At 31.4% G+C, this 60,577-nt stretch overlaps 5 protein-coding genes and 1 pseudogene across 5 annotated transcripts; 1 reads left to right on the forward strand and 5 right to left on the reverse strand.

Annotated features, from left to right (window-relative positions):
- The first annotated feature begins 6,459 nt into the window (after nt 1-6,459).
- LOC149060611 (uncharacterized) lies at nt 6,460-7,535 on the forward strand (annotated as a pseudogene).
- Nucleotides 7,536-7,659: 124 nt separating this feature from the next.
- LOC149060612 (uncharacterized) lies at nt 7,660-8,907 on the reverse strand. Its single transcript, XM_089229837.1, has one exon. It carries the CDS (start codon nt 8,905-8,907, stop codon nt 7,660-7,662), a length of 1,248 nt encoding a protein of 415 aa, XP_089085963.1.
- A 1,174-nt stretch (nt 8,908-10,081) lies between these two features.
- On the reverse strand, nt 10,082-10,894 carry LOC149060613 (uncharacterized). Its single transcript, XM_089229841.1, has 2 exons — nt 10,804-10,894; nt 10,082-10,746 (listed from the first exon to the last, which is right to left on the reverse strand). The coding sequence occupies exons 1-2, from the start codon at nt 10,892-10,894 to the stop codon at nt 10,082-10,084; spliced, it is 756 nt and encodes a 251-aa protein (XP_089085967.1).
- A 3,295-nt stretch (nt 10,895-14,189) lies between these two features.
- On the reverse strand, nt 14,190-15,483 carry LOC149060614 (uncharacterized). Its single transcript, XM_089217634.1, has 5 exons — nt 15,369-15,483; nt 15,132-15,308; nt 14,966-15,070; nt 14,402-14,903; nt 14,190-14,345 (listed from the first exon to the last, which is right to left on the reverse strand). Exons 1-5 carry the CDS (start codon nt 15,445-15,447, stop codon nt 14,219-14,221), a joined length of 990 nt encoding a protein of 329 aa, XP_089073760.1. The 5' UTR covers nt 15,448-15,483; the 3' UTR covers nt 14,190-14,218.
- LOC149060615 (uncharacterized) lies at nt 15,458-16,635 on the reverse strand. Its single transcript, XM_089229853.1, has 4 exons — nt 16,097-16,635; nt 15,929-16,039; nt 15,558-15,868; nt 15,458-15,493 (listed from the first exon to the last, which is right to left on the reverse strand). The coding sequence occupies exons 1-4, from the start codon at nt 16,488-16,490 to the stop codon at nt 15,458-15,460; spliced, it is 852 nt and encodes a 283-aa protein (XP_089085979.1). The 5' UTR covers nt 16,491-16,635.
- Nucleotides 16,636-20,400: 3,765 nt separating this feature from the next.
- Nucleotides 20,401-43,261, reverse strand: LOC149060616 (arylsulfatase B-like). Its single transcript, XM_089217008.1, has 7 exons — nt 42,980-43,261; nt 39,041-39,296; nt 38,801-38,847; nt 30,686-30,814; nt 25,343-25,478; nt 22,428-22,583; nt 20,401-21,258 (listed from the first exon to the last, which is right to left on the reverse strand). Exons 1-7 carry the CDS (start codon nt 43,223-43,225, stop codon nt 20,810-20,812), a joined length of 1,419 nt encoding a protein of 472 aa, XP_089073134.1. The 5' UTR covers nt 43,226-43,261; the 3' UTR covers nt 20,401-20,809.
- Nucleotides 43,262-60,577: the final 17,316 nt, after the last annotated feature.

A 60,577-nucleotide genomic window follows, 5' to 3' on the forward strand; every position in this document is an offset into this window, starting at 1 on the left:
TGAACCTCTGAAAGATGAAAAAAAAATACAATATGTTTTATCTATTGAATAAATATAGCCGGAAATAAATTGAAATTTTGAGACTAAAAAGTTATTATTTTTTTGTTTTTGAGGAGAGACGGCTAATGGGATATTTAAGGACTGTGCTCTCGTACTCTACTCCAATCAATGCATATGTGAATGAATTATGTGTTCAGTCATTGTTACTATACTAGATTATAATTTAATCATATGTTACTCATTATTTCAAAATGTATTTATGTTTTTGAAAACATGAATCTAAGCATTTGGAGTTATGAGTTTCCAACATTTCAATCTCGTTTATCTAAGCAAAGTGACTGTCGATATTTATACCAAATCCTATTCAGTTAAGGAGTAGTTAGTTAGCTACACCGACATGTCTTGAGAAGTTGAGAACCAGGTTGGTTGATCGATACAAACAAAGTTTCCTAAGTTATATTATATAGATCTTAGCCCCTAGAAACTTATGACCTGTGTTCATAGACTAACACAATTGAGTACGATATAGTAACGTATACAAGGTGTATTAAATGATTGAGTAATAATATTGTTATACATACATACAGTACACTATTACCTGAGTAACCTAGTTGTTGAGAGTCACAGGAATAGTGGAGTACAAGTTGAACCATTGAATTATTATGATTCTTCTATCGCATAGGTTATGAAGCTATAAGGCAGGTAATTAAAATTTTAACATTTATTGACACTATTGTACATTTGTGCCTATAAACAAATCCTGAAATCCTCAGTCACTCGTGAAATAATCACTATATATAACAACATTTTTATATTTCATTTATATAATACTTATAAATACATAACATCGAAAAGCCATACTTGCCGATAGACCAACTACAAAAGGTTTGTAAATGTGCAGTGTTGATAGGTAATTTGTTATATAAATGTGACCCTCTAGATATGCGCCGTTTATGACTTGGACGGGTTGTCTGTTTTTGTTTTAGATACAGAATGTAAAATTATGTACTAGTACATATATTTTTAAACTTACTAAAATCAGGAAACAATTGTAACTTATGACGCAACATCGTGCTTTTCAGATATCTATTATTATTGATTATTAATACTAGTATTAATACTAGTAGTAATCAATGCTATTATATCTACGTCTGCAGCGATCACCGATGTTATTGTGTGGTCAACCCTACCCGGTATTGTATTCTTACTGCTCCATGTGTGTGTGTGTAAGCTCGGGGACTATCGTCAGATTTCCGTCCTTAGATATAAGCGTGTATATTATATACAATTTTTTTTTTGTATGGTTTTCATCGACGCACTTGGATTTTGATTGAGTTTTATAATCAAATAAATAAATAGTAGACTGTATGCCGGTTTAAGGTTTTTTCATCCGTCATTATTATTATCACTATAGAGTTGCTTTTTTCATATAAAAATCTATATATTGTAAGGATTAGTTCCCACTAAAGATGGCCAAAAAGGTTTTATGCATTTTTGCAAAATAAAAAAAAAACAATATTTTATTTGATCATTTTTTTTATTATTACGTCGCGTCTGACGAGAATATTGACCGCCGTCGGTTAACGATTCGTACAACGGTTACAACTGAACTGTCTAAACTGATTAACTGAAAACTAAAATAACTAAATACTACATACATGACAAATGAATTATGTAACACCGGTCTGGGCGGCGATCGGTCGCACTCGATCTTATCAATCGATTAAGACCGATTACCAAAAAACCCGCAATTATATTATAGACAGACTACGGAGTACGTACGATAAAATTAATATAAATTCTTACAATATATATATGTATATATATGTATATATAGCATGGAGTTACACGCTAATAGGAATCTCTACCTAGGTGTACTTCACCAGGGGTAAGATGCAGGGTAAACGCTGCGCTGTGGGTTCGTACGTTTTGGACAGCATTAGATTTATTATTTTCATAATATTGCTTGTATCTACTTAAAATTATTTTGGTAGTAATTATTCTCGGATCGTATCCACAGAACCGACGGCCTCTTGTATGTTTTCCAAAATAAATTGTATTTTATAATATATTATTTGTATCTAGTATCTACATCCATTTAGTTTCGGAAATTGTCCGGTCGTGTTCACACGACCGATGACCTATTATGAGGCTCTTGTAAATATATTAGTTTAATATAATACTAGGATTACCAGATTATATTTCTCGAACCCGGGACATTTTGAATGGATAAAAATTATATATTTATATATATATATATATCGACATATGAAAGAAAAAAAAATATATATTTATAAATTATAAATAATAATAAAATAATATTTACTTTTTGTAATTGACCATGCTAAGTCTAAAAATAAGTCTTTAGGATAAAATACCTATGATTATCGCACTATATAATCTTGCATTTTGAAATGTGTAAGAAGATAATGTTTTCTCATAAATGAAAATCGGTATTTTATCGAGTAAAATTTTAAAACCGTGATAAATCGCTGTCCAGAAACACTTTCTCGGGAAACCGGGACATATGGAAAGCCTATTATATATCTTTAGGCTATAATATTACGTACTAGTGACATAAGTTCCCATCGATATTTTCTATGTTTTGGTATTATGTTTTTTTTTAATGTTCTAATTTTATATTTGTCGAACTTTCTCCACGAATTACAATAAACTTCTACCAGTTACCAATTTGTTAATAAATGAATGGTGTCTACCTATCTTCAACTACCATCTAGGAAATCAGCTACAATTATCAAGACAAGTAAATATCTATTAAGTTATCTATTTATTTTTAATTGCATTTTTTAATATAATACCAATAATAAATATATATATATATATATATATATTTTTAAATAGGAGTTAAAATATAATATGTATATTATTTGATAATTTATAGTTTTTTTTATCTTGAATGTTAAATTTTAAATGTTTTATTTATTTTTATTTTATTATTGTATTAATATTAAATAATATAAAAATTATCCTAACTTAACTCTCAATGGCCTCAACCCATAAATGTATATTTTACAGTATTGTAAACATAATATTTAGGAAATAACAAATATAGGAATTTAAATGTATTAATATAGGTATATTTATTATTAAATAAGAAACATATAATAATAAATTAAGCATTTTATCTACAATACCTAGGTAGACTTAACATTTTTTTGTCTCAATTTTATGTAAAATTCATTTTTCTATTTTTTTTTTTTAATAAAAATATTAACAATATCCTCAACATTTAGAAGTATGTTACAATGAATCGTCATCAATGCAAGGCCCGACAATCTAACGTTTCCTTGTTGATTTCTCAAAAATGTTTTAAGTCGACCTAGTGTTGAAAAACTCCTTTCAACTGATGCAGTAGTAACAGGTAGGTATGGTACATAATATTTTCAACAGGACATATATTGGTGGAAATTCAACTTTGTAACATTTTTTTAAAGCTTCAATAGGATTTTTTGGAATGCTGTTAGATGAATTTAAACAAAAAAGCCTACACCAAAAAGCGCTGCTGCCGCCGTCTCAATTTTTCTGGCAACGACTGTATAATAAAATTTCACTAGGTGGCCCCCTTCTATATACGCCACTGGTTTTCGAATTCCATATCTAATTAAACGTACCTAATTCAAATTTGTTTTCAGTTCCTCATTATAGTGGTACCAATTCTTTTCTGTTTCGAGCGTTTATTTTATCTAATAAAATGTGTATGCATTTAGACATATTTCTTCTTTCTCGTGAATCATGATAGCTTTAAAACAAAATCACTGATATTATTAAATGATATTCATTAATCAGAAGAGGAAAAAAATGTTTATATTTTGCCATAATATTGCACATATTAGTCTGAATTACTTATATATTCTAGTATATTACTAGAATTATTATTTTTATTGTTATATAATATATATATTACTGCATTTAATTAATTTTTTTTAGTCTGAATAAATATATAATATAATATACACTTTGTAAAAGGGTTGATATCTGTTAATACTTAACATTAATTAATTATAGCTAGAGGTTAGCGTATTTTTTTTAATCTATATGCTGTCAGATGGGAATTCGAAATATTTACAAATCATGAAACAGGTAAATTTATGACAAAAGTTATTTTTGAATATTTTAGAATATTCAAGATAAAAGAATATTTCGAATAATAAAGAATACCTAGTTGAGAATAAGTCGATTAATTTTTATAGATGTTTGATATTTTTTGTTGCAATGGTTGTAAAATGTAAATAATATAGTTTATATGTCCAATAATACTGATAATATGATTTTGATATATTACTTATAGACTATTGTGTATGGTATAATTTATAGTTAGCGAAATAATAATATATTGTTATTTAAATCAATGATTCTATAGGCTTTAGAAATGGTTAATTATTTATGTGTTATGTCGAGACAAAACAATTATTTCTAAGATATTTAAATTTAAAAATTTCTCTTATTGGTGGTCCATACGAAAACAAAATTTTGCTATAGTATCATACTAAAAAAAAATTTTGAGCATCACTGTTATTTACTGTATTGGTTAAATAATATCTATTTATCGAAAATCTGGGTATAAAAAAAAAAAATTAGAAAGATTATCGAAATAAGTAGGATAAAAAAGACAGTTCAGAAACCACCGCCACCGCCCGCCACCGCATCCGCCGCCGACGCCGCCGCCACCGCCACCGCCGTCGATGCCGCCGCCGCCGCCCTACCGCCCGACCTCCTGATACCTGATCCCACCGCCACCTCCGCCGCCGCCGCCATCGCCGGTCGCGTACATACGTGACGTATATCCCCGCCTCACCCGCTGATGCCACCGCCAGCCACGTCCGCCGACGCCGATGCCTCCAACGAATCCCGATCGTGTGCGTGCGCGATTTATAATCAACAAATATTTTATCATTTGTTATCAATTGTTATCAGATATCAGTTATCATTTATTTAACCCAGTGGATCACATGCGTGATTTTTATAATTTGTTATCAATTTCCTGTTATCATTTGTTATCAGTTATCATTTGTTATATATTTATTTAACCCAGTGGTTATTATATATAAATAACATGCGTGATTTTTATCATTGTTATACATTATTATTGAAATATGCCATAGCCGTTTCTACCAGCAAATTAAGCACGTTGGGCGTTGTATTTACAATAAGAGACATTAATAGATATATTATCCGTATTCAATTAAATATTCACACACACCACCTGGACATTAGTGATTTTTCCTGCCAAATGGTAGTAATAATCACAAATAAATGTCTTCTTAATGTACCCTATCGGTCGCCTGGATCGCCACCGTATTGTCATTACCTGTCATCACTTAAAGGATAATTATTAAAGCATAAATATTCAATTAAATATTCACACACACCACCTGGACATTAGTGATTTTTAACGGGCGTATATCGATTCCGCCGGTTTTATATCAACTCCGCCGGCTATTGATCCCGCCGGCTACTGTTTATAATATCTACACATCGATTCCGCCGGGCACTTTTCATCCCCCCCCCTTCCCCATTGTATATGTATTTTAAAACGTATAGTCTAATTAGAAAGTTTCTAAGTTCACTTATTTAAAATACGTGTCCAAATATTATCAAAAGTAGTTACTTATATATATTTTAATGTTATACCTACATACAATTTATTACTATCAGTTTATTCAATTTAGACATGTGACCAAATTTGATCAAAAGTAGTAACATTTATATATTTTTTATTTTGAACTACCTATATAATTATTATAATTTTATAAAATTTAGATTATACATTTTATAATATATTCACATATTAATTAGATTATGCATTTTCATTTTCATTTTGAATTGTATAATTATTATAGTTTTATTCAATTTAGACATGTGATCAAATTTTATGGAAATATTATAAAATTTGATCAAAATTAGTTACACTTTCACATTTTAAAATAGACATACAATTGATGGTGGGGGTGATGAACAGTGTCCGGCGGAATCAATGTGTAGATATTATAAACAGTAGACGCCGGAATCAATATGTAGATTTTATAAACAGTAGCGGGCGGAATTAATAACCGGCGGAATCAATATAAACCTTTTTCCTAAGCAGGTAATTTCGGCGGAATCAATAAATCCCCATTTTTAACTGCCAAATGGTAGTAATAATCACTAATAAATGTCTTCTTAATGTGCCCTATCAGTCGTCTGGATGTCGCGGACTCTTAATAGCCGCTAATATATATTGTCCCCACCTATTAAAGTGACTCCTGACTAAAAGAGCCGGTAGCCGTTTAGTCCGTCTACTGCGTTACACCGTTGTGCACGTATTTTTTTCTCTCCAAGTCTTTAAAATTTTTAGTGAGTTACAAAGTGTTTAATATTCTTTTTAAATCAGTACGTTTTAAACCGGTGTACGCTTCGTCTTCAAATTTTTTTTTTTGTGAATTTTAAAGTATTTTAATCATGGCTGGTTCAATTGGAAACATGGCTGCAGTGTACAAGAAGAATTTCACATATGTTCCACCATCACCACCGGCTGACCTCATCGAAACTACATGCTACACACTGGATTTTGCGAACCGTAAATTTGTGCATATCGGTATTGATCCGAGTGAAAATTACGAAGTCGTTGTAAATGTATTAACTTCATCACGTCACGTTAAAATATTGCCTGATTTTCTCCAGCGTATATTTTCACTGATGGGTAATATACTGTCATTCGTATTGGATCAGACACTAAAATATAAGCGTACGATATTTTTGGAAACCGAACTTTATAAAATATCCAGTATGGTGTACGGAGGAGAAAATGTGCTAGTGATTGAGTCAAAAATCGAAAGCGGATGCAGGGTACTCTTGAATCGGGCCGACCTTATTCGTCTTCAATATCTCGAATGTTGTATTTTCGACACTATTGTAAGAAAAACAATATACACTGCTCAATTAGTTATAGAACAGACTGATGAGTTTGCGACATACCTACGTGAGAAATGCAATCTCTTTAAATCTCCACCGAAAAATTTAGAAGAGATGATAATATACGTTAAGAACGCGCAAGACGAACGAATGGACAAATCTTTCCCAAACTTGACCGGTCAAATACAAATGTTAGCAGCCAAACAACTAGCAGCATCTTTGCTAAATCGGGCGACACACGAGGTAATTAATAAATTTAATATATTATATTAAAATATTTAATACCATTTTTTTTTTTTTTTTTTTTTTTTAGTCGCAGAATGGAGAAATGGAATCCCCAATGTCACCAAAGCATTACCAATATATTCGGGTTATATACCGTTAGATGTAATTTATATAATCATATTTTTTAAAGAAAAACATTATTTAATAGTAAATTTTTTCAGCTAATAGATAACATTGAAGTGCCAGACGGGGTTGAGCAGTCGTTTGACGTAAACGATGGACCAGATTTTTTCAGGGCGCAATCACCATCTCAAGTCATTACGCCGCCACCGCCATATCAATTACCATTCGCCGAACACCCAGCACCAGTGCGCAATGTTAAGCGGCGACTATTTTAATATTTGTTCATAAAACATAATTTATATGAAAATAAAATAAGCGTGATACTTAAAACAAGTTATTTTTATTATTAGAAAATAATATTTACAAGGTATAAAAATAATTATAAGATATTTACAAGGTTTATAATTTTCTAACATCTCCACTAAACGGATTGGAAGTTATAATCTGATCATGTAGTATTAAACAATAAGCTGCAGTCTTTTCTGGAATAACTGTGTCCGTTTCAAAGTCTATTCGTAGGTCTACGGTCGATGATTTAACGTTATCATTCTGATGCGACAAATCGACAACGACGATTGGAACATAGTTTTGAAAAATATGTTTTGATAACAACGGTTCACAATAATCTCTTTCGTAATACGATTTTTGAAAGTCTGTATAAGCTTTGTAGAGTATGCTGGTGGTATTATTTTTAAAATCGGCTCGAAAGTCTTCATATGGATACACTTCGGAGTTCAAGTGTACCTTAAGATTTTTTAGTTGACAGTGATCAAACCGCCCAGCGTCGGTTTCGATATTGTTTTTTCTACTTGTTTGTAATCCAAACAACACAAATCTCGGTTTTTCCAGTAAGCTGCTAGACTTTACAGTCCACGAATGAGAAGTGTTTCTAGGGAGCACGGGATATTCGCATAGATCCCAGGTCCTGAACGCACACGACAGTGTTTTACGAGAATCTAGTACTTTCAATAACTTTAATTTTTCTTTATCATTGACTTTGATAATAGGCATCTTCCAAGTCACCTTAGTCAGTTCAATTGTAATTTTTTTTTTTTTATCGACGGCAGCGGTTGCGCCTTCGCCCACAACATGTATCGCATCAAGGTCGGTAGATGCGCGATTTAAAATCAGTTGCTGATTGCAATTGAGTAATATTTTTTTGTAATCTTCACAAAATCCGAATACATGTTTTAATGGAATACATCCGGAAAATATATTATTGGTCATAAAATTTTTGTTATCTTCATTATCCATTTCCGAGTCCCAAGCCGCATTCTCTAATGCATTCAAATCGTTTGGAGTGTACGAGCAGTATGCTTTCAAACATGATGACACTCCGGGTGATTTCAATTTTTGTATTTCTATTCCGTTTATTTCATATCGCATCTCGGAGAATAAAAATACCAATCCGTTATTTGAAAACCGAACTTCTCCCACTGCATCGGCAGGTTTGTTTACTTTACCCTCGATGAAAATATAACTCTCACACGGCAAAGTGTAAGAATCCATGTTTTGAACATTAATTCTAATTTCTTCATTGTATGATAGAGCGGTGCTTGAATACGGTGTGAACGAATGGTAACTCTTTTGAGTTATTTTACAATCGTCGACATAGTCGGCCGTCACGTCTAAATATGAGTCATCCATCATTGCAACGAACGGAGAAAATTTAAATTATTTTTCGTGAGCTTGATATTTTTCGGCTTAGGTGTTGATTTCTTAATGGCGGGTAGTATACTGACAGGTTTTTTGATTGTAGCTCTTTTTATATTAAATTTGAGCGCCATATCCACGGGTTATTTGTAAACGAACTGTTATTGGCTCACCGCGTAGATTAATCAGACAATCGTTCTGATCTTTTAGCGCGATATTCACTTTAGTTATTGAAGTCGTATTGAGACCGTAAAAAACTGGATGCCTAGGTACCTCAACGATTTTATATCCCGCAGGTACAGTAGGATAAAGCTCGTGTATGATCTGGCTCGGTTCTCCGTCACAGAATGAGCCTGTGATTAAATTACACTCTACTTTTATACAGTTTATTTTCATTATGTTGACAATATTTTCAGATTCGTGAGTAGCGCCAGTAGTGTATAGCACATTTCTAAAACCTAGCAATTTCGCTATGCTATTCTCGATCCCTAAATCGACTTCATGACTACACGATATACTACACTTTAATGTTCTGCTGTTTGCTTTTAACTCAAAAAATGTGACATAGTCAGGCATCATGTTTTGTATAATAGACTCTAACTGATCCAACTCATAAGTGCCTGTAGGTATAATAACGTTATCGTTATTATTGATTATATTACGAAATCCGATAGTATTGCAACCAGGTTCTATGTTTGGTATAGAATTATTTGTCTGTAAACTCAAAAGACATATCTGGGCAGTATTTTCTACTTCCAACGGTGGAAAGATCTCGCACGACAACTCACTCGAGTTTCCGTTTAACGTTAATGTGAACATGATAAAAACTTTAAACACAAGTGTCCACAGTTTGTAGTATTATATTTCTGCTCTCTGCTGTAATTGAAATGTATGTCGCATCCGTGAAAATATTGTTGTAATTCAATTGGAGGTGGTAAATTCCCAAAGCTATCAAAGTATTCGACTTTTTTTCCGATTTTTTTATACGCTACCCAATGCGTTCCTGTACCGCTTTCAGCGTCCAAGTTAACAATCGCCGATTCTTGACGTTTAGGGCGTTTAGACAACTTATCTCTGGTAAACACTCCGATTAAATGAGGTATTTTCATTAATCGAGCGATTTTTATAAGTTCGAAATCGTACAACGCTCTTCTGGGTAACGTGGTTATTAGTTTTTTGACTTTCTATATTTTTTCGTATTTGCACCCCCACCACCACTTTTATGCGGTGTTTCTATTTTATACGAGTTGCCTTTATATGGTGTTAGATATAGTCCTTTTCCCAAATGAGATGGTGTGTTTCTATTAAATTCATTAGCCACTTTCACAACGTTGGCCACACCACCAGTCAGGGCTCCCAGAGCTGACAACCCTGCGAAAATCGGTATGAGTGGTAGCACACCGCCTTTTTTCGGAATATTTATTGTTCGCGGAACTTTGGTCTTCTTAATTTTGAATGTTTTTCGCGCGACGGCTACACATTTTTTACTTAATTTCATCAAGTTTTTTTCACCGACATTTTTCTTGATAACATTTTTAGTGGCTTTAAGTGCTGCTTTAAAACCACAACCACCACCTACTTTACGTTTTGCTTTCATGGCGGTAGTTACGCCCCAAGCTACAGCTTTTTCTTTTAGACTGGAATCTCTCGACTTGAATCTATCCCAGGCTCGCTGCTCTAATATATAATCAGCTTTGTTACGATCTGCGATAGAGTTACTCTGCTCGTACGCAATATCGTGGTCCCTACAAGCAGAGTCCAGTGGGTTTATACCTTTATCGCCTCGAGCTAATCGTTTTTTTAAATTTGTACCAGGCCCACAGTATTGATAACCTACAAAGAATTATTATTATTATTATTATTATTTTGGATTTATTATACTAGACTTACCAGGCACGTGCAGCTCGATTGGTAATTTATTTATAAGCGTGTTGATAAGCCCACCACCCTTATTCTTGGTGCTTCTTCGAGCGAGTGACATTGTGTACTGATTACATTCTCGTCGTTGCTCAGTTATTTATAATGAAGTTCATCAAACAAGGAATAAAACTCACAGTTGAAAACGTGGATCCTCCTACATCGTTTAAGAAACAGAGACATGGATCGCTTCTACCTAATACGATACGTGCGCTTATCGTGGGTCCTTCTGGCTGTGGGAAAACTAATTTAATATTTACGTTATTAACGCATATAAATGGAATAAGATTTCACAATGTATACATATATTCAAAAACATTGGATCAACCTAAATATAAAATGCTAAGTGATATATTATCAGATATTGATGGTATAAAATTATTTACATTCTATGAAAACGAACAAGTTATTGAACCTGAGAAAGCTTTACCAAACTCTGTGTTTATTTTCGACGATATTATTACTGAAAACCAAAAGATTGCGAGAACTTACTTCTCCAGAGGTCGTCATAATTTAGTCGATGTTTTCTATCTGGCTCAGAGTTATTCAAAAGTGCCAAAACAACTTTTGCGCGATAATACTAATTTTATTGTATTATTCAAACAAGATGAGACTAATTTAAAGCATGTATACAATGAGCATTGCTCTGGTGACATGTCATACTCAGAGTTTAAAGACTTTTGCACTTCGTGTTGGCGTCTGGGGAGATTTGAGTTTATCGTCATAAACAAAGACTGTGAACGTGACAACGGTCGATATCGTCATGGATTCGACACATTCGTCGTTATATAAAGTGCTGTTATTGTGGAAATGCTTCATTCACAGTCATGGCTGCCAGTGGTGATGTACTTGGAGAACTGGTTAAAGCCAAAGAAAATATTAAACGCAAGTATACGGCATTAAAACAAGGAAAAGCAGAAATTCATTCATTAGTATCGGAAACATTAAGTCCGATTATCGAACCATTGAAACAACGTTTCGATCCATCAACATTTCAAGCTCCATCCGTTAATGAAGACAGCATAGAACATAGTGTTGGGGATTCATTCAAAATAAACGACTGGTATAAGTCTTACGATATAGACAAAACGTATGGGCCTAAAATACAATCAAATGGAAGTGTACACTTGGGTAAAAAAGAAATTAAACTCGTTGATAATACGCTAACTATTGAAGATACGACATATCCACTAACACAAGGACTTGGTAATTTAATATTTTCAAAAAACCCTAAGCTGTATACCAAAAACGATTTAAAAACATATAAATCAATATTAACTCAAACGTCGGCTCATTTGACAGCAGACGGAACAAAAATTAAAAGAGGTGGGAATAAATACACGGATTTAATCCAAAATCTATTTCCATCGGGCGCTGGACTGTCATTCAAATTACAAAAACATAATTTAGTATACTGGAATGATCCTAACGAGCTAGTCGAAAGGTTGAAGTTACTATTAGCGTCAAAAGCAGCTGGTAATACAGGAGTTTCAAACGAAATAATCTCGATTTTCGAAGAATTGCGTGAAGCAGGGATAATAAAACATATTCCAAATGTCTAAACGTGAAATCTCAGTCGAATTACACAAACCAGCTAGAAAAAATTATACAAGGCGTAGGGTTAATGTTTATGGCAAAAACGATCTATGGCAAGCCGACTTGGTCGAAATGATACCATATTCGAAAAAAAATAAAGGGTACAAGTATATGTTATGTGTGATAGACTGTTTTACGAAATATGCTTGGGCAATAGCGTTAAAATCCAAAACTGCTAAAGTAGTTTCCAGTGCAATGTCTAAAATACTGCTCAAACGCTCACCAAAACTATTACAGCTCGATAATGGTAAAGAATTTTACAATTCAACATTTGACGCGTTGATGGGGAAGCACAAAATACACAAGTATTCTACGTATAGTACTATGAAAGCGTGTATTGTAGAACGTTTTAACCGCACATTGAAAGAAAAAATGTTTAGAGAGTTTACGGCACGAGGTTCACACGAATGGATTTCTATTTTACCTTCATTGATTAAAGAGTACAACAACTCAAAACATAGAACTATAGGAATGACGCCTGTACAAGCTGATGCTAATCCTACGTCAGTCAAAATTAAACAACGAAAAATTATAAATGGAAAAATTAAATTTAACGTAGGTGATAACGTTCGTAAGCACATATAAAGGTGTGTTTGCAAAAGGCTATTTACCGAGCTGGTCTACAGAAATATTTAAAATCGTTAAAATTAATGAAACATTACCTACTACTTATCAGCTACAAGATTATACTGGAAAACCAATTGCTGGCTGCTTTTATTCAGAAGAAATATTGAAAACAAACTATCCTAACGATTATTTAGTAGAGAAAATTATACGTAAGAAGGGGGACAAAATTTTCGTCAAATGGCTCGGGTTCGATAATACACACAATAGTTGGATAAATACAAGTGACATTAGAAAATAGTGTCAGTCTAGCTGTAGACATGAACGTGTTTGGTAGTTCTCAGTCTAGTGAAACTAATAAATTTTTAGTAAATCTCGAACAAGTTGTTAAATCGTATTCGAATAAACTCGATAAAATTGAGCATTTACTTGAAGAAAATCATAAATCTATTCTATTTCAAGAGGAACAAACAGAAAAGTTAGAATTAACGTGCATAGAGATTACAGAGCATATGAATAGAGGCGAAGTATCATTACAATATATCAAAGAAAGTATAGATGATATTAAAAAAATAATACCAGCTATACTGAGCCGTCTTAACACTATAGAAACTTATTATAAAGACAAGCCATAATGTCTTTAGCCATCTTGGACATGCAATGCGTTCTTGGCTTGAACAATAAATACATGATTAAAGAAATGTCTATAGTAGACACAGAAACTTGGGCGACCCAACACTGGATTTTTAAACATTCAAAATCCATGGAGGATAACAAAAGTCGTAAAACTAACAAGTGGCTGGAACGTAATTATCATCAACTATCTATAGAATACGGTGACATAGAGTATGAAGAAGTCGGTAGAATATTGAATTCGTAAAATTCAGATGCATTTACGTCAAAGGCGAACAGAAAAAACAAGTTCTTATGGAGTATATACCACACGTCGCACTCGTCAACATTGAAGACTTGGGCTGCCCTCGTTTGGATCAAATATGTGATGATGAAACTCTACCTTGTTGTATTTTTCATATGGAATTTAATCCAAAACAATGTACATTTTATAAAGTTTTTGCTATAAGAAAGTGGTTTGTAAATAATTCTTAAAAATTGTAAACATTATATTTAATAAACGTAATTATATTTTAACATTGTGTTTTTTATTTTTACATGGTTACAAAAAGGTTAGAGTATTTACAAGTTTATATGTTACACAAATATGTACAGGTTAAGTTAGGGTAGATGTATGATGAAGAAGCGCTCTCATCAAATCTTTATCTTGTTCACTCCATTTCACTCCTTCAGCATCCACCTCGGAGTCGAGTTCCGACCAAACGTCATCGGGTTCATCTTCCCTATAAAATTAAAAATATTTTAAGTATAAATCATAAACATAATTGTATTAACTTACTCTATTCTAAAATGGCCGTGAGCTAATGTATGGATGTTATCATCCAGTACTATCCTCTTATCGTCAAAATTGTTATATGTTAATTTATTTGATTTAATTGTCTTGATTTGGTGTTTAAATGATCGAATAGATACATTCTCAATATAAACATCCAAGCCAGATTCGCCAAATAAACATTTCTTATGATCTTCTAGAGTCATATGGTTCTTAACAACATGATTTCGGATACCTTTTGCCTTAATTCTCTCATTGATTATATTGTTTCCACATTCGTCTTTTCCAATGATTTTATAAGCATATGACTTTGCACGGAGTGCACAAAACTCTGTCATCGTTTGCCCATCCGTCTCATCTGAAAACAGACCCGGTACCTTCTTCCAATCGGCAATATAACATTGGTGATCTGGAGGTAGATTGGCAGTGTCCATTCGGTCAAGTAAATTTGGATTTTTTATCAAATCTGCGTAAAAATCATCTGTTTTGATGTAATATATCAACGAATCTAAAATAATATAAATTGTTTTAAAAAACACGAAATTAATTTTTATTTATTTAATTGTTAACCTGTGTCGGTATACATTAAACTAATATTATCTTTGTAATGTTTCTTCATGACATTGTAATGATAATCATACATCAGAGTCTTGGAGATTTCCAAAACTGAAAAACCTATGAAAAAAAATTAAAAATATTAGATAATAATTAAGTATATATTTATATATAAATATACCTATATAAATAGGTTTACGAAAATCAATGATTTTATTTTCCAACGAAACCGCCGATAAATTTTCATTATATGTTGTCGCATGTTTAAACGTGGATTTATTAACAAGTTTTTGAAATCGTCGTGGGCACGATACCAGCTCCATTTTAATGCGTTTACGAACAGATTCCATCGTCTTACCTAAAATAATAATATAATATAAGATAAATATAAAAAAAAAATATATATATAAATATATACCAAATACTGCATTGTTCATAAGTTTGAAAAATTCTTTTTCAAAATCATTAGTAGCCTTTTTCCGCATTTCAGTGTTCATAGAGATATATTCAGCCAACCACGATGATTGCTTGAATTGCAATACTCTATGTACCTACGCAATAACAATATTAAAATATATTCTATCCCTCATATATATAAAATATTTACTTTTTCAACTATCAAGCCGTTTTTAATGGCTTGCTGTAGATTACGGTAATGCACAATATAATTCTTTTTCGATTTGAAAGTCGCCATCAGTTTTTTTATTTTTGAACCTGTAGGTATTCCGTTTTCGGTCAAAAATGGTAGATCATTATGATGATCATGTAATTCTTGCGGATATGATACATCCACCTCATAAATTCGCCCAATAGGAGATGTTTCATCTAAATCATTAAGACCTTCGAGCTTAGCTTCGACCCATTTAAAGTCTCCAAATGGCATATATTCTGACATCGCCCAACCGTATAAGTTATTGCCTAAAAGTATTTAATATTTAATACATTTATTTTATTTTATTTATTTATATTTATTCTTACAGTCTTGATACACAAGCCATGCATTTGGTTTGGTCGAGTCAAAATCAGGTGCTTTTTCATGGTTCGCTTTAGCGTATCTCATACTAGCTTGTACTAATCCGCCGCGTATACCTGAAATAATTATAAGTATTAAAATTCTTTTTAATTTTTTATACGTTTTACTATTACCTTTTTTGAATGCTAAGACCATATCATAGTCCGTCAAAAGCTCCAGTTTTACGGCAGTTTTCTTCAACATGCAATCAAAAGCCATGCCTGGAGCTGTATAATAATAAGCTGGATATATACAATAAGTTTTCATACATATATCTCGGAAATTTTCAAAAACGTCCGAGAGCAACAAAACGTCAATTTTGAGGTACAAATCGCTGTACTCGCCCAGCGTCTTACATCCAAAGTGCTCCCAGACCTCCTTTGCGTGCGTGTATTCATTCTCCATTATGCCCGACTCGTTTAACGTGCTATAAAATTCTTCTTGTGGGGGAAGACTTGGCTCGTCCAACTTATCCCAGCCATCCGTATATTCATATGGATATACACCTTTGCGTGTAACTAATGACATATCAGCAGGTGCAAACACTTAAGCCGTTTCACGGAATTTCGTCAGGTTTGGCGTTATAAGGTTAGCGGCAAGATTCGACAAGCTCGATGCCATAAAGCGAAATGTGTCGATAAATCGAACAGTGAACGTATTACTTATATACTTTGAGAAGGATATAAACTTCTCTTCACTGTTAGGAATCACTGAGATTGATTTAGAGTCATTTCCGAGTTCAGTCACGATGAAGTGTGCATCGTAATTAGATAAATTATGCATAAAGCACGGTACAAAATTTGGTTGTCGAAGATCCAAATTGCATTTATTGCATAAGGTATGCCGGAACTTTCCAGACAGGTGACAATGGTCACGGATTTTATCTCCCCCTATTAAATCGCAATTACAAAAATCGCATTTAAAAGTCGCTCTATGTTTACATCAGTCTTCTTTGCTCATAATTATTGTTTTATTTGTTTTTAACAATTTTTCAATTTTTTTTGTTAACTCTGTGACCTCCTCAATGAATTTTTTCGCTACCTCCTGTTGAGTTTTACATCCTCTGAAAATTATTGGCGCTGTAGGTATATCAAATTGATCTAATAAATGTATTGGTACATCATCCGAAGCAACTATTTTCAATCCGAAACTCATTGGTTTGTGTTCTTGAAAAATAGCTGTATTTTTACCTTTTTTCTGATTGTTTTTTTCTAATATCGCCTCAAAATCAGCATATATAACGATAGGATGTCTCAATGTATGCTTCCAGGCTTTAAACTCTTGAATCTCCCCCTCCATCGGTAATACAGGTAATATCGGTTTGTGTATACCGCATACTTTTTTGTGTTGATCTAGTGCCACCTGTCCCTTTAATTTATATTTAGAATTCTGATCATCAAATGAAATAAAGCAACGTTTGCAAAAATATCTATGTCCATCATGCTGAGTTTTTTGTGAACGAATAAGACGGGAAAAATTTGATATATAAACATAATGTGAATTTCCAACTTCTGTTATAAATAATATGTCAAAATGATCTTCTTTTTCGTTATCCACGACTTTTAATGGAAAAACAGTATGAGTCGGAAATTTTAATGGTGGTTGAAATTTTTTCTCAATTCCATAGATATTAATTGATACTGTTGGATTATTGCGCTCAAATATTTTTACATCCGACAGTGGTGTGGGGAACGATATCCCATCGAAATTATATTTATCTACGTGTTGGTAATAGTTATTACCAACATGATATTTAGGTTGTTCTGTGACATGTTTTGCCAATATGGCCCATTTAAAACATTGCTGGTCTGAATTTTGAGGATTGATTGTTGCCCGTTTTCTATCAATACTAGCCGGTAGTGATAAATATGATGAACCCGACATTGGTGAAAATTTATATACTCCTAATAACATTCCATCGATATATTGCAATGAAAACCCAGATCCTTTGCTAGTGTATTCTTCTTCTTCGCATTTTAGTTTATTAAAACTTTCCTCCAAAATTGAGGATAAATCACTATCCGTGAAAATCTCCCTGGCGGAGGTTTTAAAAGCTCTATTCTCGGAAGAATTTTCCACGTTAGGTCTATTATATGTGCTCTTGATTTTCAAATTAAACTTAATTGGTAGATTGTGAGTATTAAAGGTCTCTAACAATGCAGATTTGATGGACTCATAGAACTCTGAATAATTTTGTATATTATTCAGATTCTTATAATAATACCATACGACCATACGATTATGGGCTGATTGAATTTCTTCGAATCCTAACGAATTTACTTTCTGAAGTCTAATTTTTTTTGCTTTCACTGCAGTTTGAGTATTTTCTACATGTATGCGTTTACTACCTATCGTCGTATAATAATCTAAAATTAAAAATACGAATGTCGTTTAATTCAAGTGCTAGTAAAATATACGAAGAATATAAAACCTATCATTTATTATGAGATAACTATACCAAAATTATTTTTTATAAATTAACTCTGATTATTTTTTAGTTGAAATAACGTATTCGTATAAAAAAAAAATAAAATAAAATAAAATAATATAAAATAAAAAACCTTGTCCCTTATGTGTATTTTCAAATTCATTCATGGCATTCATACAGATATCATCACCATCTTCAGGTACTAATTTATTAATTTTTTCATTTGAAGTCATAGTATTTCGGTTAGACGATTCAGCCGGCATGTCGGGGACATATATTTTAGGAGCTATTTCTATATCGTTAGGTCTGTGATGAACAAGAGCGCAAGCATTGCCTAAACAATGATTAAAATTAAAATTAAAATTAAATAATAAAAAATAAAAATCTTACTTATCACATTACATAGCCCTGCATCTTCAGCATTGTTCAGAATTTCAACGCACATATCATCATACCCATCATTGAAATATACGTTTGAATCATCAGATCTATTCAGAGTGATTTCGATATTATGTTGAACACGATCAATAGCTTGTAAAATATATATCAAATTAAAAAAAAATAATATTATTAAATATAATAATTATATTATACCATATTGTATAAATAATATGACATACCATGATTGTTTTTCATATGTCTGGTTAAAATATCTTTTCGATATCTTTTTACTGCAGACACTGCATGCTACTTGATATCCATCATGAGTTTTCATATGTCTAAGAAAAGTGTCTTTGCGTGTAAACGTGGATGCACATTTTTCACAGTTAAACATTTTTAAATTATATAAAACACACAGTTTTTTAACAAAAAAATATAAACAGTGAATTAAAAACTTTGCAAAATATTTTTAAAGACAAAGCGAGCGTCAAATATATGTGTACAACGGTGTAAGACTGTAGACGGACTAAATGCTAGTGTCAGTTGTTTCAGCACAGTTTGGTTTACGTACAAAACATTAGTATAATAGCCATGTGAATTTTCTCCCTTTTCGATATTATGTGTGTAAAATATTTATAATATTAAATGTAGATAAATATATAAGAGTCCGCGACATCCTAGCGACCGGTAGGGCACATTAAGAAGACATTTATTTGTGATTATTACTACCATTTGGCAGTTAAAAATCACTAATGTCCAGGTGGTGTGTGTGTGAATATTTATCCTTTAATAATTATCCTTTAAGTGATGACAGGTAATGACAATAGGGCGGCGATCCAGGCGACCGATAGGGTACATTAAGAAGACATTTAATTGTGATTATTACTACCATTTGGCAGGAAAAATCACTAATGTCCAGGTGGTGTGTGTGAATATTTAATTGAATACGGATAACATATCTATTAATGTCTCTTATTGTAAATACAACGCCCAACGTGCTTAATTTGCTAGTAGAAACGGCTATGGCATATTTCAATAATAATGTATAACAATGATAAAAATCACGCATGTTATTTATATATAATTTATTTATATATAATAACCACTGGGTTAAATAAATATATAACAAATGATAACTGATAACAAATGATAACAGATTATAAAAATCACGCATGTGATCCACTGGGTTAAATAAATATATAACAAATGATAACTGATATCTGATAACAATTGATAACAAATGATAAAATATTTGTTGATTATAAATCGCGCACGCGCACGATCGGGATTCGTTGGAGGCATCGGCGGCGGCGGACGTGGCGGGCGGTGGCATCAGCGGGTGAGGCGGGGATATACGTCACGTATGTACGCGACCGGCGGTGGCGGCGGCGGCGGAGGTGGCGGTGGGATCAGGTAACAGGTGGTCGGGCGGTAGGGCGGCGGCGGCGGCGGTGGCGGGCGGTGGCGGTGGTTTCTGAACTGTCTTTTTTATCATACTGAAATAATATGTGGGTAATTGGTCTCACTCTTCTCAGAGTGTACCGTAATAATTACTTTTAAAACTTTTTGTAATTTAGTTTATTTTACTAAATCTAATTTACATTGCCAAATTTCACCTTAACACGCCACATTATAATTTAAATCATAGATATTTTATTAGAAATTAAATACTTTAACAATAAAAAGAATATCATACACAATTCTCATAGGTATGATGGTATGAATAATAAAAAAAATTATATAATTTAATTACCATGCTTATATGATGTAAATATATAATTCACTTTATTTAATGTTTTATCCAAAGTTTGTACTTTATAGTCTATTTACTAATACCTATATGTATATAGGTAGCTAAACAGCCGTATACAAATATATTATATTATATTATATGTTTTGATAATTATTATAGATATGTTTATTGATGTATGATACTTTTTAAGTTTTAACTATAATAATATAATTTAATTAAAGTCTGACGATTTTTCTTTTTTGAATTCTAATATAATTAAAACACGTTAAAAACATGTTGAATCAATTATTGTTGATGATCATCCCAGCTGATCCATGTGTTATTGTACAAAGCAGGATTTGCATTTTTGGTACCTCTCACATTTAAGGGCTTGGACGCAGATTTTTTAAATTTTCCCAAAGTTGTCTCGAAATAGTCAATTTTCGCCTCAACAAACTTTCTCATTTTGCTGTTTGGTTTGTAATTCAAATTGACCAGTTCACAGGGGTCTTTGACAATATGAAATAAACATGGTTTAATTAATGGCTTGCATGGTCTCATGTCTTTCTCGAAATCGCACCGTACTGTCGAATTGTTGCGGAGTGACTCAATCAAAGACGGCGTTAAACGATCTCTATTTATTTGTGATAGTATACCGGCTGTAGTGCTATTCAATACAACATCAACATCATAATGAAGTTCACTCGGTGACAACGATCCTGACCAATAATCAAGATAGCCTAAAAATGTACTTCCTAGAATAATGAAAAGTTAAAAATTATTAAGCACTATTGTCTATTGAAGGTATATTATGTATAAATGTATAGGTAACCATATTAATTAACCAAATTAATTTAATTTAGAAATAGCTAGGGGTTCATACGCAAAAAGAATTGTTGGTAAAGCAAATTATTATTATAAATCTCAAAACGAAACGTTTTAAAAAGTGTAGGTAGGTATCAACTTATATTACCGATCTTTTAGCCTATATATTATATGTATAGAATGCAGATATATATAACACTTAACTTTTATAGTAGGTACATGCATATTCTTTGAGTCGAAAGATTATTTTCATTTTTATGTTTTTATTTTGTATTATTTTAGATTTGGTTGAATTAGAAATATTACGTATACATACCTGTATATTATATATGAAACAGAGCTAGTAGGTATACATTAACAGAACTTGAGCAAAATAAACGGTACTATTGCAATTAAAGTCTAAAGAAAATGAAACTAGAAGAAAGATGCACCTATTACCGTTGGCACAACTAGGAAGGGGGGCTTTGGGTCCTTAGCCCCCCCCCCCCCCCCCCTAACTCAAAATTAGCACCCTAAGGAATTGTTTAAAAAGTTAGGTTTCATTAAATCACAACAAAACCTGAAGCTTAAGCACCTCCTTGTTCTAATGACTAGTTGTGCTAATGCCTACATTACAAAAAAAAAACATATTAAAAGCAATATTTCATAAGCATTTATAGGTATTAATGTGCATAATGTACTTAATATTAAATAGGTGTGTTGAAGTTTTTTTTCATTGCGTTTTGAACAAAGTGAATACTTTTGTATTCTTTTTTTTCAAAAATAAATCAAATAATACAAAAATGTTTAATCATTAATGATGGGATACCTACCTATATGGCTATACCACATTACCACATATACTATATTCATAAAATTAAGAAATAAAACGAGATTTGGTGCTCAAAGTATTGGTAAACATTGGTACCTTCTATACCTATCTATATTATTGACTTTAAATTAAAATGTAATGTTATGATTATTCGTCTGTTCTCAATAATAAAATGTCACGAACGACAAACCGAAATGTGTAATTGTTTAATATTATTATGAATTAAATTAACTATTCTATACAATATTTTTATAAGTTATGACTATTCTAACATAATTTTAAACTAACCTTTTATGTATTTGAAGTTAGTATCTCTAATTGCCGCATAACCAGTTATGTCGTCGATATTATGCAAAATTTGTTTTCTTGGAGATTTTTTATCATTTGAAAATGATTCCCACATACTAATACCATCAATAGCTCCTAGATCTTGAGTATTTCCGCCTGCAAATATTTTATTTAGGTAGAAACTTTTACGACTTAAAAATAATAATATACATGTAATATATAAATGATTGTCTAAAAAAGGACGGCAAAATTTAAGTTTATTGAACTATTTGATTACCTATTTAAAACCTTTTTATCAATTTATTTAATATATACGAATTTGTACTTGATCATAAAAAAAATATATAAAAATAATACACAATCGATAAATTATAGTCATTGCCTAGCGCAGTACTAAATAAATTTCAATTCTCATTTCTTATTCAAATACAAATCAGTAATAGCATGACACAATATTTATAAATTTTACAAACATTATTATACCTGTTTATGAATGAATCCATTTTTTATATTTCTTAATAATTATAAATTATAGGTACGCTATAATTTATTATATGACGTAATCAGTAATTATTAACTATACAAATTACTGAAGATTTTAAATATAAATGTGAATTTTATAATTGTTGTTTATTGCAACACAGTACACAATTTTGGTATTTGTAAGTATATAAAGTAAGTAGGTTTCAGTTGATTTTCATTTTACATTTTGTACTGCTAAGAATTTTTCCATCTCCTGATATATAGTTGGTGATTGCATTTTAGCTATTGCCTATTCCTATAAGATATTTTTATTTTATAATTTTTATATTAAATAGACCTAGAATCCGGCCTGATGGATTAGTGTGAGAACTACGAGGTGATCTTCCATAGGGAATTTTCGTTTTTTTTTCAAACAGATTAAGTACCTATTCAATATTCATTGGTTCGACTATTCATATTATTTATTTTGTTTTGGGGTTTCGCTAAGTATTAATTGTCTATATTAATATCTCATTTTATTTTAAACTTTTATAGAACACCTTAATTTGTCGCAAAATGCATATTCAATAAGTAGGTATAAAAACGATGATAACGGAGACCGTTTTATTCTATTTTAATATCTTGTAATAATTATTGTTATAGCAGTTAGTCTATTTGTCACCATCCGCCAAGTTCGGAACGTTTTTGGACATGATGTTCTTATACCTACTGTGATTATTTATTTTTTCTAATTTGGTATATATAACCAGTATATCAATAAGTTACAACTCTTAATCAAATATCTCTCTATAATTTTTGCGTTGGTACCAAGTATATTACATACATTTAATCAATGGTATAAGTCAGATTTATATTCTCTTAAAATCCTGAAAATATGATTTTTTGATGTCATATAAATTAGGCAATATATTCTCTTAATACTCTTTTAAAATACCAGATATATGATGTTTTATGTCCTTAAATATGCAAAATATTCTTTTAATATTAAAAAAAAAATTCAGTTTAAATTTATTTTAGCTAACGAAATAAGTAATAACCTACGTGCAATCGCAATCGATAAGGAATATTATCCAGAAATTAATTATTTATAAACAGAATTATTTAGTGAACATTATACCTATCAAAGTGCTGATATACGAGAAATATATTCATTATATGCCGATATTACAAAAATATTCTCAAATATTCTCTAACGTGTTAAATATTCTCAAATCCATAAATTATGCTTTTTTATGCAGAATAAATTTTTTCCTATAAATTCTGTGTTTCATGAATCATAAAGATTTCTCACTCCCGCTTAACTGCATAGACTAGAAACAAATATGTAAAATCATAAAAATCCGACCTCTAGGTATAACATATGCCACGATCGCCACGGAATAAAATAAACGATTTCTATCACTTACTATGGGAATTAATTGATATATAGCGGAAATAGATGATATCATTGTCTGGGAATTGTTATCATTTCCGTATTTTATTAGGCAATGTTATCACGCATCGCTTTCTTACGCAAAAGCATTGTCGATTATGACGTTACAGCCTGCTGGTCATGTGGACTGGCTTTACAATGTAACGTTAGAACGCTAACTAACTGGTAACGCCGTAACGGTGACATGCTAAAAACCATTATACTACAACTACCGTCAATATTTTCCTTGTTCAAAAAATTTCAGGTAGATATAAATGACTAATATCGTTAAAACGGTTGATAAAAAAATATTATTATCGTAACATTACTAACATTTATGTGTTTTATAAAAAGTGTAGTCTTACCAGTGAAAATGTAAAAAGCTTAAATTACACAAATTAAAGTAGGTACTAAAAAATTTTTTTCACAACAATTGATATTTTATTGATTATTGATCATTGGTTATTTATAAGGGTAATAGGAGGGTAATTAATATTTGATATAAATAATATTTAAATTAGGCAGATTAAAGTAAAATATCTAAAAAAAAAATATATATGGCATCTTTATCTGATATCGTTAGGTAATGATATCATTTCCTTCCGTTATTAGGAATTACATTTCCTAAATGTAAAAATTTCCGGTAACATATTATACGCTAGGAAGTAACGCACCACGCAAGTCGTCGCTACCGACGACGACCCAGCAGTATTGCTGCAGACGTAGGACTCGTAGGAGTAGTGGGGGTTGTAAAGATTTGTGTATAATATGTGCGCCACAAGCAACGCGCGTCACCATGTAACAATACGGCTAACTTTATACTTTTAACGAGTAAAGACTAATTAAATAATACATTTTTTGCACTTTTCTATTTGCTGGCTTATCTGAACACCGAGTACTAGTGTCAGAAAAAGAAATCATGAAAATCGATCCAGTAAAACTTCAGATATGACTGTCATAAGAAATCGCCTCACGTTTTAATAATATAATATATATTAGATATAAAAATAATATAATTTACCTGCTGCCTGGTATAATGTTGGTAACCAATCAGAAATATGCATTAGTTGATTTGGGAGTGTTTTCTTTTTGGTTAATAATTTACTCCATACGAATGCTGCAGTTCGAATACCACCTTCCCATGGTGTAGCTTTTTCCTTTAATTAAAACGATTCACATTTAGTATCTTTTCTAATTATTTAATCCAATACAATTCACAGGCTCAATAATTAACACACCAAGACCAATTAGCTAAGCCTTCTGATTGTTCAGGGCATGGCTGTTTTCGACCAAAAACGTACCCTTCCCTTTTCGGCCAATTCACTTTTCAACCACATTAAAATAGGTCTATCCCTTTTCGACCAAAACAAAAATGTATTTAAAATATAAGAATATATATATATATATATATATATATATATATATATATATATATATATATATATATATATGTTTTTTAACAAGCTTTTACGAGCCATTTAGACTCCTGGCCGCCAAAAACACTTCCTTCCATCTCTCTCTCTATCATATGCCTATTTCCAGTCCACTTTAATGTCTTCTAATAATTCCTTGATGCTGTCCTTAGCTCCCTAGGTCTTTTCCCCCTTGCCATATATGTCAATGCATCTTTTAACATACTTCCATGGGCCCGCCATACATGGCCTGCCCATTCTATTCTTGTCCCTCTGTGAATTGGACCACATCTTCTCTTTTGTAAAACAGGTACAGTTGGGCGTTCGTTCTTATTTCACATTTCTGTTCTATATTGTTGAATACGGTTCCATACATTTTACATTTTTCAAAGAACTTTCCTCTCAAATAACAGAGTTTTTCATCATCACCTCTCGTCGTTACCCATGTGGCACATGCATATGTCAGTATTATAGGGAGGATGTAACTGATGTTCTTTTGTCTTCATTGACAACAGCTTAGATTTAAAGAGGGTTTTCAGCGCATAAAGGCATCGGATAGCAGCTGCCAATCTGATATTGATCTCTCCATGCATGTTGTTTTGATTATTTAGGGATTATTTAGACCCAAGGTACTTGAACTCTTGTCCTTGTTCAAAAGTGTTATTTCCCACATGAAGGTTTTATTATAGTCAACCCCACTTCGCTTTACCACCATGTATTTAGTTTTTCCGCCGTATTGTGAATACCTTCTCGCGAGTTCCCAATAACCACTATGTCGTCTGGGTATGCTAGATGCTAGTAAGGCATTTCCTTCATCAAGGTTTAATGTCTCAGTGCACGGTATCTTTCTAATTACACTCTCCAGTGCCATATTGAAAAGTGTTGGTGACATCGCATCCCCTTGCTTCAATCCACTATTTATTATAAACGAAGATGATATCTCGTTATTCACCTTTACTCGGCTGCTGGTATTCGTGTTACACAGTTTTATCATGTTAATTAATGTAGTTGGTAAACCTATGTATTTAAGAATTTCTAAACTAAACTAAACTTCAATAATTCAGCTATAATTTTATCATCTCCTGGTGACTTATTATTTTTAAGAGTCTGAATTGCATACTGTGTCTCTTCTAAACTCGGGTTTAATACTTCTGGTTCTGCTGTATTATGTATGATGTCGTCTTGTTCGTCTACTTCCGCTGTTGAGCCTCTGTTAAGGAGTTTTTCAAAGTAGATTCTAAATTCCTCGCCGATGTTTTCCGGTCTTGTATTTAGAGTCCCATTATTATCTTCTATAATCTGTATAGCCAGTATAAATCCATTTTTTAATGTTTTGCATCGTTTGAAGAATTTTCTGGGGTTGTGTTTAAAGTTTTTAATCTCCTCTAATCGTTCTTTTTCCACTATTCTCTTTTCTTTACTTATCAGTATACTTTGTTTGTTCTCGAAGTCCCTTACATTCTCGGGGGTTAGTGTATGGATTGATTTTGGCTTCTTTACGTTCCTTGATTACTTTCTTACAAATATCATTAAACTATTTCTTTGTGTGTGTTGAATGACTTTTTCTGCGGATTCCGTTATTGAGGCTTTTATTACTTTCCATGAGTACCATCAACCTGTTCGTTATCTCTACCTTATCAATTTCCTAAGAAGTTTTCCACTGTTTCTTGAATTGTCCGTAATGTTTCTTCATTTTTTAATTTATCCAGATCGTATTTTCCAAGTGTTTTTTGTTTCCTTTTCCATTCCATGGATATCTTTACTCTGAAGTCAATCAGGATCAAGTAATGGTCTATGTCTGCTCTTTTGTAGCTCTTGACGTTTTTTATAATCGTCTGATATTTATTTTCTATGAGGACATGGTCAATTTTGTTACTAAATCTGCCTCCTGGAGATAACTATGTTTCTTTATGAATATTTTTCCTTGGGAATCTTGTACTGCTTATTACCATATTTTTACTTATTGCAAAATTAATTAATCTTATTCTGTTGTTATTTCTTCGGTCATGCAGACTATGATTTCCAATCGTCGATTTGTATGCACTTTCTTTTCCCACTTGAGCGTTCATATCTCCCAATAATAATTTAATGCAATGGCCTGGTAAAGCGTCATATACTTGTTCCAACTCTTCATAAAAAGGTATCTTTTTCTTCTTCATTTCCTGATTCGGTTGGTGCGTATGCGCAAATCATTGCCATGTCCCGGTGGTTCATATTGATCCAAATGTAACATTCGGTCATTTATTGCCTTAAATTGTTTAATACATGGTAATATAATATTAGACTATGTTGTGGACGAGGAAACTCACCCCATTCTCATGTTTATTAGTCGTTAGACCACCATAGAATAATGTATGTTACCTATTAGTAAATATCCTTCACTCTGCCATCTCGTTTCTTGTAACGTTACTATATTTACCTTTTATCTATCTATTGCATCGACTAGTATACCAAGGGCTCCTGCTTTGTATAAAGTTTTTACATTCCATGAGCCAATCCTAAATCCTTGTAGTCTGGGCCGTTTCCATTGTGTTTTATCCAAATCTCTGTCCCGAGGCTTTAGTTTTAGTTTCTCAACAATAGAATTTTTACAGTGACGGGTTGTTAGTCCGTCGCCAAACCTCCAACCTGGAGTACCAGGCTGAGTCAACCAATTAAGGTCAGCTCAGAGCTCGGGGCCCCGGGTTTTCCAAACCCGTAGTGCTAATTACTTAGCACCCCCCCCCCCCAGAGTAAGAATATCTATATATTAATATTATTTTTTGTGTTAATATGTTACGATATGTATAATATTTTATAAAAATAAAATAATAATAATATTATAGGTATTATATAATTTTTGTCAATAATGTGTATAAATTATAATGTATAAAAAAATAAAATGAACTAATAGGCACCTATATTATTGTAATAAAATAATGAAAAATATTAGTAATAATAATTAATATTGTATACATAGGTAGGTACTAAACATATATTTTGTTAAATTATTTAAATTATAAGTTGCATAAAATGTTATAAAATGAAATATAGAAAATTATTTAAAATGTAAAAATGTAAAAATAGTAAATACCTATATATTAATATTGTGTTTACATTAATATGTTACAAACTTACTCATACAACTTTATATTGATTTATAAATTATATAAAAAAAAGAATGATTTAAATATGATAAATAATAATGATAAATATAATATAATATTCAATATACTTAATAGTGACTCTCTACAATATGTAAAACGACCGGTCTTGCAGTTTCATACCTACTACCTATATATATATATATCATAATATATTATTTTAGTTTCCATCATAATCAAACACGACGATCGCTGATCAAATAATTAATGACAAAAATGTTATAAAGGTTTTAATAATTATAACTTATATAATAGATATGTATAACTTAAAATACAATAGGTATGTTAAACTTTTTGTATCATATAATTTTCAAAATTATCTATTATATTTAATAATTATTGACAAAAATGTATAATATAATTATCTTATTATTTTAAATTTATTATATACATTTTTGTTTTAGTCGAAAAGTGAATCGGCTGAAATGGGTATTTGGTCAAAAACGGACTCACCCGATTGTTCATATTCATACCTTATAGTAGAACTATTCGTATCAATCCCATCATATGATATTTTTTGCCCTAAAGCAAACATTTTAATGCCACTCTCCTCTACCAATATTAATATAGTTTTGCCACCTTTAATTTCTTTAAAATTGTATATCGCCTTAAAGCAACACAAAACTTGTTCATGCCTAGCGTCAGACCGGATTCCTGTAGGTAGATACTCATATATATACACTAATACAGGTTAACTTTATTAACTAATTACAATAAGTAATATCAAATTAATATATTTTGGTTAAGGCGCATAAGGTTAAGGTACTTTAAATTATTATGTCTATAATAATTCCAATTTTTATTTTAGAAAATAATTCTCAACTACGTTATTTTATTTTGAAATTTTTCATTAAAGAATAATAATTGGGTAAAAATTACCTTATTAATTATTAAAAATAATGAGTATTATATTTAAATGTTGAAACGTATCTATAATTATATTATATATTACTAGTAGCTTAGTAAGTATATAATAAATATTAATAGGGTACAGTATAGCTGTATAGCCGTACAGGGTTAGGTTTTAAGTATTGTAGGTATATATTTAACTTGCTGAATGACAAAGCTTCGACCGTGTAGTTATTGTTTTGTGTTATAACTTTTTTTTTATTATCAGTTTTTTAGAATGCAGATAGATATTTCCTTTAGATCATTAGCATATTAATAATATAAAATAATAATGATTATTATTTATTGGATCAACTTTATTTATTAAAAATAATTATTTCTGTGGACTTTTCTAAAAATGCAATAGTTTTTGTATCAGTATATATTATGCATAAACATACATTTGGTATTAAGATAGGTAGACCTAAAGATATAGACCTATAGTGTCTTAAATCGATGCCACGCAAACAAGATGATTTGATGTATGCTTTTACCTCGCCTGTCTGAGTAACCAATGTAAACCATATATAAACAAAAATTAAAAAAAACAATTTCCACTGTTCATTTTATAATCCTTGTTTAAGGATCTCTTTAAAATAGGAATTTGGAAAATGCTTTCTTATATATAATTGGCCATTAATCATTATACATTATAAAATGAAACTACTGACAACATTTTATACTGATAGCTCATAGTCGTGTTAAGAAGGAGGGGAGAGAATTGGCAAATTATGTACTTAAGCTTTTTCCTAGGGTGGGAAATATTATTGCTCTAGGGTGCATATGAAAGTTAGCACAGCAATTCTCATAGCTTTGTATATACCTACTTTGTATAATATAAATATAAATAAAATAATAGGTAACTATAAAATATTGTGTTGTAAAAATATATTAATACTAATTAATATTATCAAAACATACTCCTTTCAGTGGCCAATTAGAACCATGATTTCTGTGGATACCATTAGTTGGAGCTCCATTGTCTGACACAAATGCAAATATTGTATTATCAAGCATATTGTTTTTATGTAATGCGCTTGTTCGAGCATGCTGCAGCCACTGCGTTGCCATTGGCACCCCTGAACACCGGCACTAGCAGCCCTACATCATTGCTGTCGTCCGACCTGATAAGCACTTCTGTTTCGTTCGGCGAAGCGATCGTGTGTGTGTCAGCTCGTTGTTGTGGTATCTATATTCCATATATTTTGGCGGCGTTTGCCATTTTTTGCGCCGTGTGCATCGTTCGTCGTGTCGCCATATTGTTCACGGTGACCGTGTCGACGTGTGTGGAAAGAAGTCCCATTGCGGTCCTTTATTGCTTTCCCGTGTATCCGTCTGGGTTACGGCGATTCTTTGTGTCCAGTGTGCCACGTGGTGTGTCTCGTCACCATCAAGTACTGCGTCGTCTGTCGTGCCGCCATTTTGCCCATTACCACCGGTCTGCGTTGTTGCATCAAGTCAACGTGTGCAAGCGGCGTCCTGTGTGTTGTGCCGAACAGCCAAGTCAGTGGCTGATTCGTGGGTTGTAACTGGTGGTGCAGGTCGTAAATATTGTTTCGGTCTTTTATATTATTAGTAATAACTAACCTTATCAACCGGCAATAAGTTGTTGCACACTGTTACGTGCATATTAGCATTCATATATTATAATGTATATATATATAGTTATATTTTAATCGCCGTATATTGTATATTCAATTTAACAAAGTATTTTAATTATTATAATTTGCAAATTACGATACAATCGGCAGTTTTTTTTTCCTTTTCATTGTTAACCCAACACAATATCATCCTTTATGATCCAAGCACTCTAGCCTAGTCATTTTCCGTTTAGCAAAGTAGTTAAAATTATATATATAATTTTATCTTTATACAGTGTCAAGGTAACACAACCGTAAATAAGGATTGCCTTGATCCAACATTTGGTAGCAGTGCGTGGTTAAACGGAGATTTGGGTTGTGGGCTTCTCTTGTTTGTCATAATTAATTGTTTTATTTTTTTGTTATATATATATATAGTGATATAATATAATATGTTTACTTGTGCCTATGATTATGATTTTTGTATCATATTATAATATAAAATATTATAATATTATTGTACGGTACTTGGTACTGTTGATACTATTACCTTATGGCTGTTGTTTTGCATTTTGTTTGGTATAGTTTTTTTTTTGTTAAGGTAAGGTACTTAGGGTTTTTGTGGTATTTGCAAAAAGAGTTAAGTTTGTTAGTAATCACATTATAGTTGATGAGTATACACGGGTATACCATTTAATAGTATATAATTATTTCTTTGTTGAAATTTGATTTCCATTTTGGTCCGGTTTTTTTTTTTTCAATTATTGATCAATTATGGCGGGTGGCAATCAAGTTGATGACCCGAGTCGCATTAAGCGTGCCCGAATACATGCCGAAATGAAAAGAAATAATGTGGTTACTAATATTAAAAATTTATTTGAAATTTCTAGCACTATTGTTACCTCTCCAGACCTTGTTCCTAAGTTCTTAAGACTTGCTCGTGATACAGAGAATTTATGGACTCAATTTAACGTTGAAAATGATTCCCTGCTAGATGCTTTAATTGACCTGGATAATGTAGGTGAGTTTGACACTAGCGTTGAACCGTCAGTTAGAGATATGATTGCCGCCATCCATGTAGCGGTCGATCAATGTGATAACCGTACGATTTTAAGTTCAAAGTCTGCCACTATGTCTGATTGTAATGTACCATGCACAGTTAATTCACAGTCTCAACCGGTCGACGGTATGAACGTTCAGACCCCGCAGGCCCCAATTTCTGTTGCTACTCCGGACACGTCACCCTTAATGCCAGATGCTTATGGTGCTCGGTTGCCTAAAATTCCGTTACCTTCCTTTGATGGAACAATTCACAATTGGCCAGTATTCAGGGATCGGTATTCTGTTTTAGTGGGCAACAATACTAGGTTATCTGATATTGAGAAATATTATTATCTATTAAATTGTATACAGGGAAGTGCGGCTGAAGCGATAAAGGGTATTTCGGTCTCAGGTGACATGTATGGTCTAGCCTGGTCTACGTTAGTTCAAAGATTTGATAAACCACGGCAGCTTGCAACGGCATTGGTTGAACAATTATTAAGTGCCCCAGTCACCGATAAGGAAACATTAGCTACGCTGTCGTCTTTTTTCGTTAAGTTTGATGAAGCTAGTGCTAGTCTGTTTGCGTTAAATATTCCCGATTTGTCTGCTTTCATCTTATTCGTCATGGCGTCTCGGTGCTTACCACTTTATTGTAGGAAATTATTTGAGGCAGACAATCATTCTGAATACCCTACCATATATCAACTTTTGGCTTTTGTCAAGTCTCGTGTGCAGGTTCTTGAAAATTCTGAATTTTCCCTGGGCGTATCAGTTAAGTCCGGTCATCAGCAGGGAGGCAAATCAAGTAAAACCTCTCGGGTGGCATTAGTTGGAGTAGATGCACCGCAGCCGAAAGAAAAGCTTAGATGTCTGTATTGTCAGGGTACAAACCACACTATCACTAAGTGTTTTAAATTCAAACGTCTATCGGGTAAAGATCGACGCGACGCAGTGCGTAAATTTCGTTTGTGTTTTTCTTGTTTTTCGGCAAGTCATATCGTGTTACAGTGTACCGTTACTAAGCCATGCGCCAAGTGTGACGATAAGCATCATTCTCTGTTACATATTTCAGCTCTTACGTCAAATTCTACCGAGAATGTTTATCCGGCTCCGAGTAATGGTGCCAACGCCATGACCAGCGTAGTATCGGATAGGAACGTGATGTTAGGGACAGCACTGGTTCATATTCGTAGTCATTTAGGTCCAATGTGCTCCGTGCGCGCTTTGATTGATGGTGGTTCCCAAATCTCGGCTCTGACTTCTAGTTGTGTGACCCGCCTCGGGCTGAAAATTGATAAGTGGACCGCGGCTGTCACTGGTATTTCAGGTATTGAAGTACCACGAGTACTTGGACAGGTTAGATGTGTGATGACATCCAGATATGATGAATCCCTACAAATACCCATGACAGCTTGGGTGTTGAATAGTATTACCAATCCGATACCAACTCGTCCTATGTCTGCTAGTATTAAGGAGCGTTATTCCCATTTTGCCATGGCCGAACCTAACTTTGATCAGCCCGGGCCAATTGACCTTTTGATAGGAGCTGACTTATATCCCTCTGTGATGGAAGGAGGCAAAGTGGTGATTGATGATGCACTTCCAGCGGCTTTTAACACGGTGTTCGGATGGATAATCGTAGGATCCGTTTCTCCTTCAACCGGTCGCGATCCATTGTGTGGTTTGGTTTCATTGACCGTTTCGTTGGAAAACACGTTAGCTAAATTCTGGCAGGTGGAAGAACCCGATTCCGCCCCCACCGAGTTCACAGAACAAGGACAGTGTGAGGTAATTTTTCGTGATCAGATGTCGCGTCTAGAAGACGGCCGATTTTCCGTACCTTTGCCCTTTCGGGTTCCGTTGACTCCCGACGTATTCGAGGGATTTCGTCAACTTGCGATAAAACGATTTTTGAACCTTGAAGCAAAATTGCGGAGTAACCCAGCTTTGTATGAATCCTATCGTAATTTTATGCAAGAATACTTGAACTTGGGTCACATGTCCGTAGCAACTCGTCCCGGATTGTATTTCATACCGCATCATGTCGTCCTAAAGGATTCTGCGGAGACATCTAAGGTTCGAGTAGTATTTGACGCATCGGCCTCATGTTATTCTGGTCGATCATTGAATGATTGTTTGCATACTGGTGTGAAATTACAACGTGACATTGTTGACATTTTGCTCCGTTTTCGCACCTTTCGTTTTGTTTTTACCACGGACGTGTGTAAAATGTATCGCCAAATCTTGATAAACGACAAATTTCGACCGTATCAACATATTTTTTGGCGAACTTCCAATACCGATGAATTAGTGGAATATGAACTAAATACGGTCACTTATGGGGTAAATTGTGCACCATTCTTAGCCTTACGGGTAATCAAATATATTGCCGAGAATGATTGCGACGACGATCTTGTTGTGAGAGATGCACTACAATTGCAGACGTATGTAGATGACATTTTTATGGGTGGTGACACTGTCGGTGAGTTGCTGCAGGCACAATCGTCATTATTGAAAATCTTAGGGCAGGCTGGTTTCCAGTTAAAAAAGTGGTTAAGTAATTCCGATAGGGTCCTGGCCAATATTTCTCCCGAAGATAGGTTGGTTGAATCAATCCCTATGGATTCTGTCGATGAGAATATTCCCAAGGTATTAGGTATGCAATGGAAACCACGAGGAGACGTATTTAATTATACCATCAAATTGAAGGCTCGGCCCGTTTCAACGAAGAGAAGTGTGCTGTCTGTAATTGCGCGATTGTTTGATCCGCTTGGTTTTTTATGCCCGGTCATTTTTTTTGCTAAGCATTTAATGCAACGTATTTGGGTATCTAAGGTGTCTTGGGATGAACCGTTGCCAAATGATATTGAAGTTGAATGGAATAAATTCTTGGATGAGTTACCTTCATTGTCTGCCATTTCGATCCCCAGATTTTGTCAAACTTTTCCAAGCCTATCATATCAGTTATGTGGTTTCTGTGATGCTTCAACGAGGGGATACGCAGCATTAGTGTATTTGCGGGTGTCGGACCATATTTCGAATAGCCAAGTATTCCTGTTGTGTGCAAAAACCAAACTGGCTCCTATTAAATCACTATCAATTCCTCGATTAGAATTGTGTGGGGCATTGTTGCTTGCCCGCTTGATGAATCGAGTTTACAGTGTTCTCAGTTCCAGATTAAATATTGATGGCATTTTCGTTGGTCAGATTCCTCCGTAGCGTTAGCATGGATTATTAATACTCAACTCGAATTTAAGGTATTCGTTTCAAATCGCGTTAATCAAATCCGTCAACTCATCCCTCTTTGTCATTGGGCTCATATAAGCACTCAAAACAATCCCGCTGATTGCGCCTCTAGAGGTGTGTCTCCGTCGGTGCTAATCGATTTGAAATTATACTGGTATGGTCCTAAAATGTTGACGCAGCCACCATCGACGTGGGTGTCTCATATTCCATCTCTTGAGTCCGATGGTATACCTGAGGTTAGACAGGCTGTTCTCGTGGTCGGGGCGCCAAACGCCGAGCCTGAATGGTTTAATAGATACTCGTCTCTTGATCATTTGTTAGTCATTGTTTCGTGGATACGTCGATTTATTAAGCTATGTCGGCCGCGGCTTTTTACTAGATATACGAGTCCCTATCCTACTCGATCTGAATTAAATGAGTCTTTGATGGTTCTCGCTCGAGTCTCACAATGCGTCCATCTGTCTCAGTTGCGTCGTGAATTGGCTATGTCATCCCAAATTTCGAAACCGTGGGTACATCTCTGTCCTTTCGTTGATGAACAGGGTCTGGTACGGGTCGGTGGTCGGTTATCTAACGCCAACATCCCAGACGACCAGAAACATCCGATACTTTTGTCTCGTCATTCCCATTTGTCCCTATTACTTGTGCACCGTTTGCATAAGGTCCTATGTCATGCAGGCCCAAGGGTTATTACTGCGGTAGTGTCCCGACAGTTTTGGATCGTGGCTGTGCGCCGGTTGATAAGGCACGTTATCGTAAAGTGTGTAATTTGCGTCCGGTTTTCAGCTCGAAACCCTTATCCGGTTATGGCTGATTTGCCCCCGTGTCGAGTCCAGCAATGTCGTCCATTTACAAAAGTAGGTATCGATTATGCTGGCCCATTAACAATGAAAGAAGTCAGTCTTCGTAAATCTAGACAATACAAGGTTTATATTGCAGTTTTTATATGTATGTCTGTTAAGTGCGTCCATTTGGAGCTCGTACTTGATTTGACTACCGAAGCTTTTCTTGCAGCCTTCGATAGATTTGTTTCTAGGCGGGGGTTGCCCTCGGACGTATACTCTGATTGTGGGACTAATTTCGTCGGCGCCGCTCGCCAATTACGTTCGCTGGTGAAACCACGAAAGTGGGCAACCCCGATTAATTAAGTCGTTTAGTTGTAATTGGCATTTTAACCCTCCCAGTGCGCCTCACTTCGGGGGTATCTGGGAGGCTGCAGTGAAGTCCACTAAATCTCTGTTGATTCGCACTATTGGGACTCATGTAACGACTTTGGAAGAATTCCTAACTATTTTGACGCGCGTTGAATCGGTTTTAAATTCGCGTCCGCTGACACCGCTAACGTCAGATCCAACTGATTTAGATTGCCTTACCCCTGGGCACTTCCTGATTGGCCAGCCGTTGTGCGCTGTTCCTACTCTTGATGTGATCAACATCCCTATTTCTCGTCTGTCCAGGTGGAAAATGTTGCATCAGCTTTTCCAATTATTCTGGCGTCGTTGGTCGAGTGAGTATCTCAATCTCCTGCAGGCACGGCCCAAATGGACCTCTAACACGTCGAAAGAGTTGTGCGTCAACGACATGGTTGTTGTCAAAGACAACTTGGCACCACCATTGCAATGGAAGTTGGGGCGGGTGGTCGAACTCTTACCAGGAGACGATGGGGTTGTCCGTGTAGTCCGTCTTTTAACTCCAGGGGGGGAGTTGGTTCGTCCAGTAGTTAAATTGGTATTATTACCCACTGAAACGGATTCCTCTGCATAAGGGTGTTATTTTTTTTTGTAACATATTGTATTATAAGCTAAATTTAATCTTGATCGAACATATATTATTATTCTTCTTTTTTTTTTCTTTTTTTTTTTTTGACTTGTACTAATTTAATAGTAATTGGGGTGCCCAAACTCAGTAATCTCTGTTATACCACGTCCAGCTTTGGGAACAAGGTAAGACATTTATAAGGTTAAACCAATTCATTAGGACCGTGACTAGGCAAGTGTACTAGGAAGGTTTTTTGATTCATGCTAATTAATTTGTTAACTTGTATATGATTTTTATGTTCATTATTATATGACTTGTTATGTTAAGGTTTATATGATATGTTATGTTAGTTATTTGTTTGTTAAAAAAAAAAAAAAATATGTCAACGGTTGGTTTGGTTCTAACTGAATTTTGTAAACTTGTCACCACTGGTGACATCCACACGTCTACCCTAATTGGAGTCCACGCACATGAACAAGTATCATCAGCTTTTCAACTCTTGTAAGACGACTCTTCCAAGGGGGGAAAATGTTCGAGCATGCTGCAGCCACTGCGTTGCCATTGGCACCCCTGAACACCGGCACTAGCAGCCCTACATCATTGCTGTCGTCCGACCTGATAAGCACTTCTGTTTCGTTCGGCGAAGCGACCGTGTGTGTGTCAGCTCGTTGTTGTGGTATCTATATTCCATATATTTTGGCGGCGTTTGCCATTTTTTGCGCCGTGTGCATCGTTCGTCGTGTCGCCATATTGTTCACGGTGACCGTGTCGACGTGTGTGGAAAGAAGTCCCATTGCGGTCCTTTATTGCTTTCCCGTGTATCCGTCTGGGTTACGGCGATTCTTTGTGTCCAGTGTGCCACGTGGTGTGTCTCGTCACCATCAAGTACTGCGTCGTCTGTCGTGCCGCCATTTTGCCCATTACCACCGGTCTGCGTTGTTGCATCAAGTCAACGTGTGCAAGCGGCGTCCTGTGTGTTGTGCCGAACAGCCAAGTCAGTGGCTGATTCGTGGGTTGTAACTGGTGGTGCAGGTCGTAAATATTGTTTCGGTCTTTTATATTATTAGTAATAACTAACCTTATCAACCGGCAATAAGTTGTTGCACACTGTTACGTGCATATTAGCATTCATATATTATAATGTATATATATATAGTTATATTTTAATCGCCGTATATTGTATATTCAATTTAACAAAGTATTTTAATTATTATAATTTGCAAATTACGATACAATCGGCAGTTTTTTTTCCTTTTCATTGTTAACCCAACACAATATCATCCTTTATGATCCAAGCACTCTAGCCTAGTCATTTTCCGTTTAGCAAAGTAGTTAAAATTATATATATAATTTTATCTTTATACAGTGTCAAGGTAACAACCGTAAATAAGGATTGCCTTGATCCAACAGCGCTAAACACTTCAGCTACAGAATCATCAAGATTTTTCATCATTCCTAGAAGATATGATATTATTATAATATTATAATATTATAGATGTAGCTTCCTAAACGGTTTAATGTCTAAATTTGTTTGAAACATCATAAAAATTGACAAGTATGTAGGTACTTACCTGCCTAGAAATGTTTATTAATTAAAATATGTTGGTAATATAATATATTTATGAACAGTTTATTAGGTATGACATACCAGCATATTTACGGCGGTTCTTGTCCTTGATCGATTGAAACTTATTTATGTCTTCTTGTGGTGCTTGTAATGGATTTTCGTAAGTTCCTGCGTGTGGAGCCAAATGGGCAAGGTACAAAAACAAGGGCTTAGAATTATTATGATTCAATATAATATCAGTAGCTTCCTTGGTAAATAAATGAATTGAATATTTCCCAACACTTGACCAGTCTGGATTTAAATCGCGTCTCATATCAAACCCTTCAAAAGATGCAAACTACAACACAACAAATATTAGATATAGATAAAAACATAACTCGATTAAAATATGCTAAAAAAAATTATGATCAATAGCCAGGCGCGGATCCAGGAGGGGGTGGTAGGGGCGCCCCCCCCCCCCGTCAGCTGTATAAAAATGTGTTAATCTAATTTGTTGTACTATTAAATTGCATTATTTTGTGTTATACCGCTCTAATTTATTGTTAGATCAATTAATTTTCGTCTTTTATTTTTATAACATAAATAATATATGAAGTGTCGATAACAACAATATTATTATTGTGACCGTAGGAGCGACGATAATCACCAGCCGGCCAGCCCAACCGACCCATAGAGTTTTGTCCTAAAAATAGTATAAGATTCCATGTTTATTTTGTTTACAAAACTGCCTGAAATATATTTATCTATAATACAGATATGAATTTACTTCTAGCAGTACCAAATGACTGTTGATTTTAGATTACACACTCCGTAGTTTGACAACCATAGATATACACGTACTCGTATTACGTATAATTTCCTTACTAATCAGTAATCGAAATTATATTAATAATACGCCGTTAAAAGTGACCGCGATTGATTTTATTAATTTAATTGGTGACGTTTGTATTATTGTTGTTATAGTGTAATTATTTCATATTATTCGTTTATTGAACATAAACATAATGTCTAAGAGGAACACTGTCGATATTACACATTTTTAATTTAATAAAGAAATTCAATGCAGTTTACGAAAAAAAGTATTCATTATAAATAATCAGGAATTTATTTGTATGTATATACATATAATAATAATAATATAATATACTCGTATTTAGCAGTAGGTATCTAACTATGTATACTTATTTATAATCCCCCCCCCCCCCGTCATCTCGGACTGGATCCGCGATGGTCAATAGCAAAAGGATTCGCTGCGAAGAATTTTCTCATGTTGTATAAATATATTTTTATTACTACCTATAATATTGTAGCGTCCCAGCATACAGGAGGACAAACGACTGGTGTTGAGGTAGATGGATTGGGTGTAATAAGTATAACAACTTAATTTGTGATTAATTTATTAGATATTTATTTGATGACTATGTAAATAAAACACTTTTACTGCACAAAATGATTTGGTTGTAAAATATTCTAAGTCCGAATAATTAAATTGGACTGGTGTCTGGCGTGAAGGTGCTTGTTCTGACTCTGGTGGCTCACGTCTGAATTGGGTCTAATCGGGGCTCTCCTATATAGTCCAGATAGTCCTACTCTCTGCATTTCCTCTCCTATCGATAAGATACGTATGTGTCCATGGCCGAGTCGTGCAAAAGCGTACGCGTGTATTATTTTAATATCGCAGCTTCCCACGCCCATGCGACCGGTCGGTCCACATCCTGGTTATTCGCGATACGTAATCTCCATAACCCGACGACATTAATCATATCTCTAGATACGCCTGCCAAGACTACGATTTCATATTTAATATTTCGTATATTTAATTCCAATTATGGTAATATTTTGGAAAGGCTAGAAGTTTGGCCTTCGATATAACTATTGAGGTCCTACACAATATAATTGGTTGGCGAAATCATACGCCCCAGGGTCACTTATACATATATATGTGTATATGCGTGTTTAGATGTCTCAGCGGGACGTCAGTACATAGCAATATATAATACATTATTATATTATTTCTTTAAATATTTTACAAAATAAAAAAATTGCCAGTAGGTTGTGCCTGCTACAATTATTGTATACGAAAAACGATTTTGAGCGAAGATAATATGTCAACTTAAAATATTACTACGTAAGTATTTTTTATGATATAATTGTTATTAAAGTAAGAAAAGGATATGAGACTGATAGTTGAGCATGCAACGTTAGACTGGACTTTGGACAGAGAAAAATGGAAAAGCTTACTGTGTCAGCGCAGTTCCTCAATGGGCCGTTAAGCTGTTGTTGTTGTTGAAGAAGAAAGTAATTTATTTTCCTATTAGACATTATTAGTAGGTACCTGCATTATAGGTTGAATTTTTAGATTCTGACATTCTGAGCGGAGCGACGTATTTGTGCACACATTACGCAATCAATAAATCGAAAAATAAATTTAGTTGATGCTTAGGATATTATTTGGACAGTCAAAATTTAATATTCTCAGCATTTAATTAAAGCGCCGATACCAAAATTGATTTTGATTTTTGTTGTAACTCTAAAAAAAATACAATACCTGCATGACATTTTCACTGAATGTTTGTATTATCATTTTGTATAGTACAATTTTCAAAATATTTTGGTTCATGATCAGCTATTAAAAGGCATATGTAGTTTTTCGATTACTATATTAGTATTTTGTTAAATTAATATCAATCAAAAAAATTTTCGCTCGATCAAAAACTAGAATATGTAATACAATGTTCCTCGGAAGTTTACCCACCTTAAAATAAAAATGTATACCGGAAAATCAAATTCAAATTTTATGGGAATTTTAAGTTCAAATTTTTATAACATTCGATTTCTAATGAAGTGATTTTCTTATTTTGTTGTAATTCAAAAGCGAATAACCTTTGACACTTGAAAACTCTAGAGTATATTATAATAAATAATATAAATATATTATAATAAATATTATTATATTTTATACACATGACAACGTTTTCAAATATAATTTTTTCGACAAAATAAATTTAACCTGCTGTAATACTAATGACTTATAGTAAAATAAATCACAAAATCAGTATATTATAAAATAAACTTAGTATTATTTTAGGCAGACAACCCATTTTTGCTCAGAAGTCAGAATCGTTTTTCGAATACAATATATTGATTATATATCAATGAATTTCAAATTTAATATACATCCATTACAGTGACTCTCTATAGACTTTAATATACAACGATAAAGTCTTTATTTATCTACAGTGCGGTTAATGATGGTTGTATTATGTATGAAATTCAAACCAGTAACTTCTAATTAGTTATTTGGTGTTACATTCGTAATCATTTGTTTTATAAAGTTCGTATTTTCGTTTGCTAAAGAAGTGTTAAAAATAGTAGGTCATTTTTTAAGGACATTATTGTGGTTATAATATTGATTAATGCATTGCTATTTTTAGGCATTTTTGAATAGTTTTAAAGGCATTTAAATCTGATATCTAGTTATTATCTTTATAAATATAATTCTACTATACGTGTATATGTCACTGACTCCTCTTAAACGGCTGGACCGATTTCAATGAATTTTTTTGCATGCGATTGAGTGACATCCTGGATGGTTTAGATTCACAAATCAATTCACCTCCCCAACCCTAGGAGTTACTCAAAGAGACGTTTTGAGATTAACGATAGAAATTTTTGTTTATAGATGGTTTCTATTACCTAATTATAGTTGTTATTACTTATTAGTGATGGTTGCTATTTGTGTGAAAGAAATTATTATCCCTAAATGTTTTATTGTTTATTTTCGTGGTATTACAAGTTTTTATTGATATTTTGTTTTTATTGTTTTAATAACGCAATTTCTATGCAATTACGCCTCCCAAAAAAAGAATGATTGGTAATTCTATGCATCAAGCATGAAAGAAAATGGCAATACGAGCTTCAGAAACAATCGAGCAAAGAGATGCAAGATTGGGAACCGATTATATGAAAGATATGTTTATACATTACCTTTCTATGCACCTATATCATAGATATACTTACAGTTGCTTGGACCATATGTGTATAATAATCTTGATATCCATTCCAGAAACCATAAAAGCTTTTGAAACCTCGGTATGTTGGTGTATAAGTTTTCTTGAAGTAACCCAAATGCCATTTACCAACCGCATGAGATTCATAACCTAATTTATTTAAATGTTCAGGCAGTAATATTTCATTCAATGGTAACCCCCAAGGTTCGGGCTCTAATATCACATTATGTTGCGTCCCTGAAAAATTAGAAAACATTTAGGTAACTAATAGTAATTTATGTTATGATTTTAAAGTAAACCAAAACTTATTTAATAAAGCATTACCAAAATAAACCCAAATATGTAAATACGCATTATTTTTTAGAGAATAATAGTAACTAAAAAATGCATTTAAATATCGTATACGTAGGTAGGTGAGATATAGTTACAGAGCAGTTACATAACTATAACTGCGAAGTATAAAGTACATAAGTTATTTTATTAGATTAATAATTTTTAATAATATAATTGGTAATAATCGCATAAAATAATGTATTAGCTACATTTTAAAGTTTAAACAGATTAAAGCTTATTAAAATCCAATTCACTCTGTTTTAAATTAATAGTTAGGGGATGGGTTATTATTTTTAATTTATGCTATTTACAATAAATAATCAAGTAAATATAAATATATTTATTTATTTATTTATTAGACCATCGTCACGTAGCTACCTAATACTAACTGTAATCCGTATAAAAGGTATTGAACAAAATATACGTACGACGGCTACACGTATACCTAATAAATGATTTGATCAATATTTATGTACACTTTATTATAATATTATGATTTATAACCTCAACTACCCACTGACTATTAAAATGAAAATTAGTTTCTATCGTTTTTATTTTTTTTGCAGAAAATTCACAGTAAAGCCATAAATAATTTTTGACACTGATATTTGATTTACGAAAAATTCTTACTTCAGTGTTAAAGTTTCGACAAACATTTAAAATATTACCTGCTATTTAACCCTTAAATGTCAAAATATGGACAAATATTGATGAGGTAGTGATTTTAATTATTTAATGAAAAACACGATATGAATTGTATTCTACTGTATTTTATTGTACTTACTGAAATAACAATTACACAAAAAAAACACACATAGGTATTATGTTTCATGAATGTCCTTGCTCTAGACCTCTAACAATAAAGTACCTAATAAAATACATGTAGGTATCTGTACCGGCTGTACGACTGTACTTATGTACAGATAACAGATAAACATTCCAGCACTTACAATATTTGAATATTTATTTACAATTGTGTTATGAATACAATAGTAAAGCATATATCTGTATGAAATAATGCCAGTTTCGTTAATTAAGTAAAAAAAATCCTAATTGACTATGGGTAAACATGTGATGAAATATCCACTATGCCACATAATTATTCATTTATTAAACTTTATTATATTAATTTGCATATTATACAACACCTATAAAACGCAACTATAATATTGTAATAATAATTATTGTTTATTAACTATTTATAATATTTATTTTACTAACCTAACGATATAGATACTAGTATAATGTATATTGTTTGTGCCTTACTGAGATAACTTGTGTTAGGACTTAGTAGTTCCCTCATATTATAATTAATGAATTTTGACTACAACTAGGTACCTACCTACTTATAACTTTCATAAAGAATTGATAAATATTACAAAACTGCATTTACTTCTAACAACTCAATATGTGTTAATACGCCTGGTTCCTAGAAAAACCATCTAATAACTTTAAACACTTATTATCTACAATGTAATAAATATTTATATATATTGTTAAAGTACTGAAGTACATAATATTTTGTGCTGGTACAAAGACTGAAATTTAACCATCTTAATATAGCGGTCATTCTGTTTCATTCTGCAGGAACGACGAAAACGTTATGGTATTGATCATCACCGTGCTGTGGAAAAGCTCATTGAACACGAAATGCAGAAAAGTAATCGAGAAAGATAACATCGTAAATTATCTGCTGGAACTGTTGACATACAAATTTGATGACCGAGTGATAGGGTATGCAGTCGCCACGCTGTCTGAACTGTGGGAATCTGAACCATTGCGTTACAAGCTCAGACAATCAGCAGTGCCTCAGTATCTGGAACTGCTCAATACTAGCCTCCATAGCCTGGTGTTGGCGCACGTATGTACAGCTATAGGCCGGGCGTCTAGCGACCCGCAGTGCATGAAAATGATCGATGAAGCTGAGGGATTTCGGCTGATTTTCGTACTGTTGCCGTCCTTGGACGTGGATGAGTTTGACAAATACGAAGATTTCGACGAACCACAAACGATTATAGCCGCTGCTGAATGTCGTGAAGGTGGCCCACCCACTTTGGAGTAGCGACTTAAAATCTTCACCAATATTTTGCGAGTTATTTGCGAGAATTTGCGAGTTCACTTTTAGAATTTGCGAGTTAGCCGTTTATGAGCAGCAAGCAAAATAAAAATGGGTGGGCCAAGTTCACGTAGCCCACCCATGTTGTCCTAAAACTTTGAAATTGGTATCAAATGATAGCCTCTAATTTGCGAGAATTTGCGAGTCCACTTTCAGAATTTGCGAGTCGACCATTTACCCACAAAACCCACTTTTTGACCGTGAACTTGGCCCACCCATGTTGTCCTAAAACTTTGAAATTGGTATCAAACGAAAGCCTCTAATTTGCGAGAATTTGCGAGTCCACTTTCAGAATTGGCGAGTAAGCCATTTGTGAAATATTGATGGGTGGGCCAAGTTCACGTAGCCCACCCATGTTGTCCTAAAACTTTGAAATTGGTATCAAATGATAGCCTCTAATTTGCGAGTCCACTTTCAGAATTTGCGAGTCGGCCATTTACCCACAAAACCCACTTTTTGACCGTGAACTTGGCCCACCCATGTTGTCCTAAAACTTTGAAATTAGTATCAAACGAAAGCCTCTAATTTGCGAGACTTTGCGAGTCCACTTTCAGAATTTGCGAGTAAGCCGTTTGTGAAATATTGATGGGTGGGCCAAGTTCACGTAGCTCACCCATGTTGTCCTAAAACTTTGAAATTGGTATCAAATGATAGCCTCTAATTTGCGAGAATTTGCGAGTCCACTTAAATTAAAAAATATTGGTTGATATAAAAAATGTAATTTAATTTAAAAAATATTAGTTGATATGAAAATATAATTTGTTTAAAAAATATTAATTGAATTAAAAAAACTGAGGATAACAAAATATAATCTAACGAAAGAAAATAATAAAGTATAAAAAAAATTCAGTAATATAAAAATATAATGTGGTTTAAAAAATTAGTTGAATAAAAAAAATATCGGTTGATATAAAAATACATTTTAATTAAAAATTAATAATGAAATTAAAAAACATTGATTGATACAAAAAATATAATTTAAATAAAAAATAATAATTGAATTAAAAAAACCGTGTATAAAAAATATAATCAACTAAAAACATGATGTATTAAATAAATATATCTATCTCAGTTGATAAAAAAATATTAATTGAATAAAAATAATATTGGTTGATATATTAAAGGGAATTTAATTAGGTAATATTAATTGTATTAAAAAATTAAGTTAGTTTATTTGATTAATTTAGTTGTTTTTTATGTTATTTTATATTCAAAATGGCTTTTTTTATTTTGCTTATTTTGCGTAAAGTATTTTTTGACTTCTATGTTTCATCTTTTTTTTTTAGATTCTGAACGAAGTGATGAATGTATTGATTTTACAATTATGTGTTTTTTTTTTTGTGTCTGTGTACAGCATAACTAGTCGAAATAATGCTTCAATTTCAAACTTTAAGGGGTGGTATCCGATGTAAAAGTGAATATCCTTGGTGCATTATAGAGGTCAAAAGTAAACATTTTCCAACAGTTTTCAAAAAATGACAGAAAAACGGGAATTTTTACGCAAAATCAGTTTTCAACCAAATCGTTTTTTTTATATAGTTGTAATTCAAAAACTAATCACTGTAAATACTTGAAATTTTACCAAATGTTTATGTTAGTGTTATCTATATACAGTTTAATTTTCAAAAAATTTTGACTTTTTTGAGTTATTTATAGACCACTGAAATGTTCACTTTTTTTGAGAATTTTTTTTTTGAAATGTCGGTAAAAAAATGTTGGACGACCAAAAAAACTTGAAAATTTAATACAATGTTCCTAATAAGTTGTTCTTATTGTAGCTAAAAAAATTAAAAATCGTAAGTCACTATTTTTTTAATAAGCGTTTATAGTTCAAAATTTTACGAAATCTGTCGAAAACGCGAAAATTTGCAAGTAATTTTGAAGTTGAAAAATCATAAAATTTTTTGCGTTTATAACTAAGGATTAAAAATACAACACTAAGTTCTCCATAAGTTTTCCTTCAAGTAGCTATAGAGAAAACTCGAAGCATCATTATGGGAAAAAATTTAAGTGCGTTTGAATTTTAAATTTTTACGAAATAGCGTAACGATAACGATTTATCCTGAAACGATTTTAAATATTTGTTATTATTCATAAAGTATAAGTCCTAGATACTTGAATTTTACCAGTTATTAGGATTGGCCTTTTCTTTACATGATTTAATTTTCAAAATATTTTGACTTTTTTGAGATATTTATAGACGACTGAAATTTTCAATTTGTCTGAAATTTTTTTTTTGAAGTGTCGATAAAATTTTTTGGCCCTATCAAAATACTTGAAAATTTAATACAAAGTTCCTCATAAGTTATTCTTAAAGTGATTAAAAAATTATAAGAATACATAGGCACAATTTTTTTTTATTAGGATTTGAAGTTCAAATATTGACTAAATACGTAAAAATTACGGCAATGTTCAAATTATCTTAGATAGAAATTCATAAAAATTTTTCTTTTTAGTTCTAAGATTTGAAAATTTAACACAAGGCTCCTAACATATTTTTACAGTAGCAGTTGAAAAATAAAATAAATATATATAAATAATTTTTTTTTTAAAGCATTCAAAGTCTGAATTTTGACAAAATACATAAAAATCACGAAAATTCGCAAATAATTCTAAACTAGAAATTCATAAAAGTTTTTCTTTTTAATTCTAAGATTTGAGAATTTAATACAAGGCTCATAATATATTTTTACAATAGCATTTGAAAAATAAAATAAATATATAGGCACAATTTTTTTTGACATGCATTCAAATTTTAATTTTGACAACATACGTAAAAATCACGAAAATTCGTAAATTATTTTATCCTAGAAATTCATAAAAAATATTCCTTTTATATCTAAGATTTGAAAATTTAATACAAGGTTCCTAAAATATTTTTACAATAGCAGTCGAAAAATAAAAGAAATGCATAGTCATATTTTTTTTTTATAAGCATTTAAATTTAAATTTTGACAACATACATAAAAATCACGATAATTCGCAAATTATTTTAAGCTAGAAATTTATACAAAATTTTCTTTTTAAATCAAAGATTTGAAAATTTTTATTAATCTATAATATATCTTAGACTGACAAATCATCTCCGTTCAGAATCGTTTTTCGTATACAATGATACCTATCATTGCATTCAAATCTAACCTACCCTAGTCAGAGGTCCACCCCACCACCTAATGTACAGCAGAGCGACATCCACTTACCCGCATTTTTTACGTTTAAAATGTTATTTATGTGTTGAGCTAATACCTTAGTATAGATAATTATTTAAATGATTTTTCACGTATCTACTTACAGCTCCACATATTTTTGATTAGCTTAGCACATATTTTTCATTAGTTTTTTCGATTTACAGGGGAATTGTTATTTATAAATGTTGGACTGACCCAACGGACGACCGAAGATTTCTCGATGACCAGGCCTGATAGTTATATTATTGGTTGACTGGCTATAAAAAAATAAACCTTTTTTTTCTTTAGATCTTCATAAACGGAAGAAATATTTTCTCAGTTCTCCCTGGTTAGAGATTCAGTTTTTTTTTAACTTAACAAACTTAACCACGTTCTATGTTTATTTCTACCAAAGCTTGCGTTTTATTTACATTTTACGTACCAATATTTGTGAGGCTATTTTCAACTTTCCAATATAGCCAATCATGGAGTTATAATTCATTTTTGAAGTGGGACTACCTACCTGTATGAAAACTAACAGATATTTTATTCAAGGATATAAAAATTTCAACCAATAGGTGTTGTATTCTTTTTCAATAAGTTTTTATTCTAAATAATTTTTTGATATACATTGTAGTTAAATATAATTTATTTTTATATTTTTATATACATAAGTAAGTGAGGTTTTAATTCAACATTATTGTTTTTCAAAACTCTTATTTTTTTATCAAGGTCGTTATGAAGCTCCCATGTATGGTTTCTTGTTCTGTTCACATACGTTATATAGTGACCTCCAGATACAAAATCAACAATGCTTGCTAGAAAGAAGCTGAAATTATAAAAACACAATATATAAAAAAATATATTTATTCATAATAGGTAGAATGGTGTATTTTAGTTACTTTTTATTTAATGTTTTTGGAATATGTTGGAATTGTATTGGTGAAATAAAAAAATCTGTCTCGATAAATACATGTTCACCTAATATTCTTGATGAGATTTTATTACCACCATATTTTAAACATTTAGTATTCCTGTTTTCTGTATATCCATTTAATAAAGTTTGCAGTTGTGAAATATCGCTGTTTAATGGTAAAATTATAGTTGGAGATGGTCTTGTGATATCTCCACATTTGTTACAAGAAACATATTCTATGGCACTGGGTTCATCATTTAAATAGCTTTGAATAATTTTTGTCACATTACATTCTGAATTTATAGTTATAACGTTTGGGTAGATTTCTGATTTTTCAAAGTGCATTAGTAACAAGTCTACTCTCCTTCTATAAATAATTTTGTTTGGTCCATGCATTGCCAAGTCTTTAGAAAATTTCAATAATAAGTTTTCACTCTCGTTGATATAATACTTATATGAGTTATTATCGTTATATACTACTGCTATTGCGACTGCAATGGTGTCAAATGCACATGTATTTGTAACCATATAAATATATTTTTTAATTTTACATTGGCTTGAGATGTTTCCATTGAGCAACAAGGTTTTTTTATGGGACCTCATTCTTGAACTATTCAAAATTCGGTCGATATCTTGGCATGGTTTAATATACTTAGTTGGTCTCATAACTTTTTTTTTTTTGGTGAAAATGGTCCGTTTGGTTTGTTTTTTGAACCCATCCAGCTTTTTTGTTCTTTTAATGTGTCAACACTTTCAAAGGAACATGTCGATGATCTACTGTTGTGGCTCATTGTATCACATACTAAATTCAGATCTTGAGTATTGTCATCGGATTTATATTGTTCTGACGTTACGATTTGATCATCACAAAAATCCATCCAACTATCAGGTTGTATTGTGTTATTAGTGCTGCCTGATGAACAAGACGAAGATCTACTTCTTTGACTGATTTTTATACCTTTTGAGTACTCACAGTTATCTTCGAGTTCTTTTTCTGAGGTTTTAGAAAATAATTGTTCACTTCTTGCTATTGTCATTGAACTTTTTAAGCTATTTAAATGTGTAATTACAAAACGATCCACTGTCATTGGTTTAAAATCATGCCTTAAAATTTTGTTTTTAAGTTCAGAAAAATCACCTTCCACCGATGCGGAAGTTGCTGTAGAGTAAGGAGTATTAAAATATTCTGACATCACATTTGACCATAAAGGAAACTGTTTTGAAATACGTAATACATTTCTACAAAATTCAGGATTATAATATGCATTTAAATCATCACTTCGTACTGATGATCTCTCGGAGCTTTTCAAAGCAATATCTGTTAATAAATCATTTATATACGAACTTGAATCCTGATCAATATCTTCTTCTTGGTCAATAAAATCTCCAGGTTCAGAAATATCTTGATCTGAAGTATTCAATCTTGGAATTCCAAAAACCCCTGATTAAAATGAATAAATAAACACGGGTTAGGTCAGGTTAGGTAAAACTATAACTTTAATTAATATTCAATTTCATAAAAGTTTAAATTTCAAATGTCAATGAAATAGTTATACTTAGGTATATATTATAATATAAAAGTTAGATTGTGGGTCTTAGTAATAATCACTCATGTAGAAAATGTATTCATATTTTAATTGTATACATTTTATACTATAAAATACATTGAAAAAATGTCTATATCTTTAATGAATTTTGTAAAAATTTGAACTTCCGACTATATCTATTTTAATACAAGAGAAGCTTCGAAGTCTTTTTACTATAAAACGTATAGAGGTATATAAACAAAAATCTTAAAAAAAACTTACATCGTAAAACCCATACGTTTATTACTGTGTTCAGAATCTAAAATACACATTTCACACATCATAGTAAAATACGATACATTAATATTCTAAGTTTAAAATTTATAATTAGGAATAAAGAATATTTTATAGTTTCAAAAACATTATACCTTTTATTTTACTTAGTAATTCCTTTTTTGCAATTTCCGATGGACAATCAGTTTCAATTGATTCTATTAGTTTTCCACAATATCGACTCATAGCCAATGTTAAAGTATCCATTAAAACTGTTTTAAAACTATCTAAAGTTTTAGTATTTACCAATAAAATTATACACCTGTAATTATTAATGATAAAAAACGATGTTGACAAAATACTATTTAACATTCAGTTACCTGACATAAAATTCCTTTAAATGAGTACTTCCAATTCCCTTCCAACATTTCCATCTAGTTACTAATTTTACAAGAAGAGCAATATCGATTCGAATGTAGCATAATGTGAGCTTGGTCTGAATTTTTCCCTCCAATATTTGTAAACATAAATCGACATATTGACGTAACGTAAGGCCACCACAAAAAGCTCTTGATATCGGCACCCAACAATGCCATAGAATAATCGGTTACTGTCTCTTGTGGTGCGGTAACTCCATCATTTAGCCACATCATTAACCAAGAATAAATGGTAAATGTGTCTTGTCTTTCACTTATCATTTGAGTTACTGATACTTGATAATCTCCATTAGATTTTATTTGTTGCAACCAACACTACTACGTAAAATAAGTCCATATAATATGATTTTTTTTTTAATAAATAAAAATAAGTATAGTAAGTGGATTCTCACTTAAATATTATATATTTGTGAATTAAAAAATAAATTTGAAACTATATTAGTGGTAAGTGGCCACATCTAGTACACATTACATAAAAAGTTCACACAAATAATTAAACACAAAAAAAATCAAAAAGCACTACTTTATCATAATTTAACACAAAATATCAGTAAATTGTTTTTAACATAATAAGATCACAAAATGACTCAAATTCATAGACTTGAGTTGCTACAATAATGTAACGAGACAAAAAAGGTGCTCAGAAATGAATATTAAAAATTTAATTTAATATTTCAAAAAATTATTTTAAAATGTATAATAACGATGAATTTTAAATCAAATAAAAACCTAATTAAAAAATTAACTGAAAGGTTATAAAAATAATACTAGCGATTAGCGTAACGATTCAACTTGCTAAGTATAATAAAATACATAAAATAGTAAATATTTTTTATTTAGATCAACAACAAATATATAGATTAATTGAAATACACTAAAGAAAAAATTCTGGATTTAAGTTAAAAATTCGAAATTATCAGCTTAAAAAGCGGGTAAGTAAGTGGATGTCTCTCTGACCTAACCTGACCTGTAGTAGGTTAGGTACAACAAGTAGGTTACTGTAATGAATGGTATTAAATTTGAATTCAATGATATCATATCATTGTATACAAAAAAAGATTTTGAGTGGAGACTTTGCTATTTTATATTTTAACAATATGTTAAGAGCCTTGTATTAAATTTTCAAGCTTTTCTGCCTAACAAATAAATTTTTATCGATATTAATTTTAAAAAAACTAATAATGATTGAAAATTTCAAATGCCTATGAATAAATCAACTTAAGTCGAAAATTTTTGAAAATTGCACGGTGGATATAATATATTTATATAAACATTCGGTGAAAATTTCATGTATCTATGGTCATTTGTTTTAAAGTTACATAAAAAACCAAAATCGATTTTGTCGAAAAATGAGCGTGCATAAAATTTCCCGTTTTTCCCTTGATTTTTAGTTTGTTTTTCTCGAATATTTAGAAAAGTATTAAGAATTTTTCACTTTTGACCACCCTAAAGTAACAACTACATTCACTTTCTGATCGAACGAGGTACGGAAGTCAAAAATCGAAGCACTTTTACTGCCCCAAAACGTGATGACAGACACAAAAAAATAAAATAAAATAAAAACACAAATCATGGTAAAATCAATACATTCATCGCTCCGCTCAGAATCTAAAATATGTAGATATGTATCTATAAAATAAATTCCAAATTAATCAAATTAGATTCATTATGTACCCGACTCACTAAGTCATTCATAGTAGGTACATACATTTTTAATTACCCACGAATAATATTTTTAAATTAAAATAATATAGCTAAAATTGTTATTTTTGGTTTTTTAATTGGTAATTTCATCAAATTTAAACTGAAAAAAAACTATTTAAAAAAAAATGTGTTTGAATAGCTTATATTTTTATTTTTTTCTGCAGCAGAATTCACTAATTACGTGGAACCTTGTTTTAAATTTTCAATCCTTAGTTATAACATTTAAATGTTTTATACATTTCAGCAACTCAAGAATTTGTAAATTTTCAATAATTTTAATTTTGTCAACATTTGAAATTAAAATGCTTATAAAAAAAACGTGCCAATGTATTTTTTTACAGCCAGAATATTTTCTAACTGTTATAATATAAACTTATGGGAAACCTTATATTACATTTTCAAGTTTTTTGTCTCAACGGATACAATTTTATTGACATTAATTTTGTAGAATAAAAAACGAAAAAAAACTTTTTAAATGTCTATAAATAACTTAAAAATTGTTGAAATATTTTTAAAATGTTATCAATTATAGGAATTAATTAATTAAATATATGGTGTAAATTTCAGGTTTCTACCGTTTAATGTTTTTGAAAAACATTAAAATAAAAATATTAGTATACGAGGAATTGAGTGAATATCCAATGTTGTATTTCAAATGCTCATAAAAAATTAATTTGACATTCCGGTAACAATTTTTTATTTGATAAAAGTAGAAAAACTCACGAAGAATCTTGTATGGAATTTTCAAATCTTAGATTTAAAAAGATAAATTTTTATGAATTTATAGGTAACTCAAAATAAATTGAATATTTTCGTTATTTTCACGTATTTTGTCAAAATTCGAACTTTAAATGTTTATTTAAACAAAATTTTGATTATGTATTTTTAATATTTTTAACTGTCTTTTTATCTATATATTAGCAGCCTTGTATTAAATTTCGAATCTTTTTTACTAAACAAAAAAAAATGTTACTGTCATTTATGAAAAAAAAATTTAAAAAGATTGAAAATTTCAAACGTCTATTAATAACTTAAAAAGATTTGAAACATTTTTGAAAATTTTATCAAATATAGAAAACGCCAGTGTTAACATTCAGTGAAAATTTCAAGCGTTTACGGTAATTTGTTAAAAAATTTCCTCAAAAATTGATTTTGCGTAAAAATTCCCGTTTTTCCTTAATTTTTTTTGGTTTTTTGGTGCTTTTGAAAACTATTGGGAATGCTTACTACTATTAAATCCAATTTCATTTTAATTTTAATTTAAAATCCAAAAATAAATTTAATGTAACCCATTATTAACTTATTTATAAACCACATCTTGATTTAACGTAAATTATAATAATAAAAAAATAAAAAATAATTTTTTTAATATATTCATGACAGCGATATATGAATTAATTAAAATAAGTAAAATTAATCGTGGATTATCAGTTAAAAAATAGGGTCCTCTAATAAGACTAAAATATCGCCAAATTTTTTAAATTTAAAGAACATAACTATAATATTTTTAGTAAGTTAATTTAAATTTTTATAATAGGGTATCTAATCCTAGTTTTAAATAAAATTTAATAGAATAAAATAATTTTGATTGTAAATCTTAATTAATTTTACTTTATAAAAAAAATTATATTATAAATTATATTTAAATACTAATAAATAGTTTGGTAATATTTTATTTGTATATTATGTTTAACCGCAACTGCTGGCACATATTTAGTTTATACTATAATAAATAATTAAATCTAAATTCCTTTAATATTTAATATGTAATACTAAGAATTATTAAAATTATTTGAGAATTTATTAACAATCAAAAAATTTCATGAAATATTTTTATTTATTTCATTTTTTTGAAATTTTGTACATAATTATTTAGCCCCATCAATTGAATTAGGATTGAACTGACCTCCAAAAAATATTAATTTTTTTAATCCTTCATTAATTCCATTATTAAACACAATTAGTTTATTAACATCAAGTCTTAAAATTACATGACCACACTTATATTTATTAAATATTTTTTTTTTTTTTTAAACAATAATTTGTATAAACTTTACAATTATTTTAATTATTTATTTTTTAATACTTCAAATATTAGAATATAATCAAGCACCATTAACATTTTCAGTTTCAATTTTTGGATCATAATTCTATAATATAGCAACATTTTTTCATAGTTTACATGTTGTTATTGGAACAATCTTCTTAATTATCAATGTATTACGAATAATAAAATTTTACTGTATAGATAACACTAATATTCCGTTTTCCGTCACTTTTTTTCTTTTTCTCGATTTTTTTGAAAACTGTTGGAAATTAACTTTTGACCTCTATAATGCACCAAGGATATTCAATTTTCCATCGGAAACTACCCCTAAAGTTTGAAATTTAAGTACCTATTGTTTCTAAAAGTTATGCTGTACATAGACACGAAAAAAACACATCATTGTAAAGTCAATACATTCATCACTTCGTTCAGAATCTAAAGTATAATTAGTAATAATTTAGGGCTCGGAAGTTGATTCATTTTGCATTTTTTTTTGGAACTTTTTAGACGATGCTCTCCTGGCTACAAATCTGTTTCATAAGCATGTGAATCTGAATAACTAATTTTTATTTTGCATTTTTTGGTGTTTATTACTTTTTAAGTCATTTTTTGACATTTTTAAGTCATTTTCCTAAATTTTTAGTCATTTTTACTGATTTCACTCTAGTTCATTTCTTATCATTTCTTGTCGACCATTATGCCGATATCTTAAAACTTGGAAATTACCACAGGCTAAGATTAGTACCTATTCAATTTCATCATGACGATTACATTTGTCGTTGTCAACAATTTCAAAAATTTGAAATGGTGAAGAAGCTTCAAGTGAGTGTTTTCCGGATGATTTCAGTGCTGATGATTTGGTACATTTCAGATTGGCCCCAATCACTTAAGTGGATGTAGAGAGAAGTTTTTTTTCAATCATAAATATTTATTAACAGATAATCGTCGTTCATTTACTTTCGATAACATAAAATACGCTCTAATTGTACAATGCAATGATTTTAATTTTTAAATAATTTGTAAGCATTGTTAAATTTATAAAACAAATATTTTTATTTTTTTATCTTCCTATTTTAAGGAAATTTTCGTAATTTTTATGTCATATTTTGAATTTTATAGTAAAATAGAGTAAAATATTTAAAAAAAAATGTATTTTTATTAATTATAAAACTAATATTTGTAATTTTTTATTGTTTTTAAGGTCATCACAACTTCCGAGCCCTAGGCCATTAATTACCAATAAATAAATAAAACAATCTATATTTAATCAAGAAACATATGTTACATTTTCTGTTTATAAATATTATATAAAAATTCTAATCTTATTTAATAAAATCTAAATAACATTCCAATTCATAGACATATTTTCAGTATTGATAATGGAAATAATTTTTTTAACTGCCCCTAACAGCTAGAAATTTGGAAAATTTCTAATCATATTATTTTTACAACGGATTATTATTATTATTATTTTCTAGACGATAATTTTGTGGTTGAAGATTTAGGAAATTTTAAAATGCATAGACTTAGGATGCTTAAATTTTAATCATTTGTTATTATTCAAAAAGTATAGATACTGTAGATACTTGAAAATTTCATCAGTTATTTAGATTGGCATTTTCTTTACATAATTACATTTTCAAAATATTTCGCTTATTTTAATGTAATTTTAAATATTCGTTTTTGTTTATTATTTTTATAAATATCGATAAAATGTTTTTGACAGAGTAAAAATACTTCAAAATTTAATACAAAGTTCCTCATAAGTTTATCTTATAGTGATTCAAAAATTATAAACAGTGGGAAAGTGAATATCGCTCTGCCGTACAGACGTACAGTAGGTAACAAGTGGGTTACTTTTATACGTAATCCATTACGGATGGAATTAAATTTGAATCCATTGCTATTATATCATTTTATACGAAAAACGATTCTGAGCGGAGTTGGTTTATCTGTCTATGATATATATATTTTTTTTTTTTTTTTTATTGATCTATTTGTTACAACCCGGCACCTATGATATATTATAGATTACTATAACTTATTAAAATATTTGACTTTCCTGTGTAAATTTTTTTTTTGATAAGGTATACAAACTTATAAGGAACTCCGAGTTAAATTTTCAAATCTTAGATTTAAAAATAAACATTTTTATGAATTTCTAGCTTAAAATAATTTGCGAATTTTCGTGATTTTTACGTATTTTGTCAAAATTCAAACTTTGATTCCTTATAAAAAAAAATTGTGACTATGAATTTATTTTATTTTTCAACTGCTATAGTAACAATATGTTAGGAGCCTTGTATTACATTTTCAAGATTTTCTACCCAAAAAAAAGTTTGTTATCGATATTAATTTAATAAAAAACTAATAATAGTCGAAAATTGCATATGCCTATAAATAGTTCAGCTTAAGTGGACATTTTTTGAAAATTGTATGGTGTATATAAAATACTTATATAAATATTCGATTAAAAATCGATTTTGTTGAAGTGCCTGTGCGTAAAAATTCCCGATTTTTAATTTGTTTAACCCGATTATTATTCTCAATATTTTTTTTTTACCCCCCCCCCCCCCCCCCCCCCCCCCCCCCACACACACGCACACACACAAAGTGCCAACTTGATTCACTTTCTGAAACCCTTTATGGTATAGCATAGAATGACCTCCAGCCATAAGACATATACGTGGGTTAGGTTAGGTTAGGTTAAAACACGCATCATTGTAAAATCAATACATTCATTGCTCCGCTCAGAACCTAAAATACATAGGTAGGTAGACACAAATTTTCTCATTTCACAATAGTTTTTCGTACCTATACAATTATATCTATCATTGGATTCAAATTTAACACTCCATAGTCAATACTATATGATAGTGATCCACACCATTTCGTGATTTTATTATATTTAAAACAATTTACTAATATTTTGTCATTTTGTGTTAAATTATGAAATGGTAGTGTTTTTTAATCTTTTTTTTTTTTATATACTTTTACATAATGCATACCATATTAGGTGCCTACTAACTAACTTATATATCATCCCTATTTATTGATATATTATATTTAGGCAAAAATTAAAAACATAAATATTTATATAACTTGACTTTTTTATAACAAAAATCAGTGGCAGTTATGACTATTCAATTTATAGATTAAATTGTTATTTTTTATAGTTTATTGGTGCACTATTTAAAAAAAAAATATCTGTAAGTTCATTCCAATATTACTATGTTATTTAAAATAATTAATAATCAATTTACCTTGTCCCTCTCCATTTTTGATCATCAACGATCAGATAGCAGTATAAAACTTAAATAAAAGTAGACACTTTTATGCACAAAACGTAAAAAAAGCAAAACTAATTTAAAAAAAACATATTAATTAATAAAAATTGTATGATATAAGAACAATCAAATAATTTTTGTCGAGATGGTGCTGTCTGTCACACTGACCATAGACAAATAAACCAGTATTATTCAATACAATTAAAAATAAACTTTATATGTATCGCAAAAATATTAAATACAAAAATATCGCATATCTATTATTAGAATAAAATCCAATAGTGTTTAGTTTAAATAAATACCATTATTTTATTAATAGATGTTTACTGAAACAGTCAATATGTACAAAAATGTAAATCGTATCAAATTAGCAAGATTATACGGCATTCAATAAATACGATATAAAATATAGTAATAAATATTTTATTTACAAGTTATTTTTCTGTGTTCAACTGCAAAGACAAAATAATATGGTAAATATTAGTAGGATGTAAGTGAATAGAATTACATTTATTATTGAGAATATTTTGTACAACTACAATTCCATAGTTTACTTACTTTTTCACAATGGTTAAATAATTTCAAACTTTAATGTAATGAAGTATGAAATTTAGTTTGAAAAATCACATACACTAAGTAAATATTTCCCAAATAAATTACTCGAAAATTCTGAAAGTGGACTCGCAAATTCTCGCAAATTAGAGGCTTTCGTTTGATACCAATTTCAAAGTTTTAGGACAATATGGGTGGGCCAAGTTCACGTTCAAAATGTGGGTTTTGTGGGTAAATGGTCGACTCGCAAATTCTGAAAGTGGACTCGCAAATTCTCGCAAATTAGAGGCTATCATTTGATACCAATTTCAAAGTTTTAGGACAACATGGGTGGGCTACGTGAACTTGGCCCACCCATCAATATTTCACAAACGGCTTAATCGCAAATTCTGAAAGTGGACTCGCAAATTCTCGCAAATTAGAGGCTTTCGTTTGATACCAATTTCAAAGTTTTAGGACAACATGGGTGGGCCAAGTTCACGGTCAAAAAGTGGGTTTTGTGGGTAAATGGTCGACTCACAAATTCTGAAAGTGGACTCGCAAATTCTCGCAAATTAGAGGCTATCATTTGATACCAATTTCAAAGTTTTAGCACGACATGGGTGGGCTACGTGAACTTGGCCCACCCATTTTTATTTTGCTTGCTGCTCATAAACGGCTATCTCGCAAATTCTAAAAGTGAACTCGCAAATTCTCGCAAATAACTCGCAAAATATTGGTGAAGATTTAAGTCGCTACTCCAAAGTGGGTGGGCCAACTTCACGTACGTAATAAATAATATATAAAATAAAAATTTAAAAGTATGAATTCAAATTAATTTTTTTAACTATTTTTTTAATAGTGTAATGCTGGAAGAAAACCCCGCGTTTCTTGGGATTTAATTATGGATTTATTTTCCTCCAATGCTGAGGAACTATTTGATGTAGATGGTAATCTTATCAAATATTCTCACCCATTGTGGCAACAGCTAAGTAAAAATCTTGGTGGTCAATTGAGTGCTCATTCAATGTACCTAAGCGTCAAACAAGACCGTCATTCTTGCCAAACGAGATTGAGAAAAATTGTTGGAAAACCAATAACTCAGTCTGAACCAATTTACTCTGACGATGAAAAAAAAGAAAAGTCTTCAACGGATATCGATGATGGATCAGATGGAATATCTGAAAATAAACAATTTTTTGATTTTGATATTCCATATCGAGATTATGTTAAAATGGCACCAGTTGATGTGGTATATGGAAAAAAAAACA

This window comes from Diuraphis noxia, unplaced genomic scaffold, assembly GCF_037042655.1.
Source record: "Diuraphis noxia isolate RWA-SAM2 unplaced genomic scaffold, SU_Dnox_SAM2 contig0001, whole genome shotgun sequence".
NCBI classification, from domain to species: domain Eukaryota; kingdom Metazoa; phylum Arthropoda; class Insecta; order Hemiptera; family Aphididae; genus Diuraphis; species Diuraphis noxia.

Bases quoted from the DNA above. Each gene is read 5' to 3' on its own strand.
- LOC149060616 (XM_089217008.1), bottom strand. From the start codon at position 43,225: ATGTTTTCTAATTTTTCAGGGACGCAACATAATGTGATATTAGAGCCC. The intron at 38,848-39,040 runs GTATGTCATACC...CATATCTTCTAG, and splicing joins GAACCGCCGTAAATATGCTG to GAATGATGAAAAATCTTGAT. The intron at 30,815-38,800 runs GTTGGATCAAGG...CAGTGGCTGCAG, and splicing joins TAGCTGAAGTGTTTAGCGCT to CATGCTCGAACAAGCGCATT.
- LOC149060615 (XM_089229853.1), bottom strand. From the start codon at position 16,490: ATGTCATTAGTTACACGCAAAGGTGTATATCCATATGAATATACGGAT. The intron at 16,040-16,096 runs GTAATAGTAAAA...TAATTATTTCAG, and splicing joins GGTCTTAGCATTCAAAAAAG to GTATACGCGGCGGATTAGTA. The intron at 15,494-15,557 runs GTAAATATTTTA...GTAGGTACATAG, and splicing joins ACGGCTTGATAGTTGAAAAA to AGTATTGCAATTCAAGCAAT.
- LOC149060614 (XM_089217634.1), bottom strand. From the start codon at position 15,447: ATGAACACTGAAATGCGGAAAAAGGCTACTAATGATTTTGAAAAAGAA. The intron at 15,071-15,131 runs GTATATTTATAT...TTTTTTTCATAG, and splicing joins TCGTAAACCTATTTATATAG to GTTTTTCAGTTTTGGAAATC. The intron at 14,346-14,401 runs GTAAGTTAATAC...TTAATTTTATAG, and splicing joins CACGGCCATTTTAGAATAGA to GGAAGATGAACCCGATGACG.
- LOC149060612 (XM_089229837.1), bottom strand. From the start codon at position 8,907: ATGGATGACTCATATTTAGACGTGACGGCCGACTATGTCGACGATTGT.
- LOC149060613 (XM_089229841.1), bottom strand. From the start codon at position 10,894: ATGTCACTCGCTCGAAGAAGCACCAAGAATAAGGGTGGTGGGCTTATC. The intron at 10,747-10,803 runs GTAAGTCTAGTA...AATTCTTTGTAG, and splicing joins AATCGAGCTGCACGTGCCTG to GTTATCAATACTGTGGGCCT.